Genomic DNA, 72,089 nt, shown 5'->3' with positions numbered 1-72,089 from the left:
CTGATATCTAAACCTTTGTTTGTTTTTTACCTGAAATCCTTATGGAGTGATTGTGTATGTCAATTTGAATCTTCCCATCAACAAGATAAATAAATACATAAATAAACAGCCACCTGCCTGTATAAATTAGTTCACCTTTTCTATATTTTGAGGGCAGTGCTTCTCCTCCTTTGACAGCCACAAGTTTCACCCGGGGATCCCTTAAAATGCAAAACCATAGCCCACACTTTGACAAGCTTGGATAAGAGGCCAGAGCTTTGAAATGAGTGTGTAGCTGACTGTGCTAAGATTCTGCTGCTCATTTGGGCACTGGCTCACCATATAAACAAAGCTTAGGACCTCTAGTCCTTGCTGGAAAAGAAATAACACATACATAGGATGTGACTGTGCATATGGAATATCTGTTGTGTTCTGGACATTGTGCTAGACAACAGAGATAAGAAGTCAAATAATCCTTTGTCTCTATCTGAAAAGAGCTTCCTACACACTGGCTTCTGAGGTCTTTGAAACTAGATTCACTTTCAGATTTGATTATTATATTTATGATTTGATATTTTCATTGAACCCCATGATATGACAAAGTTTTCTAGAACCTGCTAGAATAATTGACTTTCCTCTCAGCATTATGAAGCCACTGGGGCACATAAGTAGTTCATTTATGTTTCTATTTAACCAGACAGGAACAACTTGAGCTACTTTTCTAGCCACTTTTGTTTAGAGCTGCTTTTGTTTGTTATTTTTGTTTGTTTTTGAGACAGGTCTCACTCTGTCACCTAGGCTGAAATGCAGTGGTGTGATCGGAGCTCACTGCAGCCTCTACCTTCTGGGCTCAAGCAATCCTCTCACCTCAGCCTCCTGAAAAGCTGGGACCACAGGCTCATACCACCATACCCTCCTAATTAAAAATTTTTTTTTGTAGAGACGGTTTTTCCATGTTTCTTAGACTTGTCTCCAACTCTTGAACTTAAGCAATCTGCCTGCCTCAGCCTCCTAAAGTGTAGAGCTGTGTTTTCAGTCTTTTTTTGAGCTGTTTTACAATCCAGCTTTGAATTGATAACTTTGGATTCATTCTGACATTTACAGATTTTACATCCTACTTCACAAGATGCTCATAGCCTTAATCCATTACAGCCGCTGCCTCACATCCATCTCTGCTCATAGCCTTGATCTATTACAGTAGCCACCTCGTCCATCTCTGCTCATAGCCTAAACTTATAGAAGCCAGAGGGAAGAAATGGAAGCCAACGTGAGATCAGAACACACATTTTATAAGAGTATAAGAAATTTAAATATAGCAAAGTATATCATGAAGTTTGTAAAAGATGTGCATGGCTAAAATTTATTCTTAATCAATATATTCTATAAATTGGGAGAAAATATTAAACACATGAAAAATAAGGAACTTGGGCTGGGTGCCGTGGCTGATGCCTGTAATCCCAGCACTTTGGGAGGCCGAGGCTTGCGGATCACATGGTCAGGAGATCAAGACCATCCTGGATAACATGGTGAAACCCCGTCTCTACTAAAAATACAAAAAAATTAGCCAGGGGTGGTGGTGGGTGCCTGTAGTCCCAGCTACTCGGAAGGCTGAGGCGGAAGAATGGCATGAACCCGGGAGGCAGAGCTTGCAGGGAACCGAGATCGCGCCAATGCACTCCAGCCTGGGGACAGAGCGAGACTCCGTCGCAAAAAATAAGAAAGAAAAGTAAGGAACTTTCATCATTAATATATAACTAATATGACAAGAATGTGGTTTATGTTTTTATCTTTGCAAGATTTAGGAACATTTAGTGGAAGGAGGAAGAATTTATAATCATGGGGAGCGTGTATGATACTGGAGGGAGGCTTCTGACAAGGGGGAAATGGCATCACGAGGTATGCTGTGGTCATAGCTATGTGGGAGCGCAGCTAGCTGTGATCTCCCCCATCAAACCCACTGGGCAGTGTTCAGTTACCAACATTGAGATAGAGCTCACCCACCCAGGACAGAAGAGAAAATATACACTGCAGTCAGAAGCCACTGTGTAGGAAGCTCCTTTCAGAAAGAGGCAAGGGATATTTGATTTTTTATCTCTAGTGTCTAGTACAATGTCGAGAACACAACAGACATTCCATATGCACAGTCATATCCTATGTATCTGTATTTCTTTTCCAGCAGGGACTGGAGGTCCTAAGCTTCATTAATATGGTGAGCCAGTGCCCACATGAAGAGTAGGATCTTAGCAATGTCACCTGGACATCCATTTAAATGCTCTTGTCTTAGCTAGTCAAAGTGTGGTCCATGAGTTTGCATTTTAATAAGATTCCAGGGTGAATCTTGTGCATGTTACAGGGAAACACTGTCCTACATCGTATCTGACAGGCTCTCATAGTCGCCATCATCACGGGAATCTTGCACACGTTACAGGGAAGCACTGTCCTACATCATATGTGACAGGCTGTCATAGTCACCATCATCACGGGAATCTTGTGCATGTTACAGGGAAACACTGTCCTACATCATATGTGACAGGCTCAAATAGTCACCATCATCATGGGAATCTTCTGCATGTTACAGGGAAGCACTGTTCTGCATAGTATCTGACAGGCTGTCATTGTCACCATCATCACGGGAATCTTGGGCAAGTTACAGGGAAGCACTGTCCTACATCATATGTGACAGGCTCAAATAGTCACCATCATCACAAGAATCTTGTGCATGTTACAGGGAAGCACTGTTCTACATAGTATCTGACAGGCTCTCATAGTCACCATCATCATGGGAATCTTGCCCACGTTACAGGGAAGCACTGTCCTACATATGTGACAGGATCTCATAGTTACCATCATCACGGGAATCTTGCACACGTTACAGGGAAGCACTGTCCTACATCATATGTGACAGGCTCTCATAGTCACCGTCATCACGGGAATCCTCTGCATGTTACGGGGAAGCACTGTCCTACATCATATGTGACAGGCTGTCATAGTCATCATCATCACGGGAATCCTGTGCATATTAAAGGGAAGCACTGTCCTACATAGTATCTGACAGGCTGTCATAGTCACCATCACCACGGGAATCTTGTGCATGTTACAGGGAAGCACTGTCCTACATCATATGTGACAGGCTGTCATAGTCACCATCACCAGGGGAAGCTGCATTTAGAGCATTTAACTATATGGGCTCTGAAATCAGATAATTTAGGTTTAAACTTATTTCTACTTCTTACTAAGCAGAGAACTCTGGGGTGAAAACTTTACAAGACCCAGTTTTATCATGTCCAAATTAGAGGCATGGTGAAATTATAGCATTTTGCATAGAATACTGTTTTAAGTATAAAATGAAATAGTAGATAGTAAGCTTCTGCCATAACTGACTGCACAATAAATATTAGTTAATAGTAACTCATTTAATCCTAAGGTCTATAAATTTGTGCACAATAATTTTTTGTGACTACCCAAATTTTCATAATTAGTCTAGATTTAAAATCAAGGAATGTTCTTATGTGTAGTTGGAAATCAATATGACATGCCAAAATTATATGTAAGTATTTTATTGATGGTGGGGATATAATAAATTTACCATCAAAAGAGAGACGATACTCTATATTTGCAGACTCCAGAAAGCTGTCTCTCACATAAGAATTTGCAATTTCTGGGGGAAAAGAAAAAGTTGATTGTGCAAATAAACATTACCATGGAGTCTTCTCTATGGCAACATCAAAAATGAAAGCTGATTCTCATCTTCCTAACAATCTGCAAAGACGAGAGAAACACAACCTACTGAGCATCAAGTTAAAGAAGGAGAGAATTTGAGTGGCACAGGAGGAAATCATGTCACCGCTAGGGTAATCAATATGACCAGTGCTCCTCTGCCCTCCTCCGAGGCTAAGGATGGGTTAAATATCAGTGGCTGACCTCAGGTAATGGAATGAGCAAAAAAGCTATAAAAATACATGCATTACATAATTAAGAGGGTGGGAAGGGATTTTTTTAAAAAGGCAATTCCTACTTGGGTTCCTTCCTGTTCACCCCATTGGCCTAGAATTCTGGGAATGGCTGCAGACAAAATAAACACTGAGCAGATGAAATTCCCAGTAATTTACTCGTCACACATACTCAGCCAGGGGGATGACACTGCATTTATGCAGGTCTACCCAGGGTTGCACGCTGGAACAGAGGGTGTGGGAGGCAGGCTTGGTAGAAATCAGAGGGTGGAGTAACCCCTGGTCCCTTCAGGGATGTGCTTGACTAATTCAGAGTTTTGCAGTCTGGTGGGGGCATGAAAGCCATTAGGCTGAGAACATGGTGGGGTGTGCATGAAATTTTAGGTGTCACAATACAATTGACCCCTGATGCTTTAACATCAGACATTTATTTTCATGATGACTAATATTTTGAGAGGCTGAGAGAAAGCTGCTGAGACATTGTAATAAGTGCTTAGGGACATGAGAAATTAGGAAGGCCACAGTTATGAGTAATGTAATGTGGAAACCGATGCAAATCTACTGCCCCCATTTATTTAGCAGGAGGCAGGAAAAGTGATCTGGGGTCTCTGGCAGCACAAGCCTGTTCATAAATATTTGGGTGACATCATGCATTCCCCATGCATTGGTTTAGAGATCTGGGGTCTCTGGCAGCACAAGCGTGTTCATAAATATTTGGGTGACGTCATGCATCCCCCATGCATTGGTTTTCATGTCTCCAGTGAGTTGTTGGGCAAGTCTGATATTACTGATCCACACGCAGCAGGCAGCTTCCTGTACGGAGCTACCTCCACCCCTTGGACAGTCCAGGACTGAATGGTTGTCAAAAATGTGAACTCCTTGATGTCCAGTAAAGGCAACTGAGGGAACTGTGTAGCATTGGTGTAAAAAGTGCAATTTCCTAAGAAGCATGAACTTAAGAGTAATCAAAGCCTGTGGCAACAGTGGAACCCAGCAGGGCATCCACTCGCTGCTTTGTAACTTAAATAGGAATTCTTTGAGGAGCTCAGTCTATCTCTCAACTAAAGCAGCTGCCTGCAGCCTATAGGGGCAGTGGAACCCCTACTGGACACTTTCACAAGCCTAGCACTGTGTTTTCTGATGAAATGTTGCCTTGGTCACCATCAGTAGTGTCTGGAACTCTCTGCAGGGGATAAGGAGTGTCCCTGTGAGATCTGTACTGTGTCCTTGGTTTAAAAAAAAGGCATCTGTTACCTTGACTGTATTCTGAGTGTCCATGAGGCAAGAATTTTCTTTAATTCAATGGGGAGGGAAGGTGGAGAATTCTTGGCAATTGCCAAAAATTTGTAAAAATGTACAAATGGGGCTAATTGTTGGCCCAGCATCAGTGCTGAGATGACCACCTCAAGTTTGGCCAGTCGTGCTGAGGCTTTGGTGTCATCCTTTATCAGGGACATCCTAGCTAAGCGAGGGAAGGCAGCAGCATCCCACTGAGCTCCATCACGTCAGATGATGGCATCCATTCAGGAGGTGGACGAACTTCACTGCTGGTCACTCAGTCGATCCCAAGGGGCCTCGGAGATGGGTGACTTCCAGTAACACAGACTAAGGATGAAGGAGGCCAGTGTTTCCTGCAGATGAGAATGGCAGGGGGTCCAGGTTTGACTCCATCCTGATGCAAGGAGGTCTCTGCAGCTGTGCCAAGGCTGTGGGGTGCTGCTTCCCAAGGCCTGATGGCCAGATGGACATGAAGCCTCGTGGACATGGATGCAGAGCCCTCTGTTTCCAGAGGGTCCAGCATGTGGTCAGCAATCGCTGCCCTGATGCTGTACAGAACAGGGTCAAAAGGGGCAGGTTTGTTTTTTACATCAGAAGCCCATGGACTACTTATGGCCACCATATGCCACCCAGATACTTCAGGAGGCATAGGAAGAGGTTGCTAAATCATCCACAGTGTGTTCTCTGAGGGAATTCATAGGAGCACCTGCTAATTTAAATTCGGACAGATTCCAGACTTGGAGGAGGCTTCATTCAAGGTGGGTCAGTTTGCCAATGACAGCATCAGTGAGATTAAATAAGATTTGTAAATAAGAAATATATTGTCACCTGAACCCCAAGTAAAGAATTAAAGGGCTGGGCACAGTGGCTCACACCTGTAATCCCAGAACTTTGGGAGGCAGAGGCAAGAGGATCGCTTCACCCCAGGAGTTTCAGACCAGCCTGGGTAACATAGCGAGACCTTTTCTCTACAAAAATATAAACAAAATTAGCTGAGTGTCATGGCACACACCTGAAGTCCTAGCTACTTGGAAGGCTGAGATGGGAGAACTGCTTGAGCTCAGGAGGTCGAGGCTGCAGTGAGTTGAAACCATGCCACTTCATGCCAGCCTGGGTGACAGAGCAAGACTGTACCTCCAAAAAACAAAACACAAATTAAAGAATATTAGGCTTGTATTAACATTGTGGATGCTGAGAGGATGAATAATTATTTTTTGAAGGTCTCAGGAATAGGGCAGCCCCATATTTACCAAGGAAATTTCAGGAATTGAAGCAAAGTGGCAGGGCCTTGCACTACTGTGTTGGGAAAGGTCCATTCCCTTTGTGTAAGCCTCCTTGTGTCTGTGTGTCCTTAGTGTGTAAAATGAATTTTCTCTGAGAATGATGTCATCAGTACAATGTCACACCTGTGCTCCTGTAGAAAGGTGGTTGCAGTGAGATCTTGTCTGTGAAGATTGCATGCAATGACAAGGCTGCCGAGGCACTCCGTGGGTCGCCTGATCCCTTCAGAGATGAAGGCAGGCTATGACTGAGACTCTGTTAAAATAGGCACCAGAAGAACATGGTAGCCAAATCTGTAACAACAAAATATTTATCAGTTGCATGAATATATATAGGTTTATTATAAGGGATTGGCTCATGTGGTTATGGAGGCTAAGAAGTCCCAGGACCTGCAGTCAGCAAGCTGGAGAACCAGGACTGCCAATGTTGGAGTTCCAGTCCAAGCCTAAAGTCCTGAGAACCAGGAAAGCTGATGGCATAAGTTACAGTCCACGTCTGACTTCAAAGGCGAGAGAAGATCTACGTCTCAGCTCTGAAATCATCAAAGAGAGTGAATTCTCTCTTCCTCTACCCTTGTGTTTTATTTGGGTTTTAATGGATTGGATGAGGCCCACTCACACTGGGGAGGGCAATTACTTTACTAAGTCTACATATTCAAATGTTCGTCTCATCAAGGAACACCCTCACAGACACATCCAGGGTGTTTAACCAAATATCTAGGCAACCCAACTTGGCAAATAAAATTAACCATCATAAGGTGAAAGAGGTATACGATCTGAAGAGAAACCAGGGATGCAGGATGGTTAAACATCTGCAAGTCAATAAATGTGATACACCATATAAACAGAATTAAAAACAAAAATCACATGATCCTCTCAATACATGCAGAAAAAGGATTTGACAAAATCCATCATCCCTTTATGCCTAAAACCCTCAGCAAAATTGACATAGAAAAAGCATTTGACAAAATCCAGAATCCCTTTATGATTAAAACCCTTAGCAAAATCAACATCGAAGGGACATATCTTAAGGTAATAAAAGCCATATATGACAAACACACAGCCAACATTATATGGAATGGGGAAAAGTTGAAAGCATTCCCCCTGAAACTGGAACAAGACAATGATGTCAACTTTCACCAGTTCTATTCAACATAGTATTAGAAGTCCTCGCCAGAGCAATCAGGTAAGAGAAATAAAGGGCATCCAAATCGGTAAAGAGAAAGTCGAACTGTCACTCTTTGCTGATGACATGATCGTATACCTAGAAAACCCTAAAGACTCATCCCAAAAGCTACTAGAACTGGTAAATGAATTCAGCAAAGTTTCAGGATAAAAAATTAATGTACACAAGTCAGTGGCTCTGCTATACAGTAATAGTGAACAAGCTGAGAATTAAATAAAAAACTCACCCCCTTTTACAATAGTTGCAATAAAAACCTTAGGAATATTATAATTCCTATAATTATAATAGTATATTCCTATAATTGTCAATTGCATGCAATCTTTGCAGACAAAATCTTAATTATATCCGGAATGCTTAACCAAAGAGACAAAAGACCTCTACAAGGAAAACTACAAAACACTGCTGATAGAAATCATAGATACAAAGAAATGGAAACATATCCCATGCTCACGGATGGGTAAAATCAATATTGTGAAAATACCATACTGCCAAAAGCAATCTACAAACTCAATGTAATCCCCATTAAAGTACCAACATCAGTCTTCACAGAACTACAAAAATTCACACGGAACTAAAAAAGACATAGAAGGGAAATACCTTAAGGTAGTAAAAGCCTAGAACCAAAAAAGAGTCTGTATAGCCAAAGCAAGACTAAGCAAAAATAACAAATCTAGAAGCTGACTTCAAACTATACTAGAAGGCCATAGTCACCAAAACAGCATGGTACTGGCATAAAAATAGCCATAAAGATCAATGGAACATCATAGAGAACACAGAAATAAAGCCAAATACTTACAGTCATCTAATCTTCAACAAAACAAACAAAAACAGAAAGCAGAGAAAGAATACCCTATTCAACAAATGGTGCTGAGATAAATGGCAAGCCACACATAGAAGAATGAAAGTGAATGCTCATTTCTCACCCTATTCGAAAATCAACTCAAGATGGATCAAGGACTTAAATCTAATACCTGAAACCATAAAAATTCTAGAAGACGACATTGGAAAAAACCTTCTAGACACTGGCTTAGGCAAAGACTTCATGACCAATAACCCAAAAAGCAAATGCAACTAAAACAAAGATAAATAGATGAGACTTAATTAAACTAAAAGGCTTCTGCGCAGTAAGAGAAATAGCAGAGTAAACAGATAACCTACAGAGTGGGAGAAAATCTTCGCAATCTGTACTTCTGATTAAAGGACTAACACCCAGAATCTGCAAGGAACTCAAACAAACCAGGAAGAAAAATATCCCATCAAAAAGTGGGCTATGGACATGAAAAGACAATTCTCAAAAGAAGATAAGCAACTGGCCAACAAACATGAAAAAATGCTCAGCATAACTAATTATCAGGGAAATGCAAATCAAAACCACAATACAATATGATACCCCTTCACTCCTGTAAGAATGGTCATAATCAAAAAATCAAAAACTAATAGATATTGGCATGGGTGTGTTAAGAAGGGAACACTTTTACACTTTTTGGAGGGAATGTGAACTAGTACAACAGCTATGGAAAACAGTGAGGAGATTTCCAAAGAAGTAAAAGCAGATCTATCATTTGATCCAGTAATTCCACTCCTGGGTATCTACTCAGAGGAAAATAAGTCATTATATGAAAAAGATACTTTCACACGCATGTTTATAGCAGCACAATATGCAGTTAGAAGAATTTGAAACCAGCCTAAATGCCCATCAATCAGTAAGTGGATAAAGAAAATGTGGTATAAATATTTACCACATGGAATACTACTCAGCCGTAAGATGGAATGAAATAATGCATTCACAGCAACCTGGATGAAACTGGACACCATTATTCTAAGTGAAGCAACTTAGGAATGGAAAACCAAACATTGTATGTTCTCATTCATAAGTGAGAGCTAAGCTATGAGGATGCAAAGGCATAAGAATGATACAATAGTCTTTGGGGACTCAGGGAAAGCTTGGGAGTGGTGGGGTGGGTGCAGTGAGGGATAAAACACTACACAACGGGTGCAGTGTACACTGCTTGGGTGATGGGTACACCACAAATCTCAGAAATCGCCACTAAACAACTTGGTCCTGTAACCAAAAACCACCTGTTTCCCCAAAACCTATTGAAATAAAAAGAAAACCATCATATTCCCCAAAAACCTATTGAAATAAAAAAAAATTAACCACAATATTAGGCATTGGGTACGAGGGCCTGAATGGATGGGAGCACTGCAGTCACATTACAGTAATCCACTGTGAAACACCATTTATTATTTGCAGGTTTAAGAACAGGCCAAATTCTACTGCTAAACGTTGAAGCAATGAGGATTATCACCCCTTCACTAATTAATTAGGTCTTATATAATAAGTTTTATTTATTTGAAGTCATGTTGTAATTTATGTTGGATCATATTTGATAATTTATCAAGATGGGGAGGCTAGGCACGATGGCTCACACCTGTAATCCCAGCACTTTGGGAGGCCGAGGCAGGGGAGGGTTTCTTGAGGCCAGAAGTTAGAGACCAGCCTAGGCAACATAGCAAGACTCCACTTCTATAATTTTTTTAATTGGCTGTGCTGGTACATGCCTGTAATCCCAGCTACTTGGAAGGCTAAACTGGGAGGATTGCTTGAGCCCATGAGTTCAAGGCAGCAGTGAGCTATGATTGTGCCACCGCACTTCATTCAGCCTGGGTAATGGAGCAAGACCCCATCTCTAAAAAAAATGAAAAATTAAAAACAAATCAAATTTAAAAAAAAAAGGAGAGGGAGTTCTGTAAGGTTACATTTGGTGAAGTCAATGTGTAAGTTCAAATGATTTAATATCAATTTGTTACTCATTGGGTCAGAGCATCCAGGTCACCTATGGACAAAGGCTTCTATGACTACGGGAAATTTAGTCAAGGTAACAAATGTGAGGCATAACTATGTGTCCTGTATTCTATATGCAGTTACTCTGCTAGGATTAGGGGATGCAATGTTTAAATTTAGTGAAATCTCAGGTATAACAAAGTTTGAGCTCCAGTATTGGTTAAGTTTGTGAAGGTATGCCAATTGGTAGACTTCAGCAGATGTTAAAATTGATTCGAATACATGCTGGAGAGTTACAAATACCAATCAGCACCCTTTTACCTTTGGACTGTATAGGTTACTTTAGAAAATAGTACATTTCCAATTAGGTCAGATGATAGAATTCCGTTTTAATTTAATTTTGTTTTTGTGCATATCCAAGTTCCTTCCCTTCCTTCCTTCCCTGCTTCCTTCCTTCCATCTTTCCTTCCTTCATTCCTTCCCTCCTTCCTTCCCTATTTCCTTTTCTTCCTTCCCTCCTTACTTCCCTCTCTCCTTCCTTCTTTCCTTCCTTCCTGCCCTCCTTCTCTCTTTCCTTCCTTCATTCCTTCCTTCCCTCTTTCCTTCCTTCCTTCCATCCCTCCCTCCCTCCCTACTTCCTTCCTTCCCTCTCTCCTTCCTTCCCTCTTTTCTTCCCTCTCTCCTTCCTTCCCTCCTTTCTTCCCTCTCTCCTTCCTTCCCTCCTTCCTTTCTTCCCTCTCTCTCATTTTTTTGCCACTGGATATGGCGAAGGTTGTTCTCTTTCCCACTCATATTTATAATTTCTTTTTTGAAACAGCCCCAAATCGGTATCTTCAGAGTTAAGGTCCTCCTTGTGAGCAGATTGTGTGGTTTAAGAACCCTAGACTTAAGTCAGGTTTGGATTTCTCCCTTCTCTCTGCCTCAGGAGTACCACAGGTGTCTTTTCCTATAACCCTGGGAATTAGATCTTTTTTGTGGCAGAATCATAAGTCACAGAGCGATGCAGCACAACCAGCCCACAATTCAGGGGTCAGTGGATTGAAATCATCTTCTGCTACGGCTCCATCTGGTTCTTCCAGGACTTCCCTCCCCCCCCTTTTTTTTCCTTTTGGGGTGTTGAAACTTTAGTGGTATATACATTGCCTCATAATCAGTAAAAACTCCCCTTATCCCACATCATGGATTAAAGAGAACATTGCCAGGAGCCCTTCACTCTTCTAGAAGGACTTTATTTGATAGGTCCTTTTTCCATGGTTTAGAATAAAAGAGGTAATAACTAGAAATATTTCCCTCATAATAGGCTCTACAGCAAATTCTACTTTAAAGGCTGTTGTTCATGTCTTTAACTGTGGCTGCCCTTAATGTTTTTGTCATCCACAGACAATTGTCTCATTTTGGTCCTCTTTAAATGATGGTTTTATAATCAGCTATAAAATTTAACAGATGCCCTTAAATGCAGGATTCTGATTAATAACGCTGGAGATTGTGACATTAGAATAGAGGGAAAACTTTCAAATAGAAGAGTGAATGATGTTTGGGCTACTTTGGACTATATTTTTATAAATATGTTATTAATATGTGTTCCAAAATTATTGGAAACTTCTATAGAAATGTAATCCCCAGTGTCGGAGATGGGGCCTGCTGGGAGGTGGCTGGTCCATGGGAGCAGTTTCCAGTGGTTCCAAGTGTTGGAGACGGGGCCTGCTGGAAGGTGGCTGGTCCACAGGAGCAGCCTCCAGTGGTTCCCACTGTCGGAGATGGGGCCTGCTGCGAGGTGGCTGGTCCATGGGAGCAGTTTCTAATGGTTAAGCATAATCCCCCTAGCGCTGCTCTTGTGATAGAGTTCTCATGAGACCTTGTTGTTTAAAGTGTGTAGGACCTTCCCCCTCTCTCTCTTCCTCCTGCTCCTGCTTTCCCTTCCACCATGATTGTTAAGTGTCCTGAGGCCTCCCCAGAAGCTGAGCAGATGTCAGCATCATGCTTGCTGTACAGGCTGTGGAACTGTGAGCCAATTTTCAGTACTCTTGTTTTCTTTTTATTTTTTTAAATTTTAAGTTCCAGGATAAATGCGCAGGACATGCAGGTTTGTTACGTAGGTAAACGTGCACTGTGATGATTTGCTGTACCTATCAACCCACGGCCTAGGTGCCTAGGTATTAAGCCCCACATGCGTTAGCTCTTCCTGATGCTCTTCCTCCCCGTCCCCAATGACAGGCCCCAGTGTGTGTTGTTCCCCTCCCTGTGTCCAGGTGTTCTCATTATTCAGCTCCCACTTATGAGTGAGAACATGTGGTGTTTGGTCTTCTGTTCCTGTATTAGTTTGCTGAAGATGATGGTTTCCAGATTCATTCATGTCCCTGCAAAAGACATGATCTCATTCCTTTTTATGGCTGCATAGTACTCCATGGCGTGTATGTACCACATTTTCTTTATCCAGTCTATCACTGATGGGCATTGGGATTGATTCCATGTTTTTGCTAATGGGAATAGTGCTGCTATAAACATACGCTTGCATGCATCTTTATACTAGAATGATTTATAGTCCTTTGGATATATACCCAGTAATGGGATTTCTGGGTCAAATGGGATTTCTGGTTCTAGATCCTTGCAGAATTGCCAAACTGTCTTCCACAATGATTGAACTAATTAACATTCCTACCAACAGTGTAAAAGTGTTTATTTCTCCACAGCCTTTCCAGCATCTGTTGTTTCTTTTTCTTTTTCTTTTTTTTTTTTTATTATACTTTAAGGTTTAGGGTACATGTGCACAATGTGCAGGTTAGTTACATATGTATACATGTGCCATGCTGGTGTCCTGCACCCATTAACTCGTCATCTAGCATTAGGTTTATATCGCCTAATGCAATCCCTCCCCACTCCCCCCACCCTAAAACAGTCCCCAGTGTGTGATGTTCCCCTTCCTGTGTCCATGTGTTCTCATTGTTCAATTCCCACCTATGAGTGAGAACATGTGGTGTTTGGTTTTTTGTCCTTGCGATAGTTTGCTGAGAATGATGGTTTCCAGTTTCATCCATGTCCCTACAAAGGACATGAACTCTTCATTTTTTTCTCCTGCATAGAATTCCATGGTGCATATGTGCCACATTTTCTTAATCCAGTCTATCATTGTTGGACATTTGGGTTGGTTCCAAGTCTTTGCTATTGTGAATAGTGCCACAATAAACATACGTGTGCGTGTGTCTTTATAGCAGCATGATTTATAGTCCTTTGGGTATATACCCAGTAATGGGATGGCTGGGTCAAATGGTATTTCTAGCTCTAAAACCCTGACGAATTGCCACACTGACTTCCACAATGGTTGAACACGTTTACAGTCCCACCAACAGTGTAAAAGTTTTCCTATTTCTCCACATCCTCTCCAGCACCTGTTGTTTCCTGACTTTTTAATGATCGCCATTTTAACCCGTGTGAGACGATATCTCATTGTGGTTTTGATTTGCATTTCTCTGATGGCCAGTGATGATGAGCATTTTTTCATGTGTTTTTTGGCTGCATAAATGTCTTCTTTTGAGAAGTGTCTGTTCATATCCTTTGCCCACTTTTTGATGGGGTTGTCTGTTTTTTTCTTGTAAATTTATTTGAGTTCATTGTAGATTCTGGATATTAGCCCTTTGTCAGATGAGTAGGTTGTGAAAATTTTCTCCCATTCTGCAGGTTGCCTGTTCACTCTGATGGTAGTTTCTTTTGCTGTGCAGAAGCCCTTTAGTTTAATTAGATCCCATTTGTCAATTTTGGCTTTTGTTGCCATTGCTTTTGGTGTTTTAGACATGAAGTCCTTGCCCATGCCTATGTCCTGAATGGTATTGCCTAGGTTTTCTTCTAGGGTTTTTATGGTTTTAGGTCTAACATGTAAGTCTTTAATCCATCTTGAATTAATTTTTGTATAAGGTGTAAGGAAGGGATCCAGTTTCAGCTTTCTACATATGGCTAGCCAGTTTTCCTAGCACCATTTATTAAATAGGGCATCCTTTCCCCATTTCTTGTTTTTGTCAGGTTTGTCAAAGACCAGATGGTTGTAGATATGTAGCATTTTTTCTGAGGGCTCTGTTCTGTTCCATTAATCTATATCTCTGTTTGGGTACCAGTACCATGCTGCTTCGGTTACTGTAGCCTTGTAGTATAGTTTGAAGTCAGGTAGCATGATGCCTCCAGCTTTGTTCTTTGGGCTTAGGATTGACTCGGCAATGCGGCCCCTTTTTTGGTTCCATATGAACTTTAAAGTAGTTTTTTCCAATTCTGTGAAGAAAGTCATTGGTATCTTGATGGGGATGGCATTGAATCTATAAATTACCTTGGGCAGTATGGCCATTTTCACGATATTGATTCTGCCTACCCATGAACATGGAATGTTCTTCCGTTTGTTTGTATCCTCTTTTATTTCATTGAGCAATGGTTTGTGGTTCTCCTTGAAGAGGTCCTTCGCATCCCTTGTAAGTTGGATTCCTAGGTTTTTTATTCTTTGAAGCAATTTTGAATGGGAGTTCACTCATGATTTGGCTGTCTGTTTGTCTGTTATTGGTGTATAAGAATGCTTGTGATTTTTGTACATTGATTTTGTATCCTGAGAGTTTGCTGAAGTTGCTCATCAGCTTAAGGAGATTTTAGGCTGAGACAATGTGGTTTTCTAGATATACAATCATGTCGTCTGCAAACAGGGACAATTTGACTTCCTCTTTTCCTAATTGAATACCATTTATTTCCTTCTCCTGACTGATTGCCCTGGCCAGGACTTCCAACACTATGTTGAATAGGAGTTGTGAGAGAGGGCATCCCAGTCTTGTGTCAATTTTCAAAGGGAATGCTTCCAGTTTTTGTCCATTCAGTATGATATTGGCTGTGGGTTTGTCATAGATAGCTCTTATTATTATGAGATATGTCTCATCAATACCTAATTTATTGAGAGTTTTTAGCATGAAGTTTTGTTGAATTTTGCCAAAGGCCTTTTCTGCATCTATTGAGATAATCATGTGGTTTTTGTCTTTGGCTCTGTTTATATGCTGGATTACATTTATTGATTTGCATATGTTGAACCAGCCTTGCATCTCAGGGATGAAGCCCACTTGATCATGGTGGATAAGCTTTTTGATGTGCTGCTGGATTTGGTTTGCCAGTATTTTATTGAGGATTTTTGCGTCAATGTTCATCAAGGATATTGGTCTAAAATTCTCTGTTTTGGTTGTATCTCTGCCAGGCTTTGGTATCAAGATGATGCTGGCCTCATAAAATGAGTTAGGGAGGATTCCCTCTTTTTCTATTGATTGGAATAGTTTCAGAAGGAATGGTACCATTTCCTCCTTGTACCTCTGGTAGAATTCAGCTGTGAATCTATCTGGTCCTGGACTTTTTTTGGATGGTAAGCTATTGATTATTGCCACAATTTCAGAGCCTGTTATTTGTCTGTTCAGAGATTCAACTTCTTTCTGGTTTAGTCTTGGGAAGATGTATGTGTCAAGGAATTTATCAATTTCTTCTAGATTTTCCAGTTTATTTGTGTAGAGGTATTTTTAGTATTCTCGGACGGTAGTTTGTATTTCTGTGGGATCGGTGATGATATCCCCTTTATCATTTTTTATTGCACCTATTTGATTCTTCTCTCTTTTCTTCTTTATTAGTCTTGCTAGTGATCTATCGATTTTGTTGATCTTTTCAAAAAACCAGCTCCTGGATTACTTAATTTTTTGAAGGGTTTTTTATGTCTCTATTTCCTTCAGTTCTTCCCTGATTTTAGTTATTTCTTGCCTTCTGCTAGCTTTTGAATGTGTTTGCTCTTGCTTTTCTAGTTCTTTTAATTGTGATGTTAAGGTGTCAGTTTTGGATCTTTCTTGCTTTCTCTTGTGGGCATTCAGTGCTATAAATTTCCCTCTACACACTGCTTTGAATGTGTCCCAGTGATTCTGTTATGTTGTGTATTTATTTGTTTAAGGCAGAGTCTTGCTCTGTCACCCAGGCTGGAGTACAGTGGCTCGATCTCAGTTCACTGTAACCTCCACCTCCCAGGTTCAAGCGATTCTCTTGCCTCAGCCTCCTGATTGGCTGGGATTACAGGCGCCTGCCACCACACCCAGCTAATTTTTGTATTTTTAGTAGAGATGAGGTTTCACCATGTTGGCCAGGCTTGTCTCAAACTCCTGGCCTCAAGTGATCCACCCGCCTCAGCCTCCCAAATTGCTGGGATTACAGGTGTGAGCCACCGTGCCTGGCCTGTTTCTTGTATTTGATGATGAATATCTGTTATTGACAGTCACCCTGCCTGTTTCTTGTATTTTATGATGAAAATCTGTTATTTACAGTAAGAGCATGGGGGCTTAGATTAACAACAGGGTGTGAGAAAAGCAGCAGTGAAATTTTGGTTCTCAAAACAATTGATGTCTTATTCCTTTTTTTGAACATGGGTATTGCTAAAAAAGGCCAGCCATTTTGAAACTTGATTTTATTGTCATGTTCTCATTTTGAAATTCATCTTATTGTTTGTCCGAATTGGCAGCCGTATGTGGGAAATTTCAGTTTTGCATATTTTCAGATTATTTTCATTTTTACATCAGAGATTTTGAACAGATGCTATACAAAATTATTCATTTATTTATTCAACAAAATTTAGTGCTGGTTATGTTGCAAGCACTTAGTGAACTTCATGCTGTACACGCCTCAGATACTTTTGTGAATGTAATGGCAACATCAAAAACTTTGCCCTTATGCACCTTATAAACCTTTAATTTCAAGACATGTTGATAAGTGAGCCTCTGCTATAACATTCTTTCATTGTCATTTAATTAACCATTATTTGGGTATACCTTATATTAAAACTGATTATTAAAAACTGGAAAATATTTAACACATCTTTATCTTGCCTTTTTCCTTAACATATGTAGATCAAGGGAGTCACTGAGAATCAATTTTAGGGATAGTTATAAAAATCTTAACTTTGCAACTATAACTTTGTCCTCAATGTAATAACTGGAAAAAATAATTTACGTTTCAAAGGCTTTAATCTTTGTATTTTTTTGAAAAGGAGCCTTTACCGAGATTCTTTAAAAATTCTTGCTCTGTCCTACAGTAGAGACTGATGGACTCATGGATATGGTCCTCTAATGGATCTGTACCACCTCAGTTCTCTGATTGTCGCCCTCCTGTGGTGAAAATTAAAGCTTATTTTCATTTCATGTCTAGGATGTAGTATGTTCTTGTTGGGAAAAAATGATGTTTCTTGAGAAGTAAGTGCCTTCCGTATCACTGTGTGTCAGTTAATAAATATGACTAATATCTACTTTTACCAATGGCTGCAATTTGATCCTTAAACAGCCATCTTTAAATTATACTTTTTCTTTGGTTAAAGAAAAGTAATTATAATAGACATTAATTATTTTTACATAATTTTCTTATGTGGACACCCATTCTTAGAAGTAAAACTTTCAGATGTTTATATTACAAGTACAATTATTATTTATTATTATTAATGTCAGTAGCCAAATGTAATCAACTCTCTTCCTTTTACTTCCTTTTTTGAATCAAAATGTTACACTTACACAAGCAAGAGCAACAGCTCTATATCTGGATCACTGCAGTGCCTAGAAGATACAACAGCACAATTTAGAAATCCAAATTTCCAGGAAGTCTCTGCACATACCTCTAGTACAAAAGATGCTTCAGAGACTAGAGGGTCAGAGGGCAAAGAGAGGAAATATTCAACTCCCAGTTCAGGTAAAAAGGGAAGAAAGCCTGGTGTTGAAAAAAATCCAAGAATGACTGTGTCTGCAACTCGCTCCTTTCTGTAAAGTATTCATGGTGTTTTACTTAAAATATTTGCTCTTATGATGGTCAATAATATTAATAGTTATGCTTTGTAAAAGAATTTATTCTTTACTTATAATTAATGGATCATTCTAAGTTATTATATGTTTAGTTGATATAGTAAGATGATGTGAAAGATTTGTTGCCTGTTAAATGTTTCTGGGATCTTTGCTTTATTTTTATATTATGATCTGTGCTTCCAAAGTTGAGCTGTAATTTTATTGTTTATACAAATGTAGAATAAACCTTAAGTTTGGGGAGAAAAATGAAAGCTAGAGTTTTCCTTTCAGCTATAGAACAGTCATTTATTTCTATAAATGTTCTTTATGTAGCTTTCCTAGTTCCACATTTAAAAAGATAAATACGGGGATCTACACAGTTTTCAGTAAATAATAGTTCTTGATTAATAATGCATTATTATAAATCTTGAAGTTTAAAGTAGAATTTTGCTCAGCTCATATCGTTTATGGTCAGGCTGCTATAATTATGTAATACCCAGTTAAATTTCAATTTCAGATAAACAAGGAATAATATTTTAGTATACGCATGTCCCAAATACTGCATGGGATATACTTACACTGAAAAAAGTATTTGTTTATCTGAAATTTCAAATTAACTGGGCATGCTATATTTTCTGTGGCAACCTGCTTTATAGTGAACAGAGTAAGTCAGCTGAATTTTAGAATACTTAACCCTAACCTGGTGTTCTAGGTCTTTCCTTTTTGTAATTATTATTATTATTTGGAGTCAGGGTCATGCTCCATCACTCAGGCTGGAGTGCAGTGGCACAATCACAGTGCCCTGCAGCCTTGAGCTTCTGGGCTCAAGTGATTCTGGCACCTCTGCCTTTGCCTCCCAAGTTGCTAGTACCACAGGTACGTGGGCCCAGCTATTTATTTATTTATTTATTTTTCTCATAGAGACAGGTTCTCAGGGTGGTCTGGAACTCCTGGGCTCCAGCAATCCTCCCACCTCTGCCTTCACTTCCCAAATAGCTGAGACCACAGGCACATGCCACCACCATACCCAGCTTGTTTTTTTATCAGGTTGGTGCAAGAGTAATTGCGGGTTTTGCCATTGAAAGTAATGGCAAAACCCGCAATTACTTTTTGCACCATCCTAATAATTTTTTGTGGAGACAGGGTCTTGTCCTGTTGTCTAGGCTGGTTTCCAACTCCTGGGCTCGAGTGACCCTCCTGCCTTGGCCTCTAAAACGTTCTGGGATTACAGATGGGAGCCACTGCACCAAGTTACTTTGTATAATTTTTAACATAAACATAAATATTTTGAGAAATAGAAATGTTAAAACCATTGGAAGAAAATATATTGTAAAGTATACAATAGAAAGAAACAATCAAGCAAAATACAACAAATACAACATAAAATTATCAAAATTTTCAGAGGAACAAAACAGAATCTAGTTTTACAATATTCAGAATTCAATCCCATTATATCAAACATATAAAGAAACATATTCAAAGAAAAAGGCAATCAATAGAGACTGACCTCGAGATGACCCAGATGTTGGAATTAGTGTGGATTTTTAAAGTAGTTATTGTAATTCTTACTAAAATCAAAACCCCAAAAACCCATAAAATAAATGGATAGGAAATCACAGCAGAGAAGAAGAAACTACAATAATAACAAAGGCTCAAGTGGAAATTCTAGAAGTGAGAAAGTTTTCAAAATTAAAAAATAACAATCAGTTGTGTTCAGGAGCAGCTTGGAGGTGGTAAAGAGTCAATGAACCTTAAAATACAATTGAAATGATTCAATCTGAAAAATGTGAGCAGTCATAGGTTGGGGTGAGGGAGCTTTCCTTTGGTTAGTGCTTTTAGGTAGTCTTGGTTTTGATATGATTACTAGACTGATCCGTCAGGGGCATGCTAAGCCAGAGTTTATCTTGGTTTCAGTAGTGCTTTAACCAAAACTCATGATATTCTTGTGTACAAGATGGAAGAAGAGTGGACCAGATGACAATATTTAGATGCAGTCATTCTTAACCTCCGTTGCTCTCCCAGTGGTCTAGCTGGGGTTTGTATAAAGTGGAATGGGAGGAATAGGGAAGGAGCCCCCACCTACCCTCTCCCCTTGTCCACTTGTCCTCCTCCACTAGTGGATAAAGTCCACGGGAACAGGCAAGTTATTTTAAATCTGTATCTTCTGTTGTCAAGATCTGTAATCAGTTCTGCTCGCTGGACTGGGGAGAGGAACCAAGGGAACATGAGGGTGAACGGGTTGACATGGAGTCCAGGAACACACTGTGCCTACATGCAGAATGTTTGTGCCAGGAAAGCCAGTCAGCAGGCAGATGGTCTCAGATACCAAGCTAGGGTTGGGAAGCAGGATTCAGTCTCCTGAAGGCGTGTTCCTCATTCTGTGGTTTGTATCACTTGAACCAACCTCAGTCCTGAGGCAGAATTTCCCGTGGCATCTGATACACAGCCTGGATTTGGAGCACTCACTGGGATTAGATGCCACGGGAATATTGTGTTTAGGAACTCTGAAAGAGATAGGCTTCAACAAAGCAGACCTAAGCAACACGTAGCGTCTGAACTTCTTTATCAGCTTCCATTCCAGCCCAAGAGGACAAAAGCATCACATACATATCCACTGTGGCAAACCTTTCCTCAGTAGGGAGTTTTCCCAGTACTACTCTCCCCTCTGTTCTGAGACTACTTGCTCCTTTGTAATGTTTCTACTTTCTGTCCCACTCCCTAATAGATGATTTGTCCTTTCTGCCCGGCCCCCTAGTTCTGATATTTGGATTGTCTGTGATCTGGATACTACTTAGGAGGTAGAATCAAAGCCTTGTTGATTGGATTGGGAGTTTCTAACTTCCTATTAAAGGCACTGATTAAGCATCTATTGTATAAAGTAAGTAAGATTATGATCCAGTAAGAAAGATTCCACAAGTAGCGCAGGAAGAATTGGTTTCTACTACACTTCATGCTTCAGGACAGGAAATCCAGAAAAAAATTATGTGGTATGTTAAGTGTGTACTGTAAGTTTCATTTCCATGTGAAAAACTGTAGTTAGCTAAAAAGTACATCCATGAAGAATCCTGATTAAACTTGTTTAATCCTGGTTAAACTAGGTACTAGCTAAATAATAATTTCACAACAACTCAAGAACTCTGTAAAAGCATTTCCTCTGAATATTTTATTCAGAAAAAAATACAAAAAGATAGGGCAGAAACAAAAATCTCAGTCATTTGCAGTATCTGTCGGCTTTCAATTTGGTTCTCTTTTTTAAACAAAGAAAAATAGTAAAATTAATCTATGTAAAACATGCCACATATATTCAACTGCTACTAAATATAAAAAGCTTTAAAACTGTGTGTTCAATTTTGGTTACTGTATTACCACAACACTTATATTAAAATATGTATACTTTCAAAGTTGGTTTCTATAAAAAATGGATTCTAATCTTATAAAAGTTATTTCCTAATATTCAATAAATGTCACCTAAGGGCTTTTTCAATCCAAATAGCAATTTTAATTATTATAGAATTTAAAGATGCTTTAAATTTCCATTTAATAGGGTGAGAATGCTGTATTATTACGAGTGATAAAAGTTACAGGACATAGAGGTTATTCCGTTTTAGAGTCCACATCCTGATTATATTTTATATCCTCTTCTTGATTTCTTACAACTAGATACATACTCACTTGCTCAGCTGGAAAAAACTCTTAACATTATTTACTGACTTTAGGTATGAACTCTACCAGCTAGTTAATAGAAAATATGTAATTAAACATTGCCTTTATCAAGTAATGTAAAAAAAGTGTAAGAGTAACTTTGCAACATAGGACTTGAATGAGCGGCTGGTGATTATCAAAATCTGGCACTTAATTGATTTATACTTGTACACTCACAGCTAAATGTCTCTACCTGTTTTTCTATGTTGTAAATCTAGGACACTACTTATCTACATAGGAAGAGTAATAAATATTAATAATGTGCTATGATAAACATCCTGCACTCTTCCAAATCTTACAATAAAACTGTTTCAATTTCACTTGTTCAGCTTTTATACTTAGTTTTTTAGTTGATCTATGCTTATTTTAAGGAACCTGAACTACTCTAACAGAATCCACATAATTTTTATATTAGTCAAACTGCTTCTTTCTAACTCTGGTTCTAATAGTTATAAAAAGATGATGATAAATTTATGAAGTAGATACAGTCAAACCTGAATTTCTTAAAATATATACTTAGAATCGGTTATAATTTTTAGATATTCTTTCTTGACAGTCTTTTCCCAAACTCATGATGTCCTCTCTAGGTAATATTGCCACACTCATAAATTAGAAATAAACACAAAAATGTGAAAACTACAGTAATTTAAGAGAATATAGGTTTTCTACATGCCATTTCTATGGGCTACTGAAAATAGTGAAAATAAGTAAATAAATAGCTACCTGTCCAGAAGCGTCTCATGAAAAATCCATCTTTCTGAGCCTTTTTTAAGAATTTTACTCTCTTCTTTACTTATTTTAAATTTGTGGTCTTGGAAGCTCTGAAATTTCTTTCTGCAAAGAAAATGTCTTCATTGAAAAATACCTCAAACTGATTATACATATTTACTATTAAATTTGTAAATACTGTTAATTTCTTTTTCACTTATTAAAAAGATCTAATTGTAGGCCAGGCACAGTGGCTCATGCCAGCAATCCCAGCACTTTGGGAGGCCAAGGCAGGTGGATCACTCGAGGTCAGGAGTTCAAGAACAGCCTGGCCAACATGGTGAAACCCCATCTCTACTAAAAATACAAAAATTAGCCGAGTGTAGTGGTGCGTGCCTGTAGTCCCAGCTACTCGGGAGGCTGAGGCAGGAGAATCACATGAACCTGGGAGGAGGAGGATGCGATGAGCCGAGATCATGGCACTGCACTCCAGTCTGGGGGACAGAGTGAGACTCTGTCTCGGGGGAGAAAAAAAAAAAAGTCTAATTGTATTTTTTTAAATAAGCTGGAGATTTTGAACAACAAAGATGACCTTCATAACCTCTCAAGAGGAGGGCCACTCATTGACTGGGTAGCAGAAGGCCCCACTTCTATTAAGTCATGCTGGCTGGAGTCCCCTGTGTCCTGGCCATAGCACAGCCTTTGACTGGCATCAGGCCCATTCTATGAATGAATAGAGAGATTGACTAACCAGAGTGACTACCTTTGGGAGCTGGTAGGATGATTAGGAAAACTGAACCCTCAAGAAGAGAAAAGCATTGAGCTCAGTGCTCTGTCCTAGAGGCTACATTGTGTTGCCTCTTCTTGTCCATCAGTTTTCATTTTTTCAGACAGGGTCTTACTCTGTCACCCAGGCTGGAATGCAGTGGTGATCCGAGCTCACCGCAGCCTTGAACTCCTGGGCTCAATCCTCCTGTCTCAGCCTTCCGTGTAGCTGGGCCTACAGGCATGCATCACCATCCCCAGCTAATTAGGTAATTTATTTTGAAAGCACTTTGAGAAGCACTTCACTGTCAAATCTGTAGGTCTAAAAGGAAAATCATACATACACATAATTGATTTCACATTGTTTTACATTTCCTTAGTCTTCTTCTGGAATGTCATCTTTTTTCTTGGTTCCTCTTTCAGCACAGGATCTAATCTAGATATTGGAAAAGAGAATCCAATGGGTTATATGTTTATCTTCCACCTTCCCCACTTTACGCATCACATAAGAACATTCGAGATGATTTCTTATGCAGAAGAAAAAATTAACTGAGCAACAATATTCAGAAAAAGACAGGTTCTGGCTATGTGTTTTTACTTCATATATATAATCTATATGAGTAAGTGCTATCACATGCTTTCTCCACAGCCCTTGTGTCAGAAACACTACAGACAAAATTATTTCAGAAACACTTTACACATCAGATCCTGCTAGGCAATAAAGAAATCATTAATTTAATTTTGTCCGCCAAGTGAATACACTGGGATCAAATTATCCCTAGTAGACAAGTGTTCATTTGATCAGATTAAAAGCTTAATAGCTATTTTACATTGCACAGACTATTACCAAAGTATTAAATCTTTTAACATTACACAACTTGTTTTTAATTAATTGTGACCCACCTCTTTTACTAGCTTCTTATATCCTCCTAAGTTTGGATAGATGTTTACTATCACATGTCATAAGTTAATTAATCTGCATTCAACAATTAGGATCGCCCACAGAACAGGCAATTGGCAATGGTAAGGACTCAAGTCTCCTAAGGGATCTCTGTGGCCAGAGTCCAGTTCCAGGGCTGCTTAGAAAGTGATGACAAATAACGTGTTTGTGCCAATGACATCTTTGTGACAGTTTTGATTGGAGGGGTCCCAGACCTGAAAACATTCCCTGCTAGGGCCTGTAGCACAATGCTACCTTTAGTAAGAGGGGTCTGTGTTCTGGTAGACAAGGCAAGCTCATAAAGGTGAAGGGCTGACAGAGATTAGGACAGCCTGCAATTAAATGGTACAAAAAGAGTCCTAAATAATCACTGTTCAGAGCTTCCAAGTACTTGACTAACCAAAAAGACCCAGAAAACTTTGTATTTCATCTGAAAATTGCTTTAAATCATGAAAAATGCAATCTTTGTATAAGTATCTTTGTATCTTTGTATAAGTGCAAAGCACTGCACATATATTTGCAATTGTTGCCTTCAGTAACACTTTTGTGATGATATCCAGATGAAAAATAATTTAAACATGATACAATAAAATATAAATAAATAAAATTAAATGTAAGTCACAAACCCATCTGCATTTCCCCAATGACCTGTTTCCTGAGAAGCAATGTGCTATGAAATACTGAGAGTGGCCTCTGGAGTCAGCTGGGCCTGGCTGCACATCCTGTCTTACCACACCTTGAAATCACTGTGATTTCCATGAACTGACTGACAAAAACCACGAGGATGTAAGGAGGGTCAGAGGCTGTCTTCCTGTCTGTAAGGCTGAGTTCAAATCCACCTCACAGGAGCATTATGGAAATTCAAGACTACAACGCATGTGCCGGATGCATGCAACGAAAAAATATAACATTTCACTTCTCTAACTGTAAGAAAATACCTACATTTTAGATTGAAATTGTTTTAGATTTAGATTTGAAAGTATCTGAAATCAAGACTATTCTAAAAAGAAAATCAAACATATGACCGGAAATCTAACATGAAGCACATACAGAGAATTGATAGATGCTTTTAAATTACATTGGTAGTAGAGAAAAATGTAACATAAATTTTTATGCTCTAATTATAAGAATGAAGGGCATTTTAGAAAAGGCATTTGCCCCCTCTCTTAGAGCCTTCCACTCTGGCCCCCACAATGCCTTACAGAGCAAATCTGGGTCAGACTGGATGCAACCTGTGATTCCCAACAGAGGCAAACAAAGTAAGGTTCTGGATGGTCAGTACTGGGATGGAATGCCAAGACACAGAAAAGCCATGTGTCAAGAAGGGGGGAGTTATTCTTTAGACACATCCTGGTATATGTTTATCATTAAAGATCAGTGCCTTTGCTCAGTACTGCGATGGAATGCCAAGACACAGAAAAACCATGTGTCAAGAAGGGGGGAGTTGTTCCTTAGACACATCCTGGTATATGTATATCATTAAAGATCAGTGGCTTTTGTGAGTCTAAAAAATTAATCCTTAAATGTTTTCATCAAGTTCCAGTTAACTACCTGATTTATCTAGGTTATATTAACAGTATTATTTGGAATTTCACCTTGATATGAAGATGTCTGTGTAACTTTTACAATGATGTAAAACAAAGAGTAGGATTAGGGAGGGCACAGGCCACTGGTGCAATGGATAACACATCTGACTATGGATGAGGGAATTTAGCCTGGAATAAGGAACTTTTATTTCCAGCTTAGTGATGCACATGAATTTTAAAAATAAAATAAAAACCATGTTTTATGTGATTCATGTTTCTCCTAATGCAAAGAAGACAGGTACTATTAATAAAAATATTTTTAAAATGTAAGGGCTAAGGCCTCAGAAGTTCTGCTATGATTTTTTACATTTCATAGAGTGATTATCATCACAGAAGCTCAAGCATTACATAAATACAAACACGTATACCCTGACCTGGTAATTCTGCTTCTGGAAATTTATCTTCAGGTCCACCCGCACATCTACAAATTGATGCATATTCAATGTTATGTACTGCAGCACTGTTTATAAGAGCAAAAGACTGGAAACAGCCTAAATTTCCATCTACAAAAGACTAAATAAATTAAGGTACATCCCTAAAATGGAATTTTGTGTGGCTGTTAAAAAAGAGAGAGAGAGAAAGAGAGGAAAAGCAAGACAAAGAGAAAACTTTCTACATTCAAACTAATAGTAGAAAACTCTCCAAGATACAATTTTAAGGAAAAAAAAATCAAAGTCGAGAAGACTATAGAGGAGGTTGTCTTTAGAGTAAAACAGTTGAAAATTATAAATATATTCATATGTTTATAAAGAAACTTTAGGAGGCTATAAAAAAACAAAACAAAGGGAACGAGGAACAGGAGCTGGGACACAGGTGAGTAAGATGCATGGCAGGCATGTATCTTAATCTTTATATGCTTTTATTTAAAAATGTTGGACCACGTGTACATGTTATCTATCTAAAAAATCAGATTTTAAAATACAAGCAAGAAAACAAGAAAATGAAAGCCTAAAAGGAGCATGTGGAACTACCAGAAAAATATACTAATCCATGGAGATAATGGCAAGGTAGTTCCTAGATGCACTGATTTGTCTAACATATTGTATAAACAAGCCATCAACTATGGGATTTATAATTTAAAATGAGTCTATTTGAAACACCACATTATAAAAAGCTATTAACTAAATCTTTAAAGTGACAGTAAATGATGACTTAACATTTTAAAGAGATACAGTCACATCGCATGTGTGAATGCAGTCATCTGTATAAAATGTCATCATTACCTTGATCATTTCTTCTTCTGCTGTTTTACTTTTTGCTTCTATGTCCCCTGCTTCATTGCATCTAATAAAGCAGCTATTTGAGGCCAACAAAGCCATTTTCCCCTAAGTGAAACAAAATAACAAAATAGCCATGAGGATACTTCTTGTGGAAGAAACATTAAGTGTTTAGACTGAATTAATTTTTCCTCCCTGATTTAAAAATCACAGAAAAGAACTTAGAGAAAAACCTGAAAAATATAATACAAGAACATATAGAAAAGGAAACCAAAATCACCTTTCATTTTACTATTCAAAGATTACCACAATAAACATTTGTAATGTATCTTCCTAGTAGGACTAAATTCTAATTAGATGAGGTAGGATTGCTTCCTTTCTGAAAGATCTACTGAAGATGAAACTGATTTAGTTCTGTTTGGAAAATTAACTTTAAAAACAGGAACATAATTATGAATGCACACTTTATTCAAATATTAACATTTTAAATAAAATTTATTTTCTTCACAATTAGAAAACATGAAAAGGTACATACAATACCTTTGGTGTTTTGAATTTAAGAATCAATGTCTGAGGGACTTTTGTGTGTGAAAATAAATATTCATATACATTTTTAGTTGTTTAATGTTTGATGTATTACACTGCTTTCTATTAAACAAAACTTTAAAAACAGATTTTCTTGTGTATCTAAATCTGGGTTACAAATTTGGTTAGCTTAACTCCCGTAACAAATATAATGTTTATTTATAACTTGTATTTGGTTGATTCTTTTGGAAAACTTGGAATACCATAACATTTAGACAAAATATTTATAAATACAATGATTACAAAATATGTTAACCTTATATCACATCCAGTTAAAAATGTGCTGATAACATGGATTTAATTTCTTAGTCAAGTCCCAAGGGCTGGGTGGTCTCTCATCTGGATGGCTCCTGGTGAGCCCTGGAACATGGCGGTGTGGTCCAAGGCGATTTAAACCTGTGCCACAGATTATTCAGCTGAGTCCTTTTTGAAATAGAGTTTTAAGACCCTCTTTCATTTAAATTTAAATTTTTGAAACTTAGCGTCCTTCCTAAAAATAAAATGAAAAGAACTTTCCTAAAGTGTTGTATTATTAGTACTATCTAAGTCATTATCCTGGCCTTATGAAATATTGGCATTTTCTACTGGTGTAACTTTTATTAGAAACATCTCATCACAACTAGTAGGATCATCTCAAAGGGGTTGCAACACATTAACAGGTAATGAAATCAATGTAGTGTTTCCTAAACGGTATTGGGTGGGCTGGGGGGAAAAGGAATACACACAGACACACAGAGGAAGGGGTAAAAGAGAATAAGAAATATCAAGGTGCATAACACCTGGATAAGTAAGTATTGTTAAGTACAACTCTTGCTTCAGTTATGCATATGTGTGTGCTGGGCTGCAATGTAAAAATGCATTTCTCAATGGATTGGGTCAAAATAGTTTTCAAGTCACTGACTTAAGATATTATCCTAGGGGATGAAGAAATTAGTCTAAGTGATTACCTCTTTCTGGTGGGATGTTTGTTTAATCTGTCAACTTAGAAAACACTGCTGAGTTCCTATTTTCAGTTCATTATTGTATACTACCAAAGCTGCTACTCAAAGGCTGAGCTTATCTTCTATTTGCTTGTTCTGCGTGGTACCCACTGGTCCTTACTGTTTTTGATATAGTTATCTACTTTTTAAAGACAGTTTAGCACTCACATATTTTTTGTTCAATCTTTACTTCTCTCACAGAAAAAGGAAATCATGTATTCTGTATCAACAAAGATTTAACAAAACATCCATATACTACAACTGTCTACTTACTAAAATTAAGAATTAGTATATTATCTTTCTTTCTTATATTAAAACTATCTTTTCATACACTAATTTAAGCTTATGAACTGAAAGTCTTTTAGAGATAATTTACTTCAATGAACTATTATTATTTATATTTTATACACAAATTGTCACAACTTGTTCTTAGCTAGCTCCACTGTTCTCTTACAGTCTGTAATGTTTCTGAAAGCATCCATGATTTCTGCTACAAGGAACATACTTAGGAACTATTCTGTTTTCCTACTCTGTGACCTAAAATTGACTGGTTCTTCGGTGGAAATGAGATCCATATCTAGGCACTAATGGTACACAGAAATAATTGTGGGCAAAAGTACTAAAGCTATTTTTGTTGCACTATATTTTGAGATCTCTTTAAGGCTCTATGTTCTTACTGATTTATTCCTATTTAATGTATTATACTATTGCATCCTACTTTTTCTTTTTAAATATATTATGATTGACTGTTACAGACTTTCTGTTAAACTGACAGGAAGTTTTTATAAACAATAACAGCACTTATATTTTTAAAGGCTGGTTCCTATTGTTCTCTTGGTTCAACTGCATCTGAATGCCCAACAAGAAGCTCATCTGAATTTATACCAAGATATTTTCCATAGCCAGATTTCAGGGCAATTCTATACATTAATAAGATAGATAAAATTTAAAAACTGACAGAAAATTAATTATAGGACATCAAAACAGGACATGTGTATGTGTGGGGGTGTGTACATATCTAAAATTTCAGACTGGACATATTCCAAGTGTTCAGAAGATGCATGTGGCTGAGTGGTGACTCACACCTGTAATCTCTGTGCTTTGGGAAGGCAATGGGAGAATTGCTTGAGGCAAGAAGTTCAAGATCAGCCTGGACATCATAGTGAGACCCCATTTCTACAAAAAATTTTAAAAGTTAGCTGGGCATGGTGGTGTGCACATGTAATACCAGCTACTTGGGAGGCTGATGCAGGAGGAGTGCTTGAGCCCAGAAATTTGAGGTTATAGTGAACTATGTTCACACCACTGCCCTCCAGCCTGGGTGACAGAGTGAGACTCTGTGCCTTCAAAAAAAAAAAAAAAAAAGCTACATGTGACTAGTTGTTGCTATATTGGACAGTGCAGTTTTAAATTTAGTTTCATATTTTGCTTTTTTAATATAAACATTGTACCTTATATATTACATAATAAATATTTTCAAAATTCGTCATTCTTCAATTATACCTCTTTAGTTATGAACTTCAATAATTACTAAAACTTTATGTCATTAAACTGTTTTCCAGAAAATGCTGCTTCCATTTACATTCTTACCTCAAATTAACAGAGCATGTTTTGTATCATGGATTTTTTTTTAAACATTATGACTCTAAAAAAATACTTGAAAACGTGATATGGAAAAAACAGTATCCTATTAATTTGCATTTTAGTAGTTAACTAGAATAACAATTGTTTTTCTTTTCCTTTCCTTTTTAGTTTTTAGATTATCTGGTAATGTGCCTTGTCCACTTTTCTATTCAGATCTGATTGTTCGCAATTTTTCTACTGGGGTCTTCAGTGCTATGAATTTTATACAAGATACATATGAAGAGTAAGAACTCACTGCCTATTAAGATTGTTGTAAATATTTTCCTCATTTGTCAGTTAATTTTCTTTATATTCCTTTTTTGTTTATAATTGTAAAGCAGTTTAAAACTATTGAATTTTTTCTTCCTCTGCTTTTATTCTTTGTCTTTCACCCTACTTATCTGACTTCCAAAGAAAGTACAGAAATAATCATCTTAATGTGATTTTTTAAAATTATGATTTCTTTTACCTTACCAAGAATCTCCTTGGATGCCAGAATTGACTTTTACTCCTTTATACGTTAATGATTATATAACAGAAATCATTATCATGTCGATGTAACCAATTACTAAAATATGTAAATTCACTTTCAGTATCTTTTACCCAAAGAATCATTCTATACTTCTGCACAAGGTGAGAATAAAAAAGGCTACTTTATAAAATGACTGAAAAAATAGTGAGTAAAAATATTCTTTTGGTCGTTATGATGCTGTAACATTCTCTGCTGGTTTCAACAATATTCCTTTTTTTAGTCTTCCTGTTTGTCTTTAGACTTCCAAACAGTGAGTTTAAATATCATAGCAACAGTGAACCAGGTTTTGCACTATTTGATTTATTTTTTAATCTATCTTACTTGGTGTGTGAAATTATTAATCTTCATTTTTTAACTTACATATCTTTTTTCCAGCCTAGCATTATATATTGATAGGAAATCCACTAAAAGTAGATCACAAAATCTACTTTTCAAAAAAGCTATTTCGTTTTTTATATCAAAATTACTGTGGGCTTAAGACAGATACTAAAATTTTTAATGAATACAATTAAATTTTTAAAATAACTGGTTACTAATTATATTACAACATAAGCTCACCTGGAATCAGATAATTTGACAGCCATAAACTGCTCTGGAGGACTAGGGCCCTCATCAACTATTGGAGAAAAAACGTTTGAAAATAAATTTGACATTTGCTATAAATATAAAGACATTATTTTGCTTTAAAAAATGTGGCTATTTTCTTCCGCAATTAAATGTAAGAATATTCAGATATACTGATGTCACTGTAATACTGTATCTTTGGAATCAAGATCTATTTTACCTTCTTGTAACTACAGTGCTAATTTTATACACTGAGTAAGACAGGGTGATATAATGCTTATTTAATAACTTTCAAGATAGCTTATCTTTATGTTTTAAAATACAGTCATAAATAAGCACTTATTTAAAAAAGCTAAACGCTTTCATTTATTCAATGGATGGCCTTGCTGACCAAATGATACTGCTTTTTACCTTCTAATTACTTCATATCTCATTAGTGCTTCCTCTGATGGGCTAAAGAAAATGAGGAAACTTCAAATTGTTAAATGCACCCAGGTTAGTTTTGGTAATAGGTCTGAATAAAAAAGAAATTCAAATATGTTTGACTCAAGTAGGTTTTCTTTTTTCTTTCCACTTACTATTTTAATTATTCATATTGTTTTGATTTCCAAAGATACTCTTATGGAACTATATGGAATGTTTTCAAATGCTTATATTAGAAAGAGGGACTTCCCAATGGCTGGTAAATATTAAGGAATTAAAAATTGGAAGAGTCAAATGCAATGGTTCCATTTCTTTGGAAAATGTTTGAGACTAGTTAGAGTTTGGCCTGAGTGAATGAATGTCCTAAAATCTACACTTGTGGCAGGATCTTCCCTTCCAGACACAAACCTTCTTTGTGTGGAGCTCCCAGGGTAAAAAGACCATTGTCGAGTGCATGTATATAGGTTCCCTCATCCATTTCAATGGCTATGGTTCCTGAAATTCCACCAAAGTTTGTTACCGTCCACCAGATTCCTAAAAAATAAAATTGATATTTCAACTTTACATTTTAGTTTTGACACAGAGTTCTTTGTTATTATAACTTAGTTTTTAAAACTTTTTATTTTGCAGTCATAAGAAATACTACAAAGATCTCACATATCCTTCACTCACTTTGTCTCAATGATGACATCCTGCATAAGTATCATACATTGTTAGAATCAGGAAACTGACATTGATATAATCCATGAAGCTTATTCAGATTTCACCAGTTTTACATGTACTTGTTTGCATGTATGTGCACAGATTCATGTGACTACCAGCACAGTCAGGATTAGGTTTTTAAAATACACAATAGCAACATACAGCCAGGCATGGGGGTGCATGCCTGTAATCCCAGCTACTTGGGGAGCTGTGAAAGAGGATCACTTGAGCCCAGGAGTTCAAGGTTATAGTGAGCTATGATCACGCCACTGCACTCTAGCCTGAGTGACAGAACAAGATCCTGTCTCAAAAAAAGACCAAAACAAAACAAAAGGCAACATGTGAGGGTACAAAGTGATATATGGAGAACGGTCTCTCTCATGATAGACCCCAGCCATCTATTCATGCCTGCTTTCCCGAGGCAATGCCTATCATAATGCTTCTTAAAAATGCCTCTACAGGAAGACTTTCTAGCATAGTAATCTTTTTTTTTTTTTTTTGAGATGGAGTCTTGCTCTGTCACCCAGACTGGAGTGCAGTGAGGCAGTCTTGGCTCACTGCAACCTCCACCTCCTGGGTTCAAAGAATTCTCTGCCTCATCTTCCCAAGTAGCTGCAGTTACAAGAGCCTGCCACCATGCCTAAATATTTTTTTTTGTATTTTTAGTAGAGATGGGGTTTCACCACATTGGCCAGGCTGGTCTTGAACTCCTGACCTCGTGATCCACCTGCCTCTGCCTCCCAAAGTGCTGGGATTACAGGTGTGAGCCACTGCACCCGGCCAGTAATCTTAACAACGATTTTAGATTGAAAGCAAAATGAGCAGAATCTATGTCTATGTATACTAATTTCCAATTTGCCAATAGAAATGTTAGACTCTAGCAACAATTATTTTAGCAGCTGTTATAAAAGTTTACATCTTAATGTTAAAAAATATCCTCAAACCTTCTCCTAAATTGTACTTTAACTAGAGTAGAAATGAGTCAATCATTAACTGGATATGACATATTAAGGAATTCTTGTTAATTTTACAAGGTCTGATAATGACATAGTATAATGTATAAAAGTAAACAACAAAACAGGTGATGAGAGAAAGACATACCACATTAAGAAATGTACATTTATGTACTTACGGGTAAAATGATGTAATATCTGTGATTTTACTTAAAATTTTCTTGTAAAAAACGTGTGTGGGGGGTGCATGTAAATGAAAGGAGATTGGCAAAATATTGATAATTAATGCTGGGGCCTGGGCACATGGGGGACTCATTATATTCTTCTATGTATGGATTAGTTTGGATATTTCCATAACGAAAAGGTTTTAAAGATTCAGTTAATTCCACTGCACAAAATTTTCTATTCAACTAAACATTTCATGCTTTTCATAATCAATTTTAAAATACATAAAATTTCAGCTAAAATGAAGTTGGACCCTTATCTAACACCAAACACAAAAAGTAACTTAAAATAGACCACAGACCTAAATGTAAGAGATAAAGTTACAAAACTTTTAGAAGAAATTGGAAAAGCTTCACGACAATGAATTTGGCAATGATTTCTTATATAGAACATCAAAGGCACAGGCAACAAAAGAAAACACAGACAAACTGGACTTCATCAGAATTAAAAACTTTTGTGCATCAAGAACCACTGTCAACAGAGTAAAAGGCAACCCAGAGAATGGAGAAAATATTTGTAAACTACATACAATATAAGGAATTAATATCCAGACTACATAGAGAACTCCAAAAAGACAAATACCACAATTCAAAACTGGGCAAAGGATATACATGGACATTGCTCCAAAGATGATATACAAATGGCCAATAAGCACTCGAAAAGATGCTCAACATCACTAGTCACTAGGGAAATATAAATCAAAACCATAATGCAATACCACATCACACCCATTAGAATGCTATTATCAAAACAAACAAAAAACAGAAACCAAGAAAACCAGAAAAACAAATGTTGGGCAGGTTGTGGAGAAACTGAAACCCTGTGCAATGCTGGTGGGAAGGTAAAATGGTGCATGTATTTAAATGTCACTGAAGTGTACACATAAAAACAGAAAAACTGGCACATTCTCCTTGAAGAGGTCCTTCTTCAAGGAGAACTACAAACCACTGTTCAAGGAAATAAAAGAGGATATAAACAAATGGAAGAACATTCCATGCTCATGGGTAGGAAGAATCAATATCGTGAAAATGGCCATACTGCCCAAGGTAATTTACAGATTCAATGCCATCACCATCAAGCTGCCAATGACTTTCTTCACAGAATTGGAAAAAACTACTTTAAAGTTCATATGGAACCAAAAAAGATCCCGCATTGCCAAGTCAATCCTGAGCCAAAAGAACAAAGCTGGAGGCATCACACTACCTGACTTCAAACTATACTACAAGGCTACAGTAATGAAAACAGCATGGTACTGGTACCAAAACAGAGATATAGATCAATGGAACAGAACAGAGCCTTCAGAAATAACGCCATGTATCTACAACTATCTGATCTTTGACAAACCTGAGAAAAACAAGCAATAGGGAAAGGATTCCCTATTTAATAAATGGTGCTGGGAAAACTGGCTAGCCATATGTAGAAAGCTGAAAATGGATCCCTTCCTTATACCTTATACAAAAATCAATTCAAGATGGATTAAAGACTTAAACGTTAGACCTAAAACCATAAAAACCCTAGAAGAAAACCTAGGCATTACCATTCAGGACATAGGCATGGGCAAGGACTTCATGTCTAAAACACCAAAACCAATGGCAACAAAAAGCCAAAATTGACAAATGGGATCTAATGAAACTAAAGAGATTCTGCAAAGCAAAAGAAACTATCATCAGAGTGAACAGGCAACCTACAAAACGGGAGAAAATTTTTGCAACCTACTCATCTGACAAAGGGCTAATATCCAGAATCTACAGTGAACTCAAACAAATTTACAAGAAAAAACAAACAACCCCATCAAAAAGTGGGCGAAGGACATGAACAGACACTTCTCAAAAGAAGACATCTATGCAGCCAAAAAACACATGAAAAAATGCTTATCATCACTGGCCATCAGAGAAATGCAAATCAAAACCACAATGAGATACCATCTCACACCAGTTAGAATGGCGATCATTAAAAAGTCAGGAAACAGCAGGTGCTGGGGAGCATGTGGAGAAATAGGAACACTTTTACACTGTTGGTGGGACTGTAAACTAGTTCAACCATTGTGGAAGTCAGTGTGGCGATTCCTCAGGGATCTAGAACTAGAAATACCATTTGACCCAGCCATCCCACTACTGGGTATATACCCAAAGGACCATAAATCATGCTGCTATAAAGACACATGCACACGTATGTTTATTGTGGCATTATTCACAATAGCAAAGACTTGGAACCAATCCAAATGTCCAACAATGATAGACTGGATTAAGAAAATGTGGCACATATACACCATGGAATACTATGCAGCCATAAAAAATGATGAGTTCATGTCCTTTGTAGGGACATGGATGAAATTGGAAATCATCATTCTTAGTAAACTATCACAAGAACAAAAAACCAAACACCGCATATTCTCACTCATAGGTGGGAACTGAACAATGAGAACACATGGACACAGGAAGGGGAACATCACACTCTGGGGACGGTTGTGGGGTGGGTGGAGGGGGGAGGGATAGCATTGGGAGATATACCTAATGCTAGATGATGAGTTACTGGGTGCAGCACACCAGCATGGCACATGTATACATATGTAAGTAACCTGCACATTGTGCACTTGTACCCTAAAACTTAAAGTATAATTATAATAAAGAAAAAAAAAAGAAAAACTGGCCAATTCTATATTCTGTATATTTTACCTCCACACACACACACAAAAACAATGGAGAAAAAGAAAATTAATCAAAATTAAAATTTCAGCTAAAGACGATTAGAAAGCAATAAAACTAATGACAATTTAGATGATTGAGTTATAGCTACAATTGTTTTCAGTAAAAGAAATAATGCTTTATTCAGAATCATTATGAACAGTGTGATGATTAGCAAGCCTTTCTTATAAATGTAACAGTTAATAATTTTAACTTAGTTTTATTTTGTATGTTCTATGCCACGTTCACCAAGTACACTTAATATTAAATAAAATCATTTAAATATAATATCTCATTAATGTTTTGCAAATGAAGAAGAAATTTCTGGCAGACAAGCTCCTCAAAATTTTCACACTCTGTCCAAGTAGGGAAATGATACAATAACATTACTTATAATATTGTCAACTGAAAAAGAAATTACTTTGAGCAGATGCCAGTATTTTTTCTCAATGGGATTTCAAAGAATAAGAAAGCTAAACACAGTATCATCAAGAATTAAATGTGAGCATTCTGTCTACTTTCTGCAAGTGGCCTACATTCAACCTTTGAAGGTATGCTTATATGTTTAGCGACTAAAGTAACATAACATAATATTTAACGGTGCCACTCCGGGGTTTTAGCTGTGAAAAAGCAGTGGATCCTAAGAACAGTGGGCACTGAAGTTGCCTGTCTCTACGTCAGGTGACAGCTCAAGCTGTGTATATGCTGCAGACGCCCAAGCTGAATTTAAGAGAATCCACTCAAAAACATTACTTGCTATTTAGACACATGCTTAAAGTTATTTCCTTTTAAACCTTAGGCAGATGGTGAAATATTTCCGCTGTGTTGTCTCACAATGCATAACAAAGCTTTTCACATATTTTCACATAGTTGAGAATGTTCCCATATGTCTGGCATGCCTGTAATCCAGCACTTTGAGAGGTGGAAGCAGGAGAATCATTTAAGCCCAAGAGTTCAAAATCAGCCTAGGCAACAAAAGGAGACCCCCATCTCTACAAAAAAATTAAGAAATTAGCTGGGTATGGGGGTACAAGGCTGTGGTCCCAGCTACTCGGGAGTCCAAGGTGAGAGGACTGCTTGAGCCTACGAGGTCGAGGGTGCACCAAGCCATGATCATGTCACTGCACTCCAGCCTGAGCAACAAAGCAACAGCCTGTCTCAAAAAAAAAAAAAACAAAAAAAAAAAACTGGCCCGATGCACCAGTGTCATGGCTGATAAGATACTACCAGGGCACCCTCATTCTAGCATCAAGGCTGTGTGACAGCTCACCTCACATTCTGACTAACCCAGTGCTTCTGTGCTAAGGACCCCCTTAAATCTCTGCCTTCATTATGTGCTTGGCACAAAGGAATGATATATCTTAGATTTGGAAAGGGAATTTTCTTCCCCAATCTTACTGTAGTCTAAGTACTCTTCACAGACCTTCTATTAACCCATAGCTGACTTAGCTTTAGTTCCTGGGTAAATCAAATTTGTGTTTTGCAAACTACGATGTTGTAAGTTCAATTGCTTCTGAATCTAGCAGAGCTCAGTGAAAATCCTTGCTTACAGACAGGCTCATTTTTATTAATGTCACACATGGTACTCTCCATGTGAAAGACAGAGTTTCTTTCATCCTATTTACCAATCCCTTCAGATCCTTGTGAGGAACCAACAGAGGGGCTTTAAAAAATTAAAAGGTTTTTTTCTTTCCCTTCACAAATAGGCACTTGCTTACTTATACGGCAAGTTTAGAAAATCCACAATGCAAAAGAAGGTGGAAGGACAAAGAGAAAAAGATGCAGAAGGACTTCCTCTTCCAGCCAAGATGGACTTGCCCTCCCACCATGACCAACGAGAAAACTGAAACTGGATAGAATATTTGAGAAAACTGTTTTCGGGGACTGGAACACAGGCAGAACAGGACTGTGATATTTGAGAACAGGAAAACACAGGAGGCAAATCTCACACACACTTCTGTTTTCTGCCCAATGGCAGTTTCTTGACCACGCAGAGAGGTAGAGACCTCCAAAAATGAGGCAATGTCACTGTCACTAAGCTGAGAGTCTTGCAGTGCTAACATGTTTGGAGTTTATAGAATAAGGTACTGGAGAAGAGGGAACTACATACAGGTGAGGCCTCTGAATAGTATGCAAAAGTTCTCTGCAGGTCTGGGGCCAAGGGCTGGGGGGAGTGCATACAGTAGGCAGGCTCCACAAGGCCTCTGCAGAGTAGCTGGCACTTCTGAGGGCTGACTGGAGATGCCAGAGATCACACAAATTTGGGACACAGCAGAGTGGACAGAACTCACCAAGTATACTTAGAACATGTGGCTGAGGCCCATGAGGATGAGCCTTTCCTAGAGTAAGAGTCACTGTCTAAGTCTACAGGCAAAAACCTAATAAATAACCACGAACTAACAAAGGCCCGGCTTGACAGGAGAAAAAGGGTGGTCAAATAATTTAACTAGGCATCAAGATATTTAACAGAAATAAAGGTTAAAATGTTATGAAAATGAAAGACTGAATTTATAAGGAAGACTTAACAATCCTAAATGCGTACACATGACAGCTTCAAAATACTTTAAGCAAAAACTGCTCAAGTAGACAGATCTAGAATTACAGCTGGAGATTCTAACATAACTCTCATTACATTGTAGGATGAATAAAAAATCAGTAAGGACACAGATGTGCATAGTCACAAGCTCCACCAGTTGATCTAACTGACATCTAAAAAACACTGAACCGCCGGGTGCCATGGCTCACGCCCGTAATCCCAGCACTTTGGAAGGCCGAGGTGGGTGGGTCGCCTGAGGTCAGGAGTTTGAGACCAGCTTGGCCAACGTGGTGAAACCCCATCTCTATTAAAAATATTTAAGAAATTAGCCAGGCATGGTGGCAGGTGCCTGTAATTCCAGCTCCTCCGGAGGCTGAGGCAGGAGAATCACTTGAACCTGGGAGGCAGAGGCTGCAGTGAGCCGAGATTGTGCCACTGCACTCCAGCCTGCTGGGCAACAGAGCGAGAATTCGTCTCCAAAAAAAAAAAAAAAAAAACCCTGAACCAACATCTGCAGAATACACATTCTTTTCAAGTGTACGTAGAAATTCACTAAGAAAGTATGTTCTCCAACTATACTATAAATGAATTAGAAATCAGCAACCATAACATACCTATAATATCTCTATGTAGTAGAAATTAAAAACAATACACTTTTAAATAACTCAAGTGTCCATGAAAAGAAAAATCACAAGGAAAACTAGATAATATTTTGAATGGAATGAAAACGAAAACAGAATGTGTTGACTATAACTAAAACTAAAGTGGAATGAAGAGATCTAACTCTCTTCTTCAGAAGCAATAAAACAAGAGCAAAGTAAACTGAAAATAAGTTAAAGGGAGGGGAAAAAAAAGACTGAAAATACATGAAATAAAAAATGAAAAAAAGATAAAATAAGTAATACTGAAACAGGCTTGTCAAATCCTGAGGACTGCATGTGGCCCAGGCCAGCTTTGAATGCAGCCCAACACAAATTCATAAACTTTCTTGAAACATTATGAGATTTTTTTTTTTTTTTTGGCTCATCAGCTTATCGTTAGTGTATTCTATGTGTGGCCCAAGACAATTCTTCTCCTTCGATTGTGGTCCAGGGAAGCTAAAAGATTGAATACCCCTGTAGTAAAAGATCATTAATGATCTAAAATAAATGATCTTATAAAGAATTTATAAACCTCCAGCTAGACTGACTGATCCAGGAAAAAATAGAAAAAACACAAATTGCCAATATGAAGAGACTGCAATACAGATTAGATTCTACAGACATTAAAAGGATATTAAAGGAATATTCTGAACAATTTTATGCCAATAAATCCAACAACTTGGATGAAATGAAATTTTCCTAAAAGACACAAGTTACCAAAACTGACAACAGAAAAATCTGAACATATCTCTTAAAATATCTTAATTCTCCCACAAAAAATTAAAACCAAACCAAACAAAACCCTCTAGGTTCAGATGACTTCACTGGTAAATCCTATCAAACATGTAAAGAAGAAATCATACCGATCTTACACAGCTATTTCCAAAAACAGGGAAGGAGACAGCACTTCCCATCTAATTTTATGACACCCAGTATCGCCTTGACACCAAAATCAAATAAAGCCATTACAAGAAAAGGATACAAAAGTTCAATATCTCCCATCAACACCAATATAGAAATCTTAAAAAAAAAAAAAAAAAAAAACCTAGAAATCAAATCTAGCAATATCCCAAAAGGCAACGCACCACAACCAAGTGGGGTTTATCTCAGGGATGTAAAGTTAGTTTAAAAGTTGAAAATGAAACCAATGTAATTCATTGGCAAAATGAAGAAAGTTGTATAATCATCTCAGCAGACACAGAAAGAGGCATTTGACAGCATTAAACATTGTTATGATAAAAAACTCCCAAGAAACAAAGTTTAAAAGGAATGTCCTCATTTTGATAAAGGTTTTCTCTGTAGATCCTAGAGACACCATACCATATGGTGGACTACTGAAAGCTTTCTGCCTAAGCTTGGAAACAATGCAATTATGCCCATTCTCGTGACTTATGTTCAACACTATGGAAGTCCTGGGCAGTATAATAAACCAATAAAAAGCAAGACAAGATGTAAGGATCAGAAAGAAAGTAAAATGATAGTCACAGGAAACATAATTGCAAATTTCTTAGTATTCTATATAAACAAACCACTAGAAGTAATAAGTGAAACAGACTTATGAGACTACAAAGTCACTATACAAAAATCAATTGTATATCTACATACTGACAGCAGACAACTGGAAAATCAAATTCAAAAGTTCTACTGACAGTAGTGTACAATTATAAAATACTTAAGAATAAATTTTTAAACAGGCATGCAAGACTGCTACATTGAAAATTATGAAATATTGAGGCCCAATATTAAGATGTTGATTCTCCCCCAAATGATCTAGACTCAATACAATTCTCCGAGAAAATCCAACAGGCCTCACTATAGAAATTAATAAACTAATAGTAAGTACAAAGTTGGAGGACACACACTACCTGATCTCAAGACTTCATGAAATTATAGCAATCAAGAGAAATATACCAAAAGAAAAACAGACAATCGATAGAACAGGGTCCAGAAATAGACCAATATATAGAAAGATAATTGATTTTTTATGAAGATATGAAACTGGATTAATGGAAAAAGGAAACACCAGTGGTGCTGGCACAAATGGCTATCAAGATGTTAAAAAAAAAAAAAGTATATTTTGAAAACAAACTCACACCATGCCATAAATTAATTTGAGACTAAAGACAGATGTAATGTAAAAACTAAAACTATGATGCCTCTAAAAGACAACGTAGAATATTTTCCTGACTTTGGGGTAAGCAAAGATCTCTTAGATCAAAGAGATAAGGTAGTAACCATAAAAGAAAAAAATAAACTAAGCTTTATAAAAATTAACAGCTTCTGACCATCCTGGCTAACATGGTGAAACCCTGTGACTACTAAAAACACAAAAAATTAGCTGGGCGTGGTGGCAGGTGCCTGTAGTCCCAGCTACTTGGGAGGCTGAGGAAGGAGAATGGCATGAACCTGGGAGGTGGAGCTTGCAGTGAACCGAGATTGCGCCACTGCCCTCCAGCCTGGGCGACAGAGTGAGACTCCATCTCAAAAAAAAAAAAAAAAAAAAAAAAGCTGTCCATCCAAAAACCACCATTAAGAAACTGAAAAGGAAAAACTCAGACTGGGAGAAAAGACTGACAACACCATCAACTTTTGGCAAGGGTGTAACTGGAGAACTAATTCATTCTTGGTGGGAGGGTAAAATGGCACAACCACTTTAGAAAATTTTTGGCAGTTTCTTATATAGTTAAACATTCACTTATCCTTTGACACAGCAATTCCACATCTACATATCTACCCTAGATATATACCCTAATTTTAGAATTGTTGATTTGCCATTTCAAAAGCAATGATTCTTCCAGAACATTAGTTTTATACCATTCCATATTTTATATATTTTTAAGCTTCCATAATTTATCAAGATTCAAAATGCAACTTGCCAAGTTTTAAAACAGAAAAAAAAAGTATGGAAACAGCTAAACGGAAAACAGGCTGGTTAAGTGTGTTTGGGTCAGTTTATTTCTAGTATCATTTACAGGCTACCCTGATATTGTATTTAAAATTTTCATTCATTTCAGAGTTCACAAAATAATGATTTTTCCTGTGAAGATACTTCGTTTAAGAGACAACTGACTTCTACAACTAAAATGTATACATGTTCAAAGAAAATAAATTGTAAAATATATTTGGTTGAATAACATTTACATTAAGCCTTTAAAATTATGTATCAGAATCTCTGGCTATTAAGCAGTCTAATGGTGCCTACTAAGTCAGAGAGTTGTAATTCTTCTCTCCTGTGCTCTGTTCTGATAATGAAGTAAAGGCATCAGTAGCATCTACTGTGCTAAAGAATAAATGGAATTTACAAATGTAGGTAATATTTAAGCACTTTAAGACAAATATGAATACATCATAAATTTCTAACTAGGAAAATATTTTCAATGAGATCTCAAGAACTGTTAACTTTTTTTCAGAATAAAGCACTGAAATCTCACTCACCAACATATCAAACTGGGTTTCTTCATCTTCTTCTCTTCTTATCTTTCCTCTTTTTCTTCTTACTACAGGACATAATTTATATAGATGAGTTTAGGTATATCGATTTGTGTGATAAATAAATATCATAAGATTGAAACTTGGAAGTCTTTTAAGCTGTTGCATTTATAAATTATTTATTTAGGAAGACTTACATTGCTATGCCCTCTTAAATACAGTACTGAGAAGTTGCTTCAGGCTTTGTACATATCATGTTAAAGTTCAAAGCAGATTGTAGAGCCACACTGCCAGATTTTAAATCCTGGTTCTGTCATTTCTTAGCTCTGTGATTTTTGGAAAAGGTACTGAATCTCTCTGTGAGTCAGTTTCCCCACTTAAAAAATTAGGATAATAACTTAACACTTAAGGCTATTGTGAGGATTAAGAGGTAATATGTATCTTCACACATTGCTGGTGGAAATGTAAAATGGTGCAGCATCTACAGGAAACAGTTTGGGGTTCCTCAAAAAGTTAAAGAGTTACCATATGACCCAGCAATTTTACTCCTAAGTATGTATACCCAAGGGAAATGAAAACATACACCCACAAAAATACTTACATAAGAATATTCACACTAGCATTAGTCACAATAGTCAAAAAGGGGAAACAACCTAAATGTTCATCAACTGATGAATGGATGAACAAAATGCTACATCCATACAATGGAATACTATGCAGTCATAAAAAGGAACAAGTGCTACAACAATGATGGACCTCAAGAATGTTATAAATGAAAGAAGCCAGATACAAAAGGCCACATGTTGCATGATTTCTTAGGAAATATTCAGAATAGGCAATTTCACATAGATAGCAGACTAGTGGTTGCCAAGGACTAGGAGAGGGGGAGGATGGGATGTGACTGCTTTAATGGGTAGGAAGAGATTCTTCTGAGATGATGAAAATGCTGAGCAACTAGACAGTAGTGAACCTCTTGAATATATACTAAAAACCACTGACTGTAAAAAAGGGTGAATTTTATAATTATGAATTACATCGCAATAAAAAAAAAACCCAAGAGCGATTTGAAAAAAGTTAATGTGCAAAGTGCCTACAACAATTTCTTGGTGCATTGAAAGTGCTATATAAGCATTAATTATGATTATTACGATAATCTTAAGACACTCTTGTCTGCATTTTCATCATAAAGTTTTCAGAAGATAACTCACCACTCCTCACAGGAAATTCACAGGGTAAAAATCTCACATTCATTCAGGATATACCTGCCGTTTATTCTGGCATCTTCATGAGGCCAGACTCCTCGAGAGGATTCTCAAGGGCAGTGGCTTCAGCTCACTCCTTGATATTTTCTTTCCATCTTGCCTAACAATATCAAAAGCTTTGTTTATCACGGAGACCAGGAGGAAATGCTCAATATTTGTATGTACAGTTAACCTCAGGCAAATCTGCCAGTTATAAAAGAAGCGGGGATATGAATGCACAGGTATTTTTCTCCTAAAGAGCTAATAAATTACCACGACGACCTCCTCCTCACATTTGGCTCAATTTATTTACTGCATATATGTTCTCTCATTTAATCCTCAGTCTTCTAAAGGTATAAAAAATGGCCTGAAAGTATAAATGTGTAAACGGAGGTTCAAAGATATTTGATCTCTTAATGAGTAAATGGAAGTGCAGACATATTAACCAATTTGCCACAAATTACAAAATTAGTAAATGACAGAGTGCAGGTTCCAGCCCATATCCCTATCAAAGCCCATATACACCTCAACCACTGTGTGATTCATCCTGGTTTCACTCTACATATTAGCTTAGAAAAAATTAATCAATAATTTTTCCAGGAAGAGACAATGGAGAAAAGAATAATCCCTAATAAAGGAAGTTATTATCATGAACTACGAGATCACACTAACGCAGACCCACCAGGCAGAGACCTGGAGAGATGCCTCAGAGGACCGAAACTCGTGGGTACGGGGCCACGGGTCACCCGCCCGTCTATCCTGTTTCCAGGGTCGTCCGCGCGGGAGGCTGCCCCTCTCTGCACAGGCGCCAGGAACCGCGGTCCGGCCTCCGTCCAGCCCGGACAGGGGCCAGGGCGAAGCCTGGGAGGCCACAAAGCCGGCTCTCCGCGCCACGGATTCCACCGGATTCGAGGGGGTGGAGTGCGTCCGAAAAGAACTGAGGAGGCTCCCGCCGGAGCTGCAGGACCCACCTCTTCGCCTTCGTTCCCTTAAGCACAAGCTTGGTAGACTTCACATGGGAGTACTCGGCCATGGTTCCGGGAGACTTCTGCGCGGAGAGGCTGAAGCCGGCTCAGGACGAATATGTGACCCAGAGCAGCACCACGGCGGGGAGGAACAGAAGTGGAGGCGAAGTAAACACTCCCTAACAGCGTACGTCTGTCCAGAACCCGCCTTCGTCTTCACCCAAACGCTGAATGGCTGAGATTTCCACTTCCGGGTTTCTGCCGGGGAGCTACGGCGGCCGCAGAGGGCCGAAAGGTGTCCGTACGCAGCTGCTCCGTGGCGCCCTCTCGAGGAGCCCCTGAGGATTCGTGCCTCCCAGAGGTGGGGAAAGCCCGCCCGAGGCGCCGGTGCTGACGGTGGCGGGACTGCCGGGCTCGCTGTGGAACCGCCTCCCGCTAGAGCTGCGGGCTGGCGACGGTCCCCGCGGGGGCAGGAAGCGGCTCAGCCTTCCCTCGCCGGCCTGCGGCGGCGCGTCTGGAAGCGCTGGCCACTCGTGCATGGGTCACTCGGGGCTGTGCCTCGCGCGACCGTGTGTGCAGGAAACAAGCAGGAAATACCCTAAAATAGAATGAAGCGCCATGTTGAGGGCCGCGGACGTCGCAAGTGCTGTGGGAATGTGGGCTGAGGTGGAGAGTTACAGGCGCGTGTTACAGGCTCAGGGGTCAGGAAGAAGCTTAATCGTGGAGGCGGCATCTGAGGAGGGTCTTGAACGCTGGGCAGGCTTTTTCCCGATAGAGATGGAGGAAGCTAGCCGTGTCTGATGGAGGAAACTAGCCCTGTCAGATGGAGGAAACAGGGCAGAGGCGTGGAGGGAGCCATGCAGCGCTGGTGTGAGGAGCCGCGAGCAGGCCAGGCCTGTAAAGCAGAGTGATGGGAGCCAGGATAGAGAAGGCAAGTCGGGGTCCTGTGGTCGCTGAAGAATTTGAATGAAATCAGTAAACAGGTGAGAGGGATCCATCGCAAGAGTATGGGATGAAAGGAGGAGTAGTCCACGGTGATTCCTCTGCAGCGGTGGGTATTCTTAATCGCGTATGTGACACCAAAACGGTGGGTATTATTGATAGCGTATGTGACACCAAAACCACCCCACTCAAGCTGTGGCTCTTTCCTTAAAGTACAAAACAGAGACCAGTTGGGTTCCAAGCATCCACGAAGATCTTATTAAATTCGTGATCCCTGGTGGCACCACGGAGTCAGGACTGGCTCATCTCAAACCTGACTCAGAAACAAAACCATCTCAATGTGCAGAGATGAGCTTCCTTACCCGCTATCATAACATATTTTCTGGTGTTTTCACAGTGCTGCCCTTCCTAATCCCCATTCCACGGCAATCCACATGCCATGATGCCCAGAGGCATTAACAAAGGAGACACACAGGGGCTCCTCACGTTGGCTTTCCATGGTTTTGATGAAAATCTCACTGTCTTCATCTCATACAATGTGGTTAGTAATAGTACCATTTAGGTTTGAGGAATTAAATGGTATAAATTATATAGGGTGCTTATTATAATCTACATGGAAAATGCCTAGGATATGTTAGCTATGCTTATCACCAACATTGTTATATGATGGTAATAATCAGATAGTCAGGAATGCCGACACCAAAAAAATGGATACATGCTCTGAGGGAATGAATGTGGAGAGATCAGAAGGTCAAGAACAAAGCCGTACAACATGTCTGCAGTAAAGGGATAGAGAAAAGAAAGGCTATAAAAGAAGGAATGAAACAGAGTTAGAGTAAAATTATAAAATCAAAGCTAAGGAGAATTTCCAGAAAGGGTAATATCATTTAATATCATAGAAGTTTAGGAGCACAAGATGGAAAAAAGGCCTCTGGGTAACTGACATTGAGGCAGTCTTTAGGGAAGCTCCATTTCTGATAGAGAAGTAGACACAAAGTCAGCTTGAAGCAGGGACTAGGTGAAAAAGCTGTTGGCTTGTCGCATGAGGAAATAAATAAGGGATGGCATATGCCATATTTCTGTATTTCTTTCTTTCTTGCCCAGCCTCTATATATGCATAGAGTTTGGCAAAAACTTACAAAAAATAAAAATGAAACCAATTTCGTTTGTAGACTCAAATACAATGCTTTGTGTTAGAATCAAGATAAATTCATGCCTCTCCCTTCTATTGTCGCCATCAGTTTTGAAATTAAACATCAGCTTTTCTTCTTCATTAAAATCATTTTCAACTCCTTCCAGGTGTTGGTGGTTTGGGGGAGTTACATAAGCAGTCAGGTCTTGATGAGTAGAGGAGGAGGGAACAAACACTTTCAGCAAGGGCAGAATTCTGAAATTCTGCCCATATTTTTCTCCAGTAACTTTCCTATGTTTGTGAGGTTATTCAGTCATAAAGATCCTAGTGAAATTTTTTTCAAGCTTGACTAATCGTAATCACTGTGGACGTTTGTTTAAAATGTGTATTCCCAGGCCTCTCATCTGCTGATTCTGATTCAGGAGATCACGGATGGGACTCAGAATACATGTGTTTGACAGGTATCACAAGTGGTTCTTATGGTCAGGCAAATTTGGGAATCTAACCAGGAATTTATGTTTTTATGACTGGCAGCTAGAAAAGATTCCTAGAGTCTTTGCTTTTTGAAATTAAAATATTTCTTTTTTAAAAGGAAAATTGTATGACTAGATACAACATTTATACATGTGGCACATGTACTATACTGTGTGCTTTTGTCATATTTACAGTTAAAGATGTGTAAGAACACTCTGAAAAAATTATATATTAAATGCAAAGAGGGGTAAGTCAGGGTGGGGGAGAAATGGGAATGGTGTGCTTATTGTTGCTAAAAGGTAGAAAAGCCAGAATGATAGCCATCTAAGGTTGCAAATAGCACATTGTAAGTTGAGGGAGCTTCACAATCATGTCTGAAATCTTCTTTGATATACTGAGTTGTAAACAGTGGCTTTGGACAAGATTTGAGGGAGAAACCAACTATGCTTTAAAGTGTTCATTTAAAAGGCTTTAATTAAAAGAAAGTCTTTGTATTTACTTGAGCTGATTTAACTTCAGGACTTTAACAAATTACTAGCCCTTAACCTCTTAAAAATTGCCTTTCGTTTCAAATGAAAGTTTAAGATGGCCTTTATGTTGGATTGGTATACTTGTGCGAAGACTTAACAGCAAGGTACTGTACATTTCTAAATGTTTACTTCTTAATTTTGATGGAAGAAATATACTACTCAATTGATTGTTTTTAAAGCAAAGTAAAACAACTTATTTTGACAAGTGACACTGTATTTTCCCAGTTTTCAGGTGGCAGAGATTAGGCTTAACATCACTAATCATGAGAGAAGTGCAAATCAAAACCAAAACGAGATACTATCCTATACCAGTCAGAATAGCTACTATTAAAAAATCGAAAAACAACAGATCTTGGGAGGCTCTGGAGAAAAGGGAACATTTACACATAATTGGTGCGAATGTAAATTAGTTCAGCCACTGTTGAAAGCAGTTTGGAAATTTCTCAAAGAATTTAAAATAGAATTACCTTTCAAGCCAACAATTCCATTACTGGTATATGACCCAAAGAAAGTCAGTTATTCTACCAAAAAGACATATGCATTTGCATGTTCATCGCGGCACTATTCACAATAGCAAAGACATGGAGTTAGCCTAGGTGCCCATCAACAGTGGATTTGATCAATAAAATGTGGTACATCCACACAGTATTATTAGGCCATTCTTGCATTGCTATGAAGAAATACCTGAGACTAGGTAACTTATAAGGAAAAGAGATTTAATTGGCTCATAGCTCTGCAGGCTGTAAAGGAAGCATGGTGACGGCATCTGATTGCACCTATGGAGCCTCCAGGGAGCTTTTCTCATGATGGAAGGTGAAGAGGTAGTAGGCTCATCACATGGCCAGAGCAGGAGCAAGAGAGAATGGGAGTGGGGGTAAGTACCACACACCCTTACACAACCAGATCTTGAAAGAATTCGCTATCACAAGGACGGTATCAGATCATGAGAGATCCACCCCCATGACCCAAACACCTCCTACCAGGCCCCACCTCCAACCCTGAGGATTACATTTCACCATGAGATTTATAGGGGCCACCTTCCAAACCATTTCACACACCATGGAATACTATGCAGCCATAAAAATAACAAAATCATGTCCTTTGAAGCAACATGGATGCAGCTGAAGGCCATTATCCTAAGTAAATTAATGCAGGAATACAAAACGAAATACCACATGATCTCACTTATAAGTGGGAGCTAAACACTGGGTACTTATGGACATAAAGATGGAAAGAATAAACACTGGGACTACTAGAGGGGAGAAGGAGGAAAGCAAGGTTTGACAAACTAACTATTGGGTACTATGCTCATGTATTAATCTGTTCTCACACTGCTATATAGAACTACCCGAGACTGGGTAATTTATAAAGAAAAGAGGTTTAACTGACTCACAGTTCCACAGGCTGCACAGGAAGCATGGCTGGGAGCCTTCAGGAAACTTATAATCGTGGCAGAAGGTGAAGGGGGAAGCAAGGCACGTTCTACCATGGCGGCAGGAGAGCAAGTGAGCCAGGGGGTATGTGCCATATGTTTAAACCATCAGATCTCATGAGAACTCACTTACCATCTAAGAACAGCAAGGGGGAAGTCTGCTCTCATGAGCTAATCACCTCCCACCAGGTCATTCCCCCTACATTGGGAATTATAATTCAACATGAGATTTGGGTGGGGACACAGAGTCAAACCATACCAAATCAGCATCTGGATGATGGGATCATTCATACCCCAAAACTCAGCATTATGAGATATACCCATGTAACAAACTGGCACATGTACCCCTGAATGTAAAATACAAGTTAAAATTATTTTCAAAATAAATTAATTAATGAATGAATAAATATGATTAAATTAAATTAAAATTTTGAATTAAAAAAATTTGAGAGTGATTTCAGCTTGACAGTTATGTAAGTTATGTAAATGGAAACAGTGAGTTCTGTAGGGTTCGGATCAATTGCACTATCTGTACTAAGTTGATGTCCAGTTGTTTGGATGAAAAGAAAAGAGGAGAAACATATAGATCTAACAGGAAAAAAAATGGACAAGTTTTTATGATAGCAAAAAGAAGAATGGAGGAAATAGGACTGAGGTTATAGTGATTGATAGATATTAATAGATGACTAAGTCAAAAGCCACTGGTTGCAGAAAATATTGATTAATTTTGTTTTAATCCAGTCAGACAACAAAATCTTATAACCTGCCTCTAGAGAAAACCCTTTTAGCCCTGTAATTATCTTTATTCCAAGCATCATTCCATTCATTAAGTAGTGTATAGGGTGATTAATAAGTGAATTATTCACAGAGTTAGGACAGAATTTTTGAGTATTTCAGGATATTAATACTATAGTCAATGAACTAAAATAAAATTTGACTAGAGGTGTGATCACCATGAATGCCATGTTGGTATCTTGTTAGATTTGGCAACCTAAAATTGACAAATGTATTAATAAAATAACAGTTCCTTGATGATTAATTTACATTTAGTAAACATGCTCTTTCTTCTTCCTTCCCTTTCTTATTCGTTCATTCATTCCTACAGAGCAGTGACTTTCATTCTAAGATTCCCAGAATCCTAAGAATTCTTGAATGTCATCATAGGGAGCCAGGTGTGAGGATTTCCAAAAGTTTTATTTAATACTTGAAAAATCTCGAAAAGTTATATATTTACACCAGAAAAAGCTATACAGGTTTTAAGTTATATATATATAGTTGAATACTTTTTATTTCTATCCAGAACTAAGTCATTAGAGTTAATAATGTTGATTATTTCATACTGACCTAGTGGGTAGCCTTTATATATCATTGATTACTTATTAGTAAAATAAGAAACCCCCCAAAATTACAAAATAAATATATTTTGTGGGGTTTTCTTAAGGCTTTTGAAACATAAAATCAGAGGAGAGGATTAAAAGTAATCCTTGATTATTAAAAAGGCAGGGGACTACTAACTTAGAAAATTGTATGAAAACAGCAAGATATATACATGGCCCTCAGACCAGCTGCCTGTTTTAATAAAGTTTTATTGGAGCACATCTATGGATCTATGGTGCTTTCCTGCTACAATGGTAGAGTTGAATGGTTGCTATAGAGACCGTATGGTTCGCAAAGCCTAAAATATTTATCATCTGGTCCTTTATAGCAAAAGTGAACCCAGTTTTAGAACATTCACTTTCCAAATTAAGATACAGTGGATGCTGCCTTAACTGACCTCCACTTAACTGATTTGCAATTAGCACTTTCTGCTACCCCGTACAACTTATTGACTGATGTCCACTGTAAACTGAAAGCCTTTGAGCTACTTTTAATGCCTGTAAATTTCTCCTTCCATCACAGAAATTGTACAGTTTCTAAGAGGAAGCTGTGTTGTTTCCTAAATATGTTTACACCATTTGTTCTTGTTCTTGTAGGTATGCGATTTAATTAAATATTATGTTGAGACGCTGAGACGGGCGGATCACTAGGTCAGGAGATCGAGACCATCCTGGCTAATTCGGTGAAACCCCGTCTCCACTGAAAATACAAAAAAATTAGCTGTGCGTGGTGGCGGGTGCCTGTACACCCAGCTACTGGGGAGGCTGAGGCGGGAGAATGGCATGAACCTGGGAGGCGGAGCTTGCAGTGCGCAGAGATCGCACCACTGCACTCCAGCCTGGGTGACACAGTGAGACTCTGTCTCTAAATAAATAAATAAATAAATATTATGTAAACTGAGAAAATGAGTATAACAAGAGTAGCATTGTTGTTTCTTTGAGAAATAAACTAAATGTGTTGGAAAAATGAGAAACTCAAACAGTTGCTATCAGCTTAACTGTTGGCAAGACAACTAGAAACAAATGGGAAAAATTGTGTAATCTAGGATTTCAGATTGCTTTACCCCAGTTGTCTTCACAGAAAGTAAACAAGAAATCCATGACAACATATCATTGGCATAGTTTCCACAAGAAACTCCACTCTGAATCCGTGCAAGGCTTTGACCTTGTCATCAAAATTCTGGCAAATTTATTTACACATGTCTTTTAAATTAAAGTTAAGTTTTAAGGACTTACATCTAATACTTCTTATGATTCCTCCATCTAACTTAAATTTGTGATTAATCTGTTTATTACTGGTCCCAATCTGATTGAATAAGGGGGTTTCTACAGTTTTTGCTAACCAAAAGTTTAATTTGACGAAGATGGAATTATAAATACAATAATTCAAGTTTAAAGAATTAGAATGGTAAAGGTTAATACAATTTAGTATGCCTAAAAATCACTTAAAAATCTTACTAACAATGTAAATTATTGTGCCTTCGGCCTGAGATTTTGATTCAATAGGTCTAGCATGGGACATAGGAATCTGGATTTTTAGGAATGATAAAGGAAAATTGCTTAAAATAGGGTAAATTATGACTTACAAATATAAAATGAACACTTGTCTAAGATTTTTAACTCATTTATTTAATGAGGGAGCCAGTAAGATGTTATGCTAAGTTTTATGGAAAATTTCCACCAAAATCAATCATTTGCCTGTCTATAGACAAGAATATTTGCATTACTATCAGTAATCTACAACTAACAGAATTGCAAATAACAAAGAAAACAAAAGGCACAGAGACCCCATAGAAACAGATAACCCAGGTTATTCTAGACAAGGATGAGATTTCCATTAAAGACACTCAGTGGTAATTTCGTTGGTCCATCTTAAAATCTTTCCATTTTCTCCTGAAACAAATTGCTCAAGCAATTCAAATACAATGAATCTGGTCAGTGGGTCACACCTGGAGAAATCATTTTCTAACCTGTAATCAAGACTGTTGAATTACTCCCTTCACTGGAAAGAATAAAATATTACCACATAAATTCGTATTATGATAATGGCCCACTATGAATGCTTTGGTGTTCTTAATTTTCTTAAGATTTATTAATATTTCTGAAGTAATTACTAAATGCCAAGCAATATATTTTCTAATTTAATCTTTCATTGACTTTTACTTTCACTTCAATTGAGCTACTCACTTTCATGGCTATAAACTTAACTTTTCAATAACTTAAAAATTGATTTCTAATGTTATAAAGTTTAATGTTCCACTCTGTGACATGCTCTTTCAGACTCTCTCTTCCTTACTGCCAACTCACCTTCTCTTCTATCTCTTCCAGTGCACCAGTATCTTGACTCTTCCATTTTATTTTTTCTTTTCTTTTATTAAGTGGATACATGATAATTTCACATGTTGATGGGGTACAATGTGGTATTTTGATACATGACACATTGTTAAAACCTCTCCTCCCTATCTTTCCCAGTCTGGTAACCACTCTTCTACTCTCTAGTAGATGAGTGTTTTTAGATTTCACATATGAATGAGATCATGTGATATTTGTCTTACCATGGTTAGCTTATTTCACTTACCACAGTGTCATCTATGCTCATTCATGTTGTCACAAGTGACACGATTTTACCCTTCATTATGGCCAAATGTGCATATGATATAGTTTGGATATTTGTCCTGACCCATATCTCTTGTTATATTGTAATCCCCACTGTTAGAGATTGGGCCTGGTAGGGTGTGTTTGGGTCATGGAGGTGGATCCCTCATGGCTTGGTGATACCACATGATAGTGAACGAGTTCCCAAGCTTCCTGACTAGTCAAGCAGATGTTGGCATTATGCTCCCTGTACAGCCCATGGAACCAGGAGCCAATTATGTCTCTTTTCTTATAAATTATCCAATCTCAGGTATTTCTTTATAGCAATGCAAGAATGACCAAATACAGCATATATGCCACATTTTCTTTCTCCATTCATTCATTGATGGACACTTAGGTTGATTCTAGGCTATTGTGACTAGTGCTGTAATTAACATGAGAGTCCAGAAATCTCTTTGACATACTGATTTAATATTCTTTGAATATATACCCAGTAGTGGGATTGTTGGATTTTGTGATAAGTCTATTTTTAACGTTTTTGGAAGTTATATTGTTTTCCATAACAATTGCTCTAATTTACATTTCCACCAACAGTGTATGAAAATTCCCCTTTCTTCACATCCTTGCCAGCATTTGTTATTTTTTGACTCTTTCATAAAAAGCATTCTAAGCAGGGTGAGATGATATCTCACTGTGGATTTGACTTGCATTTCTCTGATTATTAGTGATGGTGAGCATTTTTTCATATACCTGTTGGTGTTTTTTTTTTTTTGTCTTATTTGGAGAAATGTCTATTCAGCTGTCTTGACTATTTTCTAATCCAATTATTTGTATTTTTGCCATTGAGTTGTTTGAGTTTTCTATAAATTTGGGATATTAACCCCTTATGAAGTGAAGAGTTTGCAGATATTTTCTCCCATTTTGTAGGTTGTGTTTTCACTCTCATGATTGTTTCCTATGCAGTGCAGAAGTTTTTATTTGGTGTAATCCCATTTGTTTATTTTTGCTTTTGTTGTGCATGTCTTTTGATGTCTTTTCTAAAAAGTCCTTGCCCAGACCAATGACATATAACATTTCACCTAAGTTTTCTTCTACTAGTTTCATAGTTTGGGGTCTTACATTTAAATATTTAATTTATTTTGAGTTGATTTTTGTATATGATGAGAGATAGGGGTCTACTTTCATTCTTTTGTATGTGGATATGCACTTTCCCAGCACCATTTGTTGAAAAGACTGTCTTTTCCCAGTTGAATGTTTGCACCTTTGTCAAAAATAAGTTGCATGTAAATATGTGGTTTTATGTCTGGGCTCTCTATTTTTGTTCCACTGGTCTACGTGCCTGTTTTTATGCCAATACCATGCTGTTTTAGTTAAGATAACTTTGTAATATATTTTGAAATTAGATAGTGTAATACCTCTAGCATTGCTCTTTTTGCTTAAGATTTATTTGGATATTTGGGGTGTTTTGTAGTTTCACATGAATTTTAAGATTTTTTTAACATCTGTAAAGAATGAAATTGGAAATTTGATAGAGATTATATTGGATTTATAGATTGATTTTCATAGCATGGTCATTTCAAGAATATTAATTCTTCTAGTCCATGAACATGGGATATCTTTCTATTTATTTTAATTTTTTAATTGTTTTTATCAATGTTTAATAATTTTCATCTTTCCGTAGCTTAATTTACTTGTAGGTATTTTGTTTTTTTAATAGCTATTTTAAATGGGATTACTTTCTTGATTCCTTTTTCAGATAGTCTGCTATTGGTGTATAGAAATGTTACTGATTTTTTATGTTGCTTTTGTATCCTGAAACCTTATTGTATTCATTTACTATTTCTGATTCTCAGTGGCGTATTTAGGGTTTTTTACATATATGATCATGTCATCTGCAAAGAGGGACAATTTGACTTTTATTTCCAATTTGGATGCTTTTTATTTCTTTCTCTTGCCTAATTGTTCTGACTAGGACTTCCAGTACTATGTTGAAAAAAGTGATTAAAGTGAACATCCTTGTCTTGTTCCAGATCCTAGAGGCAAAGCTTTCAAGTTTTCACCATTCAGTATAATGTTGCCTGTGGGTTATCACATATGGTCTTTATTTTATTATGTTCTTTTATAACTAATTTGTTGAAAGATTTGATCATAAAAGGATATTTAATTTTGTCAAATGCTTTTCTGCATCTATTGAAACGATTATATGTTTTTAATCCTTCATTGTTTAATGTGATGTATCACATTTTATTGATTTACATGTATTAGACTATCCTTACCTCCCCAGGTAAATACCATTTGATTATGGTGGATAATCTTTTTAATATGCTTTTGAAATATCATTGCTAGAACTGCTGGTTTTGAATGTTTGCATCTATGTTTATCAATGATATTGGCCTGGAGTTTTCTTTTATTTGCTGTTCTTGTCTCATTTTGGAATCAGGAAATGCTGTCTTCATAGAATGAGTTTGGAAGAGTTCCCTCCTTTTCATTTTTTGAAATAGTTTGTAAATAATTTGTATACGTTTTTTAAATGTTTTGTAGAATTTGTCAGCGAAAACCACCCCAAGTCGTGAACTTTTCTTTCTTCCTCTATTTTTTTAGAGACAGAGTCTCACTCTATCACTGAGGCTGGCATACAGTGGTGCAGTCATAGCTGACTGCAGCCTCAAACTCCTGGTCTTAAGTGATCCTCCTGCCTCAGCCTCCTGAGTACAAATACACACCACTATACCTGGATAATTTTTATTTTTATTTTTAGAGATGGAGTCTCGTTGTGTTGCCCAGGCTAATCTTGAACTCCTGGCCTCTAGTGATTCTCCTGCCTTGGGCTCCTAAACTGTGAGATTACAGGTGTGAGCTACTGTGTGAAGTCTTTTGGATTTTCCTTGACTGAGAGCCTAAATTGCTCCTTCAATCTCATTATTTGTCATTGGTGTGTTCACATTTTCTATTTCTTCTTTCTTCAATTTTGATAGGTTATATGTGTCCAGAGCATACGTATTCCTTCTAAGTTTTTCAATTTATTGGCGTATAATTGTTTGTAGTACTTACTCATGATTCCTTATATTTCTCTAGAGTCTATCATAGTATATCCTTTTTCATCTCTGATTTTATGTGAATTTTCTCCTTTTTTCTTAGTCTGACAAAACATTTGTCAATTTTACGTTTTCAAAAAAGATTCCTTCATTTAATTAGTCGTTTGTATTTTTTGTCTTCATTTTGTATATTTGTGCTCTGATCTTTATATTCTTTTTCTAATTTGGGTCTTAGTTTGTTCTTGATTTTATAGTTCCTTGAAATACATTGTTAGATGGTTTATTCATTATCTTTCTTCTTTATTGATGTAGAAATGTATTGCTATAAGCTTCCCTCTAAGGACTGTTTTGCTGTATTTCATAAGTTTTCATATGTTCTGATTTCATTTTTATTTGTCTTCAGACATTTCTAAAATTAAATTTTTTTCATTGACCCATTGGTTGTTTAAGGATATGTTGTTTAATTTGTATGTATTTGCAAAATTTCTGAAGTTCCTCCTGTTGTTTATTTCTAGCTGTATTCCATATGGTTAAAAAAACATGTGATATGATTTGATTTTTTGATTAGCTAAGACTTGTTTTGTGGTCTAACATATCTATCATGGACAATATTCCATGTGCAGGTGAAAAGACAGTGAATTATGCAATTGTTGGATGAAATGTTATGTAAATAACTGTTAAATTCTTTTGATCTAGAGTGCAGTTTAAATGTTTCTTTGTTGAGATTCTCAATGATCTGTTCATTGCGGAAAACCGGATGTCGAAGTTTCTTACTATTATTGTACAGTTTTTTGTCTCTCCTTTTAGATCTATTAATGTTTGCTTTATATATTTAGGTTCTCCAATGTTGAGTGCATTATATATTTACAATTATTGTATTCTCTTGTTGTACTGACCCCTTTATTATTACATAATGACCTTGTTTGTCTGTGTTTACAGTTGTTTTACTTGAAGTCTATTTTATTTGATATAAATATAACTACTTCTGCATTATTTGGTTTCCATTATCATAAAATATATTTTTTCATTTGATCGCTTTCAATTTATGTGTGTATTTACAGGTGATGGGAGTCTCTTGTAGAAAGAATATAGTTAGGTCTTGTTTTTAATCAATTTACCCATTCTCTGTCTTCTTACTGGATAGTTTAATCTATTTCCATTCAAGGTAATTATTGATAGATAAGGACTTATACTGCCATATACTGTTTTCTTGTTGTCTTTTAGAATTTTTGTACCTTTATGTCCCTTTGTTGTTTTCCTTTGTAGTTAAGTGATTTTCTCTGTGTGTTTTTGTTTCTTGTTATTTTATTTTTAGTGTATCTAATAAAAATGTTTGCCTTTTAGTTACTATGAGGCATGTGAAGAATATTTTATAGTTTCAATAGGTAATTTTGAATGGATAACAACTTAATTTTGGTAATAAGAAATGGGGAAAAGCAAACACTCTGCTCTTTAACTCAATCACTCCCCCACATTTTGCATTTTTGATGTCTTAATTTACATCTTTTATATCACTTATCCCTTAACAAATTATTGTAGTTGTTATTGTTTTTGTTTTGTATTTTAACCTTCTTACTAAAAACATGTAAGTGGTTTACATTCAATTATTACTATATTAGAGCATGCTGAATTTGTCTGAATATTTATTTTTACCTGTGGATTTATACCTTCCAATTTTTTGTATTACATATTAGTGAACTTTTCTTTCAGTTTGAAGACTGTTCTTTAACATTTCTTTTAAGGCAGGTATGGTTACAATGAATTCCTTCATCTTTTGTTTGTCTTAGAATGTTTTAACCTCTCCTTCATTTCTAAATGAGAGCCGTGCTGGATACTGTATTCATGGTTGACAGTTTTTTTCTTCAGCACTTTATTCTATTATCCTACTCTCTCCTGGCCCGTATTGTTTCTGCTGTGAAGTCTGCTGCCAGGCACATTGGAATTCTCTCATGTGTTATACGCTTCCTTTTTCTTAATGCTTTCAGGACCTACTCTTTGTTTTTGACGTTTAAAAGTTTAATTATAATGTGTCTTGTGGTTGTCTTATTCAGATTAATTCTGATTAGTGACCTTTGGCCATCCTAAACATCTTAATCCTTCTCCAAGTTTAAAAAGTTGTCTGTTATTCCTCTGAATAAGCTTCTAACTCTTTTTCATTCTTAGTTACATTTTAACACTGTAGATTTGTTTTTCTGATGGTGTCCCATGGATCTCATAAGTTTTCTTTGTTTCTTCTCATTTTTTTTCTCTTTTCTGCTCTGACAGTATATTTTCAAAGACCCCGTCTTTGAGCTCACTGCTTTTTTTTTCTGCTTGATCAGTTCTGCTCTTGATGCCCTCTAGTGCATTTTTTCAGTTTGTTTACTGAACTTTCCACCTCCAGGATTTCCATTTGATTTTTCCCATTATTTTAAATTCTTTGTTGAATTTCTCATAAATTTCCATATTGTTTCTCTGTACTTTGTTGAAGTGCACAGATTTTTTTTTTTTAAAAAAACAGCTATTTGAATATTTTTGTCTGCCATGTCATTCATTTTCATGTCTTTAGGTTCAGTTGCTGACACCTTGTTTTCTCCATTTGGTGAGGCAGTTTTTCCTAGGCTATTCTTATTTTTTGTAGATGTACATCTCTGTCAGCACATTGATGAATTAAATATTTATTTCAGTCTTCTCAGTCTGGGTTTGTTTTTGACTGTTTCTCAGTGGGCTTCTTTAGAAATTCTGCGTGGATTTCCATTATATTCCATTTTAGCATTAGGAGGTGCCCAAAGCAAAGGTTAGACATAAGTCTTGCCATGGGGCTTCACCACTGATGCAATGTAACTGGATGGGCCCATGGGTGACCCACAGAAAGGCTGCTGTCTGGGTGGGAGAACAAGTCAGGCCATCAAATCTGGACAGTCTCTGTATCATGTTTCCCACAGCGTGGTGCCCATAAACAACCTGTCTGGTATAATATTTCCTCTGGTAGGAATGGCTAGCCACTGCTAAGTTTCATATAGTAAGTATTGCTAACCCAATCCCTTCTCTATGTCCCTAGCATGCCTCTGGTGGTTCAGCTCTGTTGACACTCATGGTGCTGCTTGTGGGCTGATGCAGGAGTGAGTCTACTGTGAAGGCACTCAGTATGGTGGAAAAAATATTCAACTTCTGCTCACTTTATTCAGTGTAAGAACTGTGAGTTCAGGAGGACTTTCTGCATATAATACCATTATGGCCTGGGGGAGGAGTATCACAGTCACAGAGTACTGTTTCCCTTACTGTCCAAGCATGGTTTTACTCCTCTTTGCAGTCCAAAGGGGCTTCATAGACTCACTCATGTATTCGGGGTTCATTAGCTCTTGTAAAGGTAATTTCATATGTGGATAGTTGTTCATATAGATGTGTCCATAGGGGTATGATTACTGGAGAGATCTACTCCACTACCTTGCTCTGCCCAAATCCTTCCCCTTTCCAACAAGAGTTTGCCACCTTCTAGTTTTCTTTTTTCTTAACCAAACTAAGTTTAGCCTTTTAATCCTTCACCCTCCTCCACTTCAAATGCCATTGCTTCTTTGTATGCTTATTGTATTTTCCATGCTATATGACTTTCAGCTGGTTATTTACAGTATGTAAGTTTTAATATCCTGTAAAATGGGGACAATAATGGCATCCATTTGATAGGGATGTTAAAGATACTAAATGACACTGTCCATGTTAAATAATTTTTTGAGATATATTGAGATGTTTCTGTACTTCCTTGTTCTGGCCCTCTTGTTGAACCAGAGGGAGCTATTGCCATGAAAAGCAATAAAACTGTCATAGTAGAAATTAAAAGTGAGTAGGAACTCATTTAAAAATCATCATTCTCCTTTTCAATGCAAAAATAAGAACTAGAAAATTTTAATAAGGCAATAGTCCGAAGAAATAACTTATGGAAGATAATATGGGTTTTTTAATCTTAAAGGGTTCTTTTATATATTCAAGCTTCGAGATTGGCTGCCTTGAATCCTACTAAAATTTCAATGTAAGTTTTAGAGAGGGAGGAAAGAGTCAAAGAAAAAATTGCACTGGAAAAAGTTAAATAAGTAAGGAAGATATTATTCAAGCTATTGCAATACTGGAGAGAGTCCAGAACTCGTCTGAACTCAGCTCCCCTGATACAAAGGGCCGTGGAGTTTTTGAAAGTGAAGGTAAGGGGGCGATCATAGGCCACCTGTCTTTGCTAACTGTCTTTTTTCAAAGGAAAAATAAACTTTCTTTTATCTTTATGATATAAGGTAATTTTTACAACTTGGAGCAAGATTAGGCTCTTACTCTCTCATGGAGCCTGGGAAATAAGGTATTACCTTTCTGGAGGATTACGTTTGAAAGAGACGGATCCCAGATCCTTGAAAAAGGAAATTTTCTGCTTACAAGTTACACATGCCACTTCTACCTGCATTTCACTGGCCAAACAGGTCACGTGTCTAAATCTGACCCTTCCTTCAATAGGACAGAAATGTGTAATCTTCTAGGAGATAGGGCCACTACAGCAGGAAGACCAGATAATGGGAGAATGGTAATATAATCTGCCACAATAACCACAGTGAAAACATCAGTAATCCTCAGGGTTAAACCAAGTCTTCTTGGACACTTAGGTTGATTCTAGGCTATTGTCAATAGTGGAATAATAAAAAAATAGAGAATAGCCCATTTATTTTTTTGCAGAGAAGCTAGACAATTCACAGTAACTTATGGCCTAGACAATTTTATTTCTTGATCAACACAACTCTTTATAGATGCCTATGGTCCAAAAATGCGGATTCCTAATCATCCCCAAAAAGAAGGGATCCTCTGCAAGTCAACCTGGGAGGGAGTTTAGGATTGTTCTGAGGCAGTGAAAGCCATTGAGATTCACATGTAAGAGGGTAGAGAAAGGGAATCCACATGTTTTGATCCCTCCATGTGATGGATATAACTTGGTCTTCATTACATTGCACCACCTTTGGTGTCAGAGGGAACTAGATTTGAATCCCAGTTCCTTCACTCATTATGATTTGATGGTGAATGTGTTTTAACTCGTCTGAGCCTCCGTTTGCTCATCTATAAAAGATGGGATTGTTATGAGACTTGCAAATAAGGTAAGTGTGTAAAAATCTGGGAATAATTCTGTAATTTAAAAGACGGGGTTGTGATGAGGCTTCAATAAGGTAAGTGTGTAAAAATCTGGACACAATGTTACTAATTTTGTAGGTTTTCAATATATAGAGAAGGAGGATTATTTTTCTCTCATTTAATTTTTAGAACAAGTTTATAAAATTGGTATTATTCATATTTTTGAGATAATCAAAGGATCAGTAAGTTTAAATAAATCACCATAGTAACAAAGCAGTTTACAATATATTGACTGGATAATTGCTAGTGAAAAGTAGCAATGATGATCACATTGAAAATCTTGTGTTAGGTGGTGGTTTTCTCTTGCATAAGCCTCTTCATTTGTTGAAACCATAGATTCTAAGTTTGCTCTATCAAAGTGATCATTAGAAAAATATAATGTACTTAGTGTATAAATTTTAGAAAATTTCGTTTTTGATCCTGTTAATTTGATTGAATATGTGCATTTTGAATTATGAATATGAATATGAATATGTATGACATATGAAATATGACTCGACATCACAGAGTAACCTTAGATCGTGGCAACGTTTTTTTCTGAAAGCACATGCAGAAATGTATCTTCTTTCTAGTTTCCAAAAAACTCAGAGGCCATGGGGGAAGAGGGGACTTTGGCTGTCAGATAGTGCATGAGGTACATTAGGATACAGTAATTTCATCATAATTCATATTCATAATTCACAGTGAGGAAACCTGAAAGTTGCTACCACTTACCAATAAATGAAAGGTGGGGCGGGGTCGCTGGGGGGCACGGCTTTGTGAGCCAGTGCCTGGACTCCCACGTCACAAATGGAAGGCAGCGTGTGGAAGGAACTCAAGGCCCGATTGGTTCTTCCTAAGCAGGACACATCAGGTTGTCAGGGCAACTGGCCTTCAGTTGGTGGCCTTCAGTGGGTGCCTTAAGTTGGTGGCATTTGGTTGCCTTTCCTGGGGAGAGGGGGCAGGTGCTCAGCTCTGCAGATGTGGGGGCAAGCGAAGGCCCAAGCTGCCTTGAGAAGAGCAGAGGTGCCCCATGGGGACCATGATGAACAGTCGCATGTGCACCAAAGCCAGCCCCCGGCAGGGCCAGCGCAGGGGTTCTGCGGGGCCGTCCTCTGGCTTTGATATCTATGAGTGGGTGGCCAGCACAGGCGCAGGCACCAGCAGAAAGGAGCAGAGACGCCCAGAATATGCTGTCCCCCAATGCCAGCCCCAAGCGAGGCCAGCTTAGGGTGCGGTGGGCAGAGCCATCCTGCAGCTCTGAGATCCACGAGGTGTTGGTGGGAGTAGGGCCAGGCTCCACTGCGTTGGAGCTCACACAATTTGAGCCCAATTTGATTCTGGAGCCATGACCTGCAGCACATTGGCGACCAGAAGATGCCCAAAGGTAGGGAGGCGACAGATACCGCTTGGCCTCAGGAGCTCCTCTGGCCGTTGCTGAACCAAGGTTTCCCCAGAGACATCCACAGCCTGGCGCTCCTCCCTTCTTCACCTAGTTCCTTTCCTAGGCCCAGGCCCCAAGCCTGAGGACTGGCTCTGCCTGGGGTCTCCATCCCTTCGTCTTTCCCTGTTGCATCCAGTCAGTTTCTTTTCCCCTCACTACCCATATGCCCAGTTCTGGGCCCTCTTCTTCCTAGAGGCTGGCCAAAAACTAAGTTTTCAAAGTACAAAATGGATGCTACAGATTTCGTTTCTGTAGAGGAAATGTCTGACAGCTCTTGTATTTAAACTTAAGTAGCTACACTGGGACTCACAGTTTCACAACTTGAGTTCTAGACCAGAGCTCTCTACCCTAGAGCAACAGCAAGGGGTTAGAGGAACTCTTCTTGATTCTAATAATAAAAAAATGATTTTTTTGTAGGGACAAGTTCTCATTGTGTTGCCCAAGCTGGTCTCAAACCCCTGGCGTCAAGTGATTCACCCACCTTGGCCTCCCACACTGCTGGGATGACAGGAAGAGCCACCACACTTGGTCATTGGAGGTGCTCTTGCTTTGTGTGTTTCGGCTGGTCTTCAGGTGCAGCTGTCTGTAAGATGCTACTGCAGTATAGTTCTATGTCTTTCTGCACAGATTCAGTGGATCCTGTGATTTTTTTACATGGAATAGCCCCTTTATTTTTTGCAGAGAAGCTAGACAATTCACAGTAACCTATGGCCTAGTAAATTTTATTTCTTGATCAACACAACTCTTTATAGATGCTTGTGGTCCAAAAATGCAGATTTCTAATCATCCCCACGAATAAGGGGGCTATTGCAAGGCAATCTGGGAGGGAGTTTAGGATTGCTCTGAGGCAGTGAAAGCTATTGAAATTCCCACATGAGGGGGCAGAAAAGGGAATCCACATGTTTTGATCCCTCCATGTTCTGGGTGTAACTTGGTCCTCGTTAAATTGAACCATTTTTGGCATCAGAGAGAACCGGATTTGAATCCCAGTTCCATCCCTCATTATGATTTGATGGTGAATGTGTTTTTAACTCGTCTGAGGCTCAGTTTGCTGATCTATAAAAGATGTGATTGTTACGAGGCTTCCATAACGTACATGTGTAAAAATCATGGCAAAATGCTTGTAATTTAAAAGACAGGGTTGTCAGGAGACTTCTATCAGGTAAGTGTGTAAAAACCTAGACACAATGCCTATAATTTTGTAAGTGTTCAATATATGGAGAAGGAGGATTATTTTTCTTTCATTTAATTTTTAGAGCAACTTTATAAAATTGGTGATACTCATATATTTGAGATAATCAAACCAAGGATCAGAAAGACTAAATAAATCAGCATAGTCACAAAGCAGTTCACAATACATTTACTGGATAATTTCTAGTTAAAAGTAGCAATGATGATCACGTTGAAAATCTTGTATTATCTGTTGGTTTCCTCTTACATAAGCTTCTTGGAATTTAGTAAGATAAGTTGCAGCTCAAAAAGCAGATCCGTAGAATATTTTGTTCCAGAGATTGTAGTGGGGGCCCAAGTATTGCATGAGTTTTGTTGGGAACAAAGTGTAGGCTGAGAATCTAAGCAAACTTCAGGTGGTGGTTTTCAGTTGGTGGGCAGTGGCAGAAGGAGGAGGAGCTCCATCTGTGCTCTCTCTTCCCCAAGTCACAGCCCTCAGGCTTGTTGCATCCAGGCCCTTCTTAGTTAAACCAGACAGGTTGACAGGTTTATTTAGCATTTAGCAGACAAGTCAGCTCAGGGTAGGCGGGTGAGGTGGGGTGTGGGCTGCTAGTACAGTGCCGCCCTTTGACCCAGGGCTGCCCGTGCCCATGGAGCTATTCCATGTATTATATATTATATATATACATAATATTTTTATATTTATGTATATAAGCCTGTTGGTTTGTTAAAACCATGGATTCTAAGATGCTCTATCAACGTGATCATTAGAAAAATGTGATGTACTTAGTGTGTAAATTTTAGAACATTTCTTCTGTTAGTCTTGTTAATACTCAATTCTTTTCTAAAACACCTAGCCCAAATCTCCATAGGTTTTAATCGAATTACATTATAATTTGGATTTTCTGGTCTGCCTATCTTCCAAATAATAAAGTTCTTAAAATTAATTTTCTATTGCTGCCATAACAAATTACCACAATTTTGTGGCTTAAATCAAAGACTTACGACCCTATAGTTCTGTAGGGCAAACCTCTGACCGTGGTCTTACTGGGCTTAAGTAAAGGTGTTGTCAGGGCTGTATTGCTTTCTGGAGGCTCTAGAGAGAATCCATTTCCTTTTCCAACTTTTAGATGCTGTCCCTATTCCTTGGATCATGGGACAATCCCTCCATCTTCAAAGCCAGTAATGTGGGATGTCTGTGACCATTGTTCTGTAGTCATATCACCTTCTGACTGTAGCTAGGAAAGATTCTCTGATTTTATAGACACATGCAATTAGATTGGCCCCCAAGATAATCAAGGATAATCCCCCTAACTCAAGGGTTAATCACATCTCCAAAGTCCATTTTGCCCCACGTAAAGTAATATGGTCACAGATTCCAGGGACTAGAGGTCATTATTTTGACTGTCACAAAGGCAAAGTCTTGGACTTATGCATATCTAGATTTTCTTTGCTTAATTTCAGAGCCTAGAACACATTAGATTCTAAATAAATGTGAATGAGTGATAAATATTATATTTACAGATTGCTGCCACATTACAATTCTGTCCTCCCACTGGTGGTGGAATCCTATGTACTTTTTACCATCTCCATTTTGCATTCAGACTGAACATGGTTATGTTATTCCTTTCACCTGGGTGATTTGAAACCATCTCTCTATTTCTATTTGTCGAGATTTTATCTATCAAGCCCTTCTCAAATGCCACTTCAAAAAACTTTTCCTAATCTCCAATTGTCTTAGTCAATTTATGCTCTTATAACAAAATAACACAGACTAAACAATTTATGAAAACCAGACGTTTATCTGTCACAGTTCTGGAGACTAGGAAGTCCAAGATCAAGGCGTTGGCAGGTCTGATGTCTGGTAAGGGCTGTTCTCTCCGTTCAAGATGGTGTCTTGATGCTGCATCTTCCAGAGACAAGGAACACTGTTTCCTCACATGGTGGAAGGCGGGAGAGCAAGAGGGACGAAATCCCTCCATGGAGCTCTTTCATGAGGGCTCCTAAACCCATTCCTGAGGTAGTAGTCCTTATGGCCTCATCACTTCCTGTAGGCTCCACCTCAACACTATCACATTGTCAACGCTGAATCTCGGAGGAGGCACAGTGAAACCACAGCACCAATCAAGTATGATCTTTCTCTCCTCAAAATCCCCCTCATATGTTTAGACCTCCCATGCACTTTTATACGTTTTGTCTTATGGTTTCTTCCTGTACAAATAAGGTGCTGTAAATGGATAGCTATAGTTTTGGGTTTCATTTCAACAAAACTCCCTTCCTAGTTTTTTGAACCCCAAGCGAAATATGAGGACAGGCCCCACCTTCCATTACAAAAGCTGAAAGGGAGTGCATGATCCTTTTTCCAGTTTCTTGGCCACTCACGTGTGGGCACATATCTAGGCCCAGCCAACTGATGGCTCTTTATTAGAACTTGGAACCCGATGAAATGATGCAAAAGACCTGAAAGAATCAGAGATGATTCTGAGAAATTGAGCAGAGATGCAGGTCCAGGAATGTGGCAGCAAGTGCCTAGCTTCAGCAGAGCCCAGCTACATGGTGACAAGTGTCAAATGACAACATCCTAGTGGTGGCATCCCAAGATCTGCTTCCGTCGAATGAACTTGGCTGTGCTGAGTTTCCCTCAGTTCTTACCTTGCTTCTCGAGCATCTTCAATGATTTTGTGAACTATTCAATATCCTTTCATTGAATTCCTGTTTTGCTTAAGTTGTCTAGAATTTGTTATTTTCAGTGAAAAATATAAACCAATTATCCCCTCACATTAAAACACACTCCACTTAGGCATCTCCTCTGATCTCACTGGAGAAAACTTTGGACGTTATTTGTAATTTGACTCAGAATCATAGGATTAATTTGGTACTAGTAACAATGGAGATAAGTAACTAACTTTTTGTGAAACTTCTTCCTGGGGTGAAACAAAATCTATTGTGGAAACTCTTTCCAATTACCTCTGGAAATTTATTAAGTGACCTAGTATATAATGATAATTTACCATGATATTTGATAAAATCGTTTTGTGTGTTCAGAATAATTTCTTTTTTCTTTACCTTTGAAAATAATGCGTTGATAGTTAATTTTCTCCTAAATTGTCTGTTTTTATTTCCATAAAAGGTATTTATTGAACGTCTCCTTACTTTTAATATAACTAGGCATTGTGTGATCAAAGTAAAATAAATATATTCTTGTTTCTGGAATTACTAAAGCTTTGAAAATGGACTTATCGACCTCAAACCAATGGGACATATTCCTATGTGGCCTGCTCCTCTGTTAGGGTTCCCAGGGTAAGTGGTGATTCCTTTTCTGTCTTTTTAAAGATTTTAGAAATGCAGTTGCTGCTGTGGGCCACTAGGCGGAGTACTTCAGAGCAGGGTTTGTGGGAGTACAAAGCTAACTTATGCTGCTTTTGCTTGATGTTTCTGCAGCTTCCTTGACTACTGTGGATGATAAGTAATCATTTTCTTCCTCTTCTTTATTTTTCCCCCTCCCTCTTTGGAGTGAACGTGAAACATTTAGGAATTTTGTTGATCAACATATACCGTGTTCATGAAAATCCGGCTAAGATAATATAGTAGGACTCCTTTGATTATAAATAATAGAATTCAAACTCAAACTGGTCTAAGCCAAAAAAAAATATTAATTTGTGGACTCGTATAATGGAAAAATCCAGGGTATAGCTTCAGAATGGCTGAACGTAGGGACTCAGGGCTTGGCTGTTTTCCTCTTCCTTGCTTTTTTCTTCCCCTTAGTTCCACAGCCCCAGAATAAAGCAAAAACAGAAACACTTCTAATAGTTTCAATAAGAGACTAGAGATTGACTTTGGGTGTGAGGCTTGGATTTCATGTCCATCTCTAGTTTCATCTGTGCCAGGATTAGAAGTATATTCATTGGCCAGGCCTGTGTCACGAGCTCATACAGGGTTTCCACTGTCCACACAATGCCTTTGCAAGTATTAGAAAATGGCTCCCCTTTCTCCAGTTAGATGCAGCCCTGTATCGGGTCATGTGGCTTGGAGAAGAGCATGTAGGCTGGATTTCAGCCCCCCTTTCTCCCTTAGCTGGGTTTCTTCCTTGAGTGAACAACATACCTGTTAGTAGGTGTCCTGTGCTTATTCCTGAAACTGGGGGTGAAAGCTCCCATGCCAAAACTGAAGGACAGAAGGTGGCTTCATCTAGGGTATCAGATAATGGCTAATAACAAAGGGAGGGGACAGTGGGTGCTGTGTGGGCAAAAGGAGCAAAAAATAATCCTAACCTGTCTAGACTTCATCTCAGAAGCCATATGCAACCTTCTTCAATGGAAATATTTAACACTTCAGGAGTGCCAAGAAGGCTATAAGGAGCATATCTCTTAAGAACATAAGTTAGGACATTCTAGAATGTATGCTTTATGGATTTACCTTGTAAATATATAACATTGACTAATACACACAGAAAATATATTGTAGAGTAACATAGATGACAGAAGTTGAAATACATGACATTCTACCGCAGTCTATCATTATTTTCTAACTTATCAAAATACTCAGAGGATCTCTTTTTTCGTATTGATAAATTTCTAACCAGAGCCCTATTTACCCATGTCTTGAAAAACAGAGTATTTGCATATATGTCTGAAGAGGGAAGAGAAAGAAAATGATTCCCAAAAAGCTGATAACATTAATACAGCTTTCTATAGAAGATGTAAATTTGTAACCACAAATTCAAAACTTATAGGAGATGCACAAAATGTGAAGAAAAATAAATGAAACCAAACCACTACAAGAAATAACCAAACTAAGAAGACAGCAAGAGAGGAATAAAAAAGAACTGCAAAACATATGAAAAACAATTAACAAAATGCAAGTTACTCCTTACCTATCAACAATGATTTTAAATGTGAAAGGATTAAACTATCTAATTAAAAGACATACAGTGGCACTATGCATAAAAGATACTCATCAGTACATATTTATAAGGGAGTCACTTTAGATATAAAGATACATAGAGGCTCAAAGTGAAGGGATGGGAAAAGATACTGTACGCAAATGGTAACCAAAAAAGAGCAAGGGTATCTATACTTAGATCAGAAAAAATAGACTTGAAATCAAAAACTGTCATTAGAGACTAAGAAGGTCATTATATAATGAAAAAAGTTCACTTCAATGGGAAGATTGTAAATATATATCCACTCAACATTAGAACACCTAAATATATAAAGTTAATATCAGCAAAGCTAAGGGGAGAAATCAGTAACACTAAAATAATAGTAGCCAACTTCAGTACCCCAAATTCAATAATGGATAGAATATCTAGGCAGGAATAAAAAAAGAGGAAACAGCTGACTTGAACAACACAGTAGATTAAACACTGACATATACAGAACTTTCCATCCAACAGCAGCAGAATATACATTCTTCTCAAGTGCACACAGAATATTCTCTGAGATAGATCAAATCTTAGGTCACAAGTCATCCTACAAATTTAAGAAATTTAATATAATGCCAAGTATCTTCTCAGATCACAATGGAATAAAATTAGAAGTCAATAACAAAGAAAACAGAAACATTTACAAAAATGCAGAAACTAAACAACACACTCTTGAACCACCACTGGGTAAAAGAAGAAATCAAAAGGGAATTTTAAAAAATATTTGAGACAAACAAATGAACATACAACTCAACAAAACTACAGGATGCAGCAAAAGAAGTGCTAAGGGGGAAATGTTACAGTGATAAATACCTACATTAAAAAATAAGAAAGATCTCACTCGAACAACCTAACTTTACAAATAAACAATTAGAAAAAGAAAAACTAACTAAACCCAAAGTTAGCATAATGAAGTAAATAATAAAGATTAGAATATAAATAAAATAACTATAAAATAAAAAACAATAGAAAAATCAACAAAGCTAGAGTTGAATTTTTAGAAATAGAAACAAAAATAACAAACCCTTAGCTACACTAAGAAAAAAAGAGAAACTCAAGTAAATGTAATCAGAAATGAAAATGAAGACATTATAACAAATGCACAGGAATACAAATGATTATAAAGGACAATTAAGCAATTATATGCCAATAAATTGGATAACCTAGAAGAAATGGATAAATTCTTAGAAAGATGCAATCTACCAAGGTGGAACAAAAAAGAAATAGAGCAGACCAAAAGCAAGCAAAGAGATTTAACCAGTAATCAAAAATTTCCCAACAAAGAAAAGCCCAGGTGCAGATGCTTTCATGGGCAACTTCTACCAAATATTCAAAGAAGAACTAACACCAAAATTTCTAAAACTTTTCAGAAAAAATAGAAGAGAGAATGCTTTCAAACTCATTTCATGAGGCCGATGTTACCATGACTTAAAAGCTAGACGAAGACAACACGAGAAAAAATAATTACAGACCAGTATCCTTATTGAATATAGATGCAAATATTCTCAATAAAATACAAACTAGCAAACTGAATTCAAAAGCATATTGAAAAGGTCATACACCATGACCAATTGGAATTTATCTATGGGATACAAGGATGTTTCAACGTGTAAAAATTAATAATGTGGTATACCACATTAACAGAACGAAAGACAAAAATAACATTCCAATAGATGCAGAAAACACATTTGACAAAATTCAATATACTTTCATGATAAAACTCTCAGCAAAATAAGTATACAAGAAACTTACTTCAACACTATAAAGGCTGTATATGAAAAACCTATATCTAATATTATAATCAATGGGGAAAAACTGAAAGCTTTTTATTTAATATCTGGAACAAGACAAGGATGTCTATTCTCATCACTCCTATTCAACATAGTACTGGAAGTCCTAGCCAGAGCAATCAGGCAAGAGAAATAAAAGGCATCAAAATTGAAAGGAAAGATGTAGTTACCTCTGTTAACAGAAGACATGATTATTATACATTGAAAACTCTAAAGACTCCACAGAAAATGGTTAGAAATAATACAGTCAGTCTTTCGTATCTGCTGGGGATTTGTTTCAGGAACCCCTCAGATAACAAAATCTGTGATGATCAATTCCCTCACATAAAATCGTGTACAGTTGGCCCTATGTATCCATGGGTCAACATCTGTGGATTCAAACCACCACAGATGGAAAATATGTACAAGTTAGGTTCATGGTTGATTGAGTTCATGGTTGCAGAACCCATTGATATGAAGGACTGACTATATAATAAATTTACTAAAGTTGTAGGATACACAATTGACATACAAAAATCACTGCTATTTCTAAACACTAACAATGAATTGTCTGAAAGGGAAATTTAAAAAACAGTATCAAATAAACTACTTTGGAACTAACTAACCAAAGTGAAAGACTTAAACATTACAAACTATAAAAGATTGATGACAGAAATTTAAACCAAAGTAAATTGAAAGACAACCCATGGATTGAAAGAGTTAGTACTGTATTATTAAAGTGTCCATATTACTCAAAGCAATCTACACATTTAATGTAATCCATATCAAAATCCCAATGGTATCTCTCACAGAAATAGAAAAAAAATCCCAAAATTCATATAGAATCAGAAAAATCTCTGAGTGGCTGAAGCTATTTTGAGCAA

The 72,089-nt window shown here is 37.6% G+C and overlaps 1 pseudogene; it reads right to left on the bottom strand.

Moving 5' to 3' along the window:
- Positions 1 to 20,687: 20,687 nt before the first annotated feature.
- LOC117974326 (protein FRG1B-like) lies at positions 20,688 to 45,525 on the bottom strand (annotated as a pseudogene).
- Positions 45,526 to 72,089: the final 26,564 nt, after the last annotated feature.

This window comes from Pan paniscus, chromosome 17, assembly GCF_029289425.2.
Source record: "Pan paniscus chromosome 17, NHGRI_mPanPan1-v2.0_pri, whole genome shotgun sequence".
In the NCBI taxonomy this organism is placed as follows: domain Eukaryota; kingdom Metazoa; phylum Chordata; class Mammalia; order Primates; family Hominidae; genus Pan; species Pan paniscus.
This window is presented reverse-complemented; position numbering and strand designations above follow the sequence as displayed.